This window comes from Solanum verrucosum, unplaced genomic scaffold (assembly GCF_900185275.1).
Source record: "Solanum verrucosum unplaced genomic scaffold, falcon-dt-bn FXZP01000218.1, whole genome shotgun sequence".
Taxonomy (NCBI): Eukaryota; Viridiplantae; Streptophyta; class Magnoliopsida; order Solanales; family Solanaceae; genus Solanum; species Solanum verrucosum.
Genome location: NW_026020464.1, coordinates 562,907 through 634,995, shown reverse-complemented (window position 1 = coordinate 634,995; position 72,089 = coordinate 562,907). Strand labels below are relative to the sequence as shown.

Below are 72,089 nucleotides of genomic sequence, written 5' to 3'. Positions count from 1 at the left end.
TTCTCTTCCCATATCCCGCACTAGATCATGCATCACCAAATAACTCCCAGACCTTTGGAGCAGGTGTCTTTGGAATAAAGTTGCGATTGCACTTTCAGAATAAAAGCCACATGCGTTTAATGCTTCGGTAACTTTATCCTTGTGAAATCCATGGAAGGCGAATGCGATATCAAGGAAAACACTCTGAGTATTGTCATCAAGTCCATCAAAGCTTAACTGGAGAATCTTTTGAATATCACAATGAGGAATTTCTCTTAGTTTTTTGAACTCGTATCTCCATTCTTCTACAGATCTCCCTTGCAAATGTGACCCCAATGTCACAAGAGCTAATGGCAGTCCACCTGAATATTTGATAATGTCTTTTGCCAAATTAACATAATCATGTTGTGGAAAAGGACTATTGAAAGCATGGAGACTAAATAGTTGCATAGCTTCATTGCCATTTAATAGCTTGGCCTTATATCTCTCATTTTCTCTAAGCCTACATAGCAAATGCTCATCTCGTGTTGTAATAACTATTAAACTACCAGAACCAAACCAACTTCTTTCTCTTGTTAGGGCTTCTAATTGGTTCATATGGTCCACATCATCAAGAATAATTAGAACCTTCTTTGACCCAAGTCTTTCTTTGATTAGATTGACGCCTTCAGCAACACTTCTAACTTTGACGTCCTTAGTTTTGAGAATTTGATTTAGTAGTTTTTCTTGTAACTTGACTATCCCAAATGCTTCAGTTTCCGATCTAACATTTGAAAGGAAGCAACAACTACTGAATTGTTGAAATATTCTGTTGTAGATAGCTTTTGCCAGCGTTGTTTTTCCAATTCCACCAACGCCATTTATACCAACCATGCGAACTTCATGTTCACATCCACTTTGCAGTACCAACTCTATATCTCTGACATGATAATCTACTCCGACAGGGTGATAAGCAACATCTAAAGGTGTTTGGTTGACCAATTGTAGTACTTGTTTTAAAATACTTTCAATAAATCTTGATTCATGCCTACAATTTTTTTAGCATAAATAGAAGTTAAAAAAACTATGATATTTCATGGAGAAATCAAAATCAACAGCCAACACATAACAGAGTGGAATGAAGCTACGCGGTATCACAATTTTGATCCATGCCAATAGGTGGTTTGATAGGGAATTAAATCAAGGTTGAAGGAGTAAAATAGATCACTTGCTTCTTAATACAGTACAGTTTAGATTATAGATTTAATTTATATACTGATCTTTTTACACTATTGGTAAATTCTAACATGAGATGGCAGGTTAATTGCTATTTTTACGAGATTATGATTTACTATGTATCAAGAATTTCATATTTAATTAACTAAGAAGTTATCAGATGGTGTAAATATAAACCGCAAGCACATTGAACTTCGACTCTTTAAAGGGTATTTACAAGTAAACCTCCATAAAGAAATGATCTAATTGGTAGATAATCATTGCTTGAAAGACTTTGATATTTACCAAATAAGTAGATAAAGCTTAGCTAAATATCTCAACAACAACAAAAAATTCAATGTAATCCATAAAGTAGAGTCTAGGGAGGTAGAATATACGCAGATCTTATCATTACTTTAGAGTTCGAGATACTGTTTCCGATAGATATTAGCCAAATATCTTACTAAACACAAAAGTTCGGTTTGAAGTTTCAAGATGTGTTTGGATATAGTTATTTTAAACATACTTCACATTTATTTATTTATTTTTAAAAAAAACATAAAACATGATTACTAGTACGGCAGTTCATCAAATATTTTAATAAAACTACTGATAACGTAATTACTAGCTACTGCACTTGGTCAAATTCAATTAGTTATGAAGATCCATTATTAGAAAAATAATAATAATGGTAGTAATTAGTTGAATTAAGAAGTCTTACCCATCAGCAACATTTCTCAAATCCCATCCAGATAAATCTGCTGCTTCAGTAAGTGCAGCTTTCCACTTTTCCATTCTTTCAGCTCCAACCAATCGTTCCTTGTGTTTTTTCAAAGCTTTGTCAAAGGATCCAGTTTGCCGTCGCACTTGAGAAGGATCAACATCATAGAAAATAGGCAAAACTACCTGATTTAACCTCTTTTTGCAATCGAGAATTTTGACAAGTTCATCAAGACACCAACTAGACGAAGCATAATTTTTTGAGAAAACGACAATGGCAACCCTAGATTCTGCAATTGCTTTCTCAAGTTCAATTGAAATGACGTCTCCCTTTCTCAATTCCTCATCATCTATGAAGGTATTAACTCCGACTTGACACAATCGGAAATAAAGATGACCGGTGAAGTTTTTGCGAGTATCTTCACCTCTGAAACTAAGAAATACATCATAAGACAAGTGTGAAGAAGAAGAAGATGATGATTCTCCTACAACAAATTGAGTATTCATATTTGATGACAAATTAAGTGATTTTTCAGTTTAATGGAAAAAAAGATGAGTGAAGCAGCTACTTATGTACCCACAGGTAATTGTTTCTTCGTGGAAACTTAATTTTGGGTCAAGTCATTTACAATCCCTAAAGAAGTTTAATCGAAATGAAAGGAAGTTTCTCGACATGTTTCTTAGATAGTTCCCTCCCTTTTACGTGTATTTTAAAAATAGATATATTGACATAAATTGATATGGTAAAAAGCACTTTTTTATGTAAATGCTATTCTTTCGTAAATATAAAATTTAGGTTTTGGTTGGTGGACTAGTGCGCGCGGTACTCACTACTCAGTGTGTCTTCCACTATTAAAAAAGAGTAAATTAAAAAAATAGACACGATAAAAAGTAGTTGAAATAATTAGGAATGATAATGAGGTGGGGTAAGGCGGATTAAAGGCTATGTGGAGCATGGAGGTTTTAAGGTGGTGTAGGCGGATTGAAGTAATTTTGCTTGACGGATTGTAAGTTCATGCGATTTTATGTTGGTTTTAATTTAATTTTAAGTTTTTACATGTTATAAGAGTGATAGAGCATTTTCACGGATAAAAATACACAAAAATTGCACTTACACATGATTTGGTAGTTAAACTATTATTAGGATTAGGATTAGGATAAAATAAAGAGAATAATATTGCCCTTTGATCTGATTTGTAGTCTACTCAATTTTCAAAAGGAAAAAGAAGATTTCAATTCATGATGTGCACTTTATTTATTCTTTAATTTGCATCTACTTATTTTGACCCAAAAAAAAATGAATTTTGTTATATATGCTTCGCATCTAGTTAAAAAGAATTTTGAAATATTAAGTTTTATGAATTTGATTTTTATTTACTTTCTACAAAAATTGTGTGATCATTTGGTAATGGCCATTACTATTGCTCAAAAGTTGTTAAACATGAAATAAAACTAATACAATAATAATTTAATATAGCTCACGAAAATATCCAAAATAATAATTGAAAATGGTTCGAGTTTTTTTTATCAAAATCTCCTTAAACTAAAGCCTAGATTTTGGATACATCCTTACATTATTATACTGAACAAAAAACATCATCATCTATCTAAAAAGCTTCATTAGTCATCCTTCTGTTAATTTTGGTAAAAAAACTAACTTGTTACCGTCAAAATATGTGTCAAGCATGTGGCTTTCCCTCTAAATCTCCTAACCTAAATCGTCTTCTGCACTATATTTTGAGCTCTTGTACATTCCCTCCGATCATGTGTCCTCGAAAAGTACTTGTTAAATTATTCTATTGTATCTTATATTAACTTTAATCAAGTGAATTGTACAAAGTAAGATATCTACTTAGAACATGTTTTAGCTGTACAGAAGGATGAGTATGCAATTTTTTGGTAAGATAAGGGTTGTTTCTTGTCCATTATTATATTAGAAGGATATACTTTAGATTTGCACCATAGTTGAGGAATGATTTCAGTCAAAAATGAATTCTTTTTTAATTAAAACTAATACGATTTCGTACCTATTTCCCAATTTAGAACTTCGTATTTATGATAAGAAATTTGTTTGTTATGTATAAAAGAATTATTCCGAATCCGGCCCTTTTTTATAAAATTCAGAACCTATATATTTTTAATCTTCTAGGGGTCCCATTTTTCTATGGATTGAATTATCATAATATTTTATGACAAAATACTGTAAAGGTGTATGAAATGGTATATTGCTCAAAATCATGGTAATACCATTTGTTTCTAACTTTAAAATTTTGAATTGTACTAATTGAATATATTAATTTCAAAATATACTTTAATTTAGTTCAAAGTTTTCCTCTTTGTACTTTAAGATTTGGAGTGTATTGTTTTTCCACATTTTATGAGGTGCTAAGATTAGAAAAAAGCATAATACATAAATAGACGATATTCAAATTTGGTCTTAATTAAATTCTCCAATTTATAAATTGATCACTTAGACTCTTCCAATATTCATTACATCAATGTAGGGTGTTCACGAGCTACAGTGAGGCCACATTAAAATATGTAGATGTACACTTCCACAAGAAGGTTAACCAAAATGAAAGGGAAGTTTCCCAACATATTTTTTCTTAGATATGTCTCATTCACTTTTACTTTTACTTTTACCGTTACTCTTTTTTTTTTTTTGTGTTATATTTGAATTTGACATGCCACTAAAAATATTATTGGGACTTCTTTTGTATTTGTCCTTTTTTATTGAGTATGCACAAGTATACACTTAAATTTGTATAAAATTAAATAAATAGACATGGCGTCTTACATGAAAATTTGTGTCCTACATTATTACGTCACATAAAATGAGTATGTCTACTTGTTTAATTTTAGACAAATTTAAGTATTTATTTGCATACATCTAAAGTTGGAGGACATAGATGTCAGCAAAAGCCAAGTTAAATGACATATTTTTTTTTTATGTCTTTAGAAATATTCAATTGAAATGACATCTCCCTTTCTCAATTCCTCATCATCTATGAAGGTATTAACTCCGACTTGACACAATCGGAAATAAAGATGACCGGTGAAGTTTTTGCGAGTATCTTCACCTTTGAAACTAAGAAATACATCATAAGACAAGTGTGAAGAAGAAGATGACGATTCTCTTACAACAAATTGAGTATTCATATTTGATGATAAATTAAGCGATTTTTCAGTTTAATGAAAAAAAAGATGAGTGAAGCAGATACTTATGTACCCACAGGTAATTGTTTCTTCGTGAAAACTTAATTTTGGGTCAAGTCATTTACAATCCCTAAAGAAGTTTAATCGAAATGAAAGGAAGTTTCTCAACATATTTCTTAGATAGTTCCCTCCCTTTTTACGTGTATATTAAAAATAGATATATTGACATAAATTGATATGGTAAAAAGCACTTTTTTATGTAAATCCTATTCTTTCGTAAATATAAAATTTAGGTTTTGGTTGGTGGACTAGTGCGGTACTCACTACTCAGTGTGTCTTCCACTATCAAAAAAGAGTAAATTAAAAAAAAAAAAAAAAAGACATGATAAAAAGTAGTCATGTATCTTGTTAATTTATTTTATTTGGATTAGGATAAAATAAAGAGAATAATCTTCCCCTTTTGTCTTGTATCTTGTTAATTCATATAAAATTTTGATCTGATTTGGATCTACTCAATTTTCCAAAGGAAAAAAAAAAAGACTTTAATTCATGATGTGCACTTTATTTATGTTATAATTTGCATCTACTTATTTTGACCCAACGAAAATGAATTGTTATTTATGCTTTGCATCTAGGTAAAAATGAATTTTGAAATATTGAATTTCATGAATTTGATTTTATTTTACTTTTCTTTCTATAAAAATTGTGTGATCATTTGGTAATGGCCATTACTATTGCACAAAGTTGTTAAACATGAAATAAAAATAATTTTAATATAGCTTGTTAAAATATCTAAAATAGTAAATGAAAATGGTTCGAGTTTTTGGTCAAAATCATCATTAAACTATAGCCTAGATTTTGGATACATCCTTATATTATTATACGGAACAAAAAAAAAATTCATCTATTAAAAAGTTTCAATATTCATCCTTATTTTGGATGTTTCTTGTCCATTATTGTAGTAAAAGGATATACTTTAGATTTGTGCCATAATTGAGGGATGATTTCAGCCAAAAACTTAAAATGGTTTAATTAAAACTAATACGGTTTCTTAACTGCTTCCTAATTGGGAAATTTTCATTGGATGATAACTAGGATCGAAGTTTAGTTTGTTTGGCATCTGACGGATGAAAAATACTCTTTAGCGTCAACATGATTAAACATCTGATTAGAAGTAGCACTAATTAATCATCTTGTTTGTATAAAAAATGATAACAAACACTTAATTAACATTTCTAGTTAGTGTAATATGCAAATACTTTAAAAATAAACCTTATTCTTACATAACGAACACAAGAAAACAAGTAAGAAACCACTTATATTCCTAAAAAACATTTTCCATGAAACACATTTTCCTTCGTATTTGAACATAGCCTCGGAACTTTGCTCTTTTATCAAGGAGGAATTGATATCCCCTATTCCAGACCTCACTTATAGGAGTTCAATGGGTATATTGTTGTCATCGTCGATATGCTCTGCTGTAAGTCTTTGTAAGTAATGAGTAGAAGAATGATCCACAATTCCCGGCAAAGATGTAACATTACCATGTTGATCTAAGTATAACAGATGGATCCCTATCTTCTTTACTATACCTTTGCCAGCGTCCTCCTTGACTGCTATCTTTCCCCCAACTTTCATCTTCAGGCCATCAAAAGGTTTTTGTAAGCAAACCTTTTGATCTGGATGTTATCGTATCGCTACTCCATTCAAAAACTGAATGCTTTTTATCGGCAACAGTAACATAGAAGTGAACATTGCAAGGACGGAAAAAATCGAGAGAATCGATAACAAACCAGAGAACCATTCCTAAGAGCTTGAAGAAGAGTGTGAATCAGTTAAGTAGTTAAGGGCAGAAAAGTCATTTTGTAATAGTTAGTTATAACCAACTGAGTTAGTTAGAAGTTAGTTCATTGATGTGTATAAATATAGATGTCTTGTAATACTGTAAGTAACACAATTCATTCTGCAATACAAAGAATTTAGAAGCTCTCTGTAAAAGCTCACAATTGAGCTATTTTGCACTTTACGTTCATGGTATCAGAGCAGGACCTCACAGTGATTACTGTTGAAGTCGATTGGACATAGGATCAAAGAATCAGAAGGTGATTCATCGATTCATCTGTTTTTCGGTTTTTCGTTTTGCTCAACGTTGCAGATCCGAGCTCAATTACAAGTTGAAGGTTATTTGAGCTTGAATTTACTCTGTTTGAAGTGTTATTGCTTCCGCGACAACAATTTCTCATAGATCAGTTATGACGAACGAACACACATCAGTTGAGCATCCTCAGACTCTTCTTAATGGACAAATTGCATCTGGATCTGCAAATGGAAGTGCAACATCAGGAAATCCAGCTCCAGGACAAGGTATTGACTATAATCATCCCCTATTTCTTAGTCCTACTGATGTGAGTGGGATCAGTATCATCTCGTTTCAGTTGTTAGGAATTGAGAATTATACCTTGTGGAGTAGATCAGTTAGGCTAGCTCTGCTAGGGAGGAACAAAATTGGTCTAATTGATGGCACTTCTAGAAAGGAGGTATACAGTGATGACTTAGGGGGACATTGGGAAAGAGTGAATGCAATTGTGTTATCCTGGCTTATGAACTCGGTGTCTAAGAGTTTACTGAGTGGAATAGCATTTGCTACTACTGCGTTTGATGTTTGGAATGACTTAAAGGAAAGGTTTGACAGAGTGGATGGGTCTAGAACCTATAGTCTCCATAAAGATATCACCTCTTTACAACAAGGAACTGCTTCTGTGTCTGTGTACTACACTAGACTGAAAACTTTGTGGGATGAATTTGAGGCCTTAGTGCCTCCTCCCTGCTGCAATTGTGACAAATCAAGAGGTTTTGTAGTGCATTTAAATAGGCAGAAGTTATACCAATTTTTGATGGGATTGAATGAATCATATCATCAGGCTAGGAGTCAGATCCTTTTGATGGATCCACTCCCAAACATTAATCAGGCCTATGCTATGATAGTGGGGAATGAGAGTCAAAAAGCTGTAGTTACCAGCACTGGTGGTATGGGCATGAGTGCAGTTGGTATGGAGTCATTGTCTTTGTATTCAAAGGTTGGTAATAGCTCAGGTGTAAGTCAAAGGTTCAAGAGGAACTCCCTTCTAGTGTGTGAATTCTGTAAATGCAAAGGACACAGCAAGGAATTCTGCTACAAGGTGATAGGGTATCCTCCCGATTTCAAGTCCAAAAGAAAGGTTCAAAGTGGTTCATCTACATCTGACTCTTATCCAAGATCTTTACCAGCTCAAGCCAATTTCTCATATGGCTTGAATAATAATGCTCATATGCCAGATTTGGGACACACTGGTGATCCTGTGTCTACTAACAGATATGCAGGATCTGTTATGTCTACAGCAGGGTATGGTGCTTCTGCAGTTCCTCACTACACTAAGGTCGCAAGCCATGCTGAGAAGGAGGTTCAACAACTCCTTCAGGGTTGCACATTCACAAAGGATCAGTATGATCACATCCTTCAAATGTTTCAGAACAAACCAGAACATACTACCAGTGATGGTAATGTAGCACACACTGCAGGTAATGTTCTCTTTGTATCTGACAATAGTCAAGTCTGGATTATTGATACAGGAGCTACAGATCATATGGTGTCTAATCTGGATATGTTGACTAAGGAGACTGTGTCAAAACTTGAAGTTCCTAGGACAGTATCTCTTCCTAATGGTGATGTCACTCAAGTAACTCATATTGGTTCTTGTGCCTTATCAAGTAGAAGTATACTTACCGATGTGTTTCACATCCCTGACTTCAAGTATAATCTCATGTCTGTCAGCAAAATCACACAGGAATTAGGCTGCTCAGTCACTTTTTTCCCTCATTTTTGTGTATTCCAGGAGCTCTTCAGTGGAAGGGTGAAGGAGGTTGGTAAGGAAGATGGTGGTCTATATGTGCTGTTGAGCCAACTAAATAACTACAAGAAAGATTCTCTGTGTGCTGGTTCTAAGCTGGACTCAGTACTCCAGGAATCCACTTTGGAGTTATGGCACAAAAGACTTGGACATGTGTCCTCAGTAGTTCTCTCTAAAATGTTTGCTATGAATAAACAAAGTTTGTGTAATATCTCTAAGTGTCTAGTATGCCCTTATGCTAAACAAACAAGAACTGTATTTCCTTCCAGTTGTATCAAAAGTGCTGATTGCTTTGATCTAGTACACATTGATCTTTGGGGTCCTTACAATACTCCTACAGTTGATGGAAATAGATATTTTCTGACTGTTGTGGATGATTTTTCCAGAATGACCTGGTTGTTCTTATTGCAATTTAAGTCTGATGTATGTGTCTCACTTAAAGTTTTTCTGCAATATGTGAAAACTCAATTTGGCAAGTCTGTGAAGGTGTTAAGGACTGACAATGGGACTGAGTTTGTTAACTCAGTCTGTGCTCAACTGTTTAAAGATTTGGGGATAATTCATCAGAGAACTTGTCCATATACACCTCAGCAAAATGGTGTGGCTGAAAGGAAGCATAGACATTTGCTTGAGGTAACAAGAGCACTTAGATTTCAAGCAAAAATTCCTTTGAAGTATTGGGGACACTGTGTGCTGGCTGCTGCTTATGTTATTAACAGACTACCTAGTAGTGTGCTTCAATTTCAGACCCCTTATGAGAAGCTGTATGGGAGCCCACCTGTACTAACTCACTTGAGGACTATAGGCTGTTTGTGTTTTGCAAAAGTCCTCAATGAGCATGACAAGTTGCTCCCAAGATCAAGATCAGCAATACATATGGGATACTCAGATGTACAAAAGGGGTACTTATTGTTGGATTTACATAGTAATTCTTTTTTTACTAGTAGAGATGTGCTCTTTCGAGAAGACATCTTTCCTTTTGCTCAAATGGACAACTCAGTCCCTCCGCCTATCTTTGTAGATTCTTTACAAAATAACCCTGAGTTATCTATTCAAATAGATCACTTCCCTCATGTTCTCCAAAAGGCTGACAATATGGTGAATGTACGTGAGCCAAGTCACACTGAGTCTGAATTATTTCCTTCTGTCGGAGAAGAGGGTGTATCTTCCCAAACGCCTGATCTTGATGATTCTCATACTGCTGACCTAGGCTCACAAAATATAGCGTCTGAGGTCCTAACAGGGACAAGACGATCCACTAGAGTCAAGCATTCTCCACCATGGTTGAAAGACTTTGTCTCATTGAGTGCTACTAAGGGTGTAAAGTTTCCGTTGTCTGATTACATGAGTTATTCTCACCTGTCTCCCCACTATCAATGCTATATTGCAGCAACCTCCTTCATTAGAGAACCAACTACTTATTCAGAGGCTATCAAAGATCAGAGATGGGTTGATGCTATGAAGGCAGAAATTCAGGCTTTGGAAAGCAATCAGACTTGGCAGATTACTGATCTACCTCTTGGTAAAAGGCCTATTGGCTGCAAATGGATTTACAAGGTTAAATATAAGTCCACAGGGGAAATAGACAGGTTCAAGGCAAGGTTGGTTGCCAAAGGATATAGTCAGCAGGAAGGCATTGATTACTCAGAGACATTCTCCCCTGTTGTCAAGATGGTTACAGTGAGATCTATTGTTGCTCTAGCTGCTTCTAGACAGTGGCATATTCACCAAATGGATGTCTTTAATGCATTCTTACAGGGTGATCTGACCGATGAAATTTACATGCACCTGCCTCAAGGTTTTGTCAGTCAAGGGGAGAAGGTGTGTAGACTAACAAAATCTCTCTATGGACTGAAGCAAGCCCCAAGGCAATGGAATCACAAATTAACTGAGGCCCTTATCAAGCTGAATTTCAAGCAGAGTCAACATGATTACTCCTTGTTCATAAATAAGTCAGATGCAGGGATCATTATAGTACTTGTGTATGTGGATGATATGTTGGTAACTGGGAGTAGTTTGAAGCTAATAGAAGAAACCAAGAAGTCACTACAACAGGTTTTTAAAATGAAGGATTTGGGAGAGTTAAAATACTTTCTAGGCATTGAGTTTACAAGGTCTTCTGAAGGTATACTAATGCATCAAAGGAAGTACACTCTTGAACTTATATCTGAAGTGGGTATGACAGCAGCTAAGCCTGCTGGAACTCCTATTGACATCAATGTCAAACTAACATCCAAGGAGTATGATGAGCAGACAAAGAGACAGCAAGAAGACTCAGATGATCCATTGGTAGATCAAACTATGTATCAGAAGTTAATTGGCAAACTGCTGTATTTGAATATGACCAGGCCAGATATAACCTTCAGCACACAAACACTAAGTCAATTTCTACAACATCCAAAAAAGTCACATCTGGATGCAGCTTTAAGAGTGGTAAGATATCTTAAAAGACAACCTGGACAAGGATTAGTGTTTTCCAGTAACTCTAATGATTTAGTGACTGCTTACTGTGATGTTGATTGGGCCTCATGTGCAATTACTAGAAAGTCTGTCACAGGGTATATGGTTAAAATTGGTAAGTCACTAGTGTCGTGGAAGGCCAAGAAACAAACCACTGTGTCCAGAAGTTCAGCTGAAGCTGAATACAGAAGTCTAGCCACTACAGTATCAGAGTTAATATGGCTACTTGGAATGCTGAAGGAGGTGGGGGTTGAGATTCAATTGCCAGTTCAAATATACAGTGACAGTAAGGCTGCAATTCAGATTGCGGCAAATCCAGTATTTCACTGTCACTTCATACGGGAGAAACTACAAAAGGGGCTAATCAAAGTAGACTACATCTCAACTAAAGAACAACCAGCAGATATCCTAACTAAAGGTCTATCCAGACTGCAACATGATCACCTCTTGTCCAAGCTTGGAGTCTTAAACATTTTTTCACCTCCTAGCTTGAAGGGGAGTGAAGAAGAGTGTGAATCAGTTAAGTAGTTAAGGGCAGAAAAGTCATTTTGTAATAGTTAGTTATAACCAACTGAGTTAGTTAGAAGTTAGTTCATTGATGTGTATAAATATAGATGTCTTGTAATACTGTAAGTAACACAATTCATTCTGCAATACAAAGAATTTAGAAGCTCCTAGAAGCTCTCTGTAAAAGCTCACAATTGAGCTATTTTGCACTTTACGTTCAGAGCTTAAACCCATTATTATGTAGTGTGGGCATAGTCAAACAAATAGATGGAGCTGTTACTTTATTGCTGAACCAATCTGGAATCTCATTGCATTCCACAAAAATTAGTAACTGCTTCATCAGACAAATTAAGACACAATTAGATCATTATTTAATAATGTGACACGAGGAAGGTAGAGAAAGGGACTAACCTCATCCTTTTGATCTTTTCTAGATGGATACGAAAGAGCCTGGGCACTAAAGAAGCCTTCATTGAATGGATTCTGCAGAGAAGTACAATTAAGCATGTTGATCTTCCTTACTGAATGGAGTTTGTCCAACCCTGTAATCTTGACCAATTTTTCGCAATTCAAAAGTTCAAGAATTGTAAGATTCTCACAATCACTCAAATGCAAGTACATCAACAATGTTAACTCCGAAAAATCAAATGGTAGATGGAGGAAACTGTTGCCGCTCAAATCTAAAATAGTTAAGTTGGATAAACTCCCGATATCCATAGGAATATCAGCCTCAGAGAAATCACAATATGTAAGGTAAAGCTCCGAAATAAAAATTGGCAAGGATTCTATGCGGTGGAGTCGTCTTCTAGAAAATATCCCATTGGCCCCTAAATAGTTACTTCCCACTTGCAATTCTTCAAGATTTATTAGCATTTCAATAGATCTAGGAAATTGTTTTATACCCGTATCAAATGCAAAAAGATATATTAGACTTTGCATATCTCCAATGTCATCTGGCAGTGTTTGTAACGATAAGCAGTCACGAATGTCCAAGTATTCAAGGGATTTTAGCTGGGATATGCTGCTCGGAAGATCCGTAATCTTTGTGCAACCATCAAAAGATAGACTAGTTAATCTATCCAAACTTCCTATTGATGGATGGATTTTTTTCAGACTTGAACAATTATCAAGCCACAAAGTCTTGAGACTTCGTGAACCCCTGAAGTTTGGAGTACTTCTGAGGCGCTTGCAATCAGAGAGATCCAGATTCTTCAAATTTCTACAATACTAAAAGTAAACAAAATATAATTGCAATTAAGATTTTCCTTCACGTAAGTATATTTAACAGTACACATGAAATTGCAGAATTGAGTAACGAATGAACCTGCAAATTCAAACCAAATTCTTGGATGTTGCTCCCTTGCATATTCAGAACTACAAGTTTCTCAGCTGGAAAATTTGATGGTATACATTTTAAAGGACATTCTTTCCAAGACAACCATCTGAGTTCCTTGGACAATAGCTCAAAATCTCCACCAATATGTAACTTGCCATCAATTATAAGCACCCTAAGATTTATCATTTTCTGAAATGCTTTGGTGCTCAAGTTCACATCCTTTAATGCCTGCCGTTCTACCACCAGTACTTCTACATTTTCGGAACCCTGTAATTTAATAAAAGGAAAAGTACCATGAGATCATGTTAAATACGAGAAATTATGAGAGAAAAATGTGTTATACAAATTGAAGGTCAAATAAGTGAATTTTATTTGATAATTTTTTCTTTGATAGTTTAGACTTAAATGCTCATTTCAAGTACACAGTGGTTGGTTAACTAAGAGACAATTTACTAGCTAGAGAAGAATTAAGCACAAAAGAATTGAATTCTTGTGGTGACCAACATAAATTATAAGCATATATATACATCAAATTAAAATGAAAAAAAAAAAGAAGTACAACCCAGATAAAGATAATGAAATTTACTGACTTTATTTCCTTGTAGAACGTCATAGACTTCTTGAGGGTTGAACAATCTACTCCGTTTTCCAGAGTCTCGAGGTGATTCCATGCGAACAATTTCTCTTCCCATATCCCGCACTAGATCATGCATCACCAAACGACACCGATCCCTTTGGAGCAGATGCCTTTTGACTAGAGTTGCAATTGCACTTTCACAATAAAAATTACAGGCGTTTAATGTTTTGGTAACTTCATCCTCATTAAATCCATGGAAGGCACACGCAATATCAAGGAAAACACTCTGAGTATTGTCATCAAGTCCATCAAAGCTTATTTGGAGAATCTTTTGAATATCAAAATGAGGAATTGTTCTTAGTTTTTTGAACTCGTATCTCCATTCTTCTACGGATCTCCCTTGCAAATGTGACCCCAATGTCACAAGAGCTAATGGTAGCCCACCTGAATATTTAATTATGTTTTGGGCCAGCTCAACATATTCATGTGGTGGAGAAAGACTGTTAAAAGCATGACAAGAAAAAAGTTGTTGTGCTTCATTGTCATTTAAAAGTTTGGCCCGGTATATCTCACTTGTTGTAAGCCCATATAGCAAATGCTCATCTCGGGTTGTAATAATTATTACACTACCAGGGCCAAACCAACTTCTTTCTCTTGTCAAGGATTCTAATTGGCTTCTGTGATCCACATCATCAAGAACAATTAGAACCTTTTGGGACCCAAGTCTTGCTTTGATGAGATTAACACTTTCAGCAACACTATCAACTTCAAATTCCTTAGTTTTGAGGATTTGATTAAGTAGTTTCTCTTGAAGCTTGATTAGACCCAATTCTTCAGCTTTTGATTTAATGTCTGAAAGGAAGCAACAGCCACCAAACTGTCAAAATATTCGATTGTAGATGGCTTTTGCCAGAGTTGTTTTTCCAATTCCACCAACGCCACATATACCAACCATTCGAACTTCATGCTCACATCCACTTTGCAGTAACAACAATATATGTTCGATAGGAGAATCTAATCCAATTGGATAATGAGCAACATCTAGAGGTGTCTGGTTGACCTCTTGCAGAACTTGTTTTATAATACTTTCAATAAATTGTGATTCATGCCTACAGTTTATTTAGCAAAAACAGAAGTTAAAAGTAAAAAACAAAACTTTGATATTTGAAAATATTTGATGAACAAAACAAAATCCAAGGCCAACAGATAACAGGAAAATCGGAGTAGAGATTGGAGATTATCAATTACTATTACTCCCTTGTTCCAATTAATGTGATGTAGTATGATTTGGCACGGTGATTAAGAAATATAAAAGGAATTTTGCAATGTTCCTAAACTAACCAACTTATAAGCTTAAGCAAATGCTTAAATTCAAAATTCTATAGTTGAATCAAGAAGTCTTACCCATTAGCAATATTTCTCAAATCCCATCCAGATAAATTCGCAGCTTCAGTCAGTGCAGCTTTCCACTTCTCCACTCTTTGAGCTCCAAACAATCGTTCCTTATGTTTTGCCAAAGCTTCACCAAAGGACCCAGTTTGCCTTCGCACTTGAGAAGGATCAACATCATAGAAAATAGGCAAAACTACCTGCTTTAACCTCACTCTGCAATCGAGAATTTTGACAAGTTCATCAAGACACCAACTAGACGAAGCATAATTTTTGGAGAAAACAACAATGGCAACCCTAGATTGTTCAATTGCTTTCTCAAGTTCAATTGAAATGACTTGTCCCTTTCTCAATTCCTCATCATCTATGAAAGTATTAACTCCGACTTGACACAATCGGAAATAAAGATGACCACTAAAGTTTTTGCGAGTATCTTCACCTCTGAAACTGAGAAATACATCATAAGAAAAATGGGAAGGAGTAGTAGATGATTCTCCTACAACAAATAATTGAGTATTCATATTTGTTGATCACAGTATATAGAAGAATAAATTAAAAGGATATTTAATTAGTCAATTTTCAGATTAATGAAAGAAAGAGTTAGCAAATGCAGAAATAACAAAGCTTATGTTAGTTAGAAGATTCCAAGAGTCAGTTACCAGCTGATGACATGGCAATAGTTAGTTACAGAGTTTGTTAGAGATATTTTGTATTCATTCATAGTAAGAGTAGTATATATAAGCATGTATGTACAGATTCACTGCATCAAGACATTAATACAATCTTCTTCCTTCTTCTTCTCTCAAATGCTCTGTAAATTCTCCAAGGTCTAATCTCCATTCATGGAGTTATCATGGTATCAGAGCCTACGATCGTAGAGGATTAAACAACAAGTAGCTAAGCAAAAGGTGCTCAGATTCACCACTGTTCAAAGGTGAATTGAAAGAAAGCATCAAAAGTAAAGCTCAACAACAATGGCGAATGGAAGTGCATCTGAGGAGACAAGCAATGGAAATGGAAATGGAGCTTCAACTCAAGTTGTATTCCCAGTAATTGATCACAATCATCCGTTATTTCTTCAACACACTGATACTCCAGGTAGTTCTCTGATCTCTCTGCAGTTAACTGGTTCAGAAAACTATGCTTTGTGGAGTAGGTCTTTTAGGATTGGATTGGTAGGGAAAAGCAAGCTAGGCTTTGTAGATGGACGATTTCCTAAGTCCATGTTTGAACCAATTCTGTTTGATCAGTGGGAAAAGTGCAATGCTGTAGTATTAAGCTGGATTATGAATGTTGTACGACCAGGACTCCTAAGCTCTGTAGTGTATGCTTCAGATGCACGAAAAGTGTGGCTAGATCTGAGAGAGAGGTTTGATACAGTAAATGGATCTAGGATTTTTCAATTGCATTGAGAGATTCACACACTTGTGCAGGGAACTATGTCTGTTGCTGACTATCATTCTAGGCTAAGAGATCTGTGGGACGAGTACGATGCTCTTATGCCTTGTCCTAGTTGTCCCTGTCCAGAGTCGAAGAAATTTGGTGAACACTGTGACTATCAAAGACTCTTACAGTTCCTTATGGGACTAAATGAGTCCTACTCAACTCCTAGAAGTCAGATTCTGATGATGAGTCCAATGCCAACACTTAACAAAGCTTATGCCCTTATTATTGACCAAGAGAGTCAGAGAAATCTAGCCAGTTCTGCTTCTAATAGCTCAGGGGTGATAGAAGGAACAGCAATGTATACTCATAGAAGCAACACCTACAGTGGTGGAACGATTACATCTAAAAACTCCTTTCCAAGTGGAGCAGGTGGTTCATATTCAGGAGGATCTGGTGGTGGATATAGCAGTGGTGCCAGTAGTTCTGGAGGAAGCTACAAAGCTAGGAAGTCATTGCTTATGTGTGAGCATTGTGGGTGCAAAGGTCATTCTAGGGAACAGTGCTATAAGATTGTTGGATATCCTGCAGATTTCAAATCTAAAAGGAAGCCAAATGTGTATGCTAATCAAGCTACTGCTTCAGAAGAGAGTGGAAATAACTCATGTCAATCAGGAGTTGGTGCAGGATCAAATAGTGGTGCATTCTTCACTTCAGATCAATACCAGCAAATATTACAACTACTCACAAAGTCTGGAGGAGACAAGGTAGGAGAGTCCTCTGCAAACATTGCAACTGTTGCAAATGCAGGTAGCTCTCTTACAACTTTATCTTGTAGTAGTAGTTGTAGCAGTAAATGGATTATTGATACAGGAGCCTCTCATCATATTACATCTAGCGTGGACCTTGTTGACAAAGCAACGAAGACACATGCTCATATAGATAATAAAGTACACCTACCAAATGGAAAAAATGCATCAGTATCTCATGTTGGAAGGTCTTATGTATTCACAAACAACTCCATATCTAATGTTCTCTTTATCCCTGAGTTCAAATGCAACTTGTTGTCAGTTTCAAAACTCACCAAAGAATTACATTGTATGGTAGCATTCTTTCCTGATTTTTGCATTTTCCAGGACCTCTCCACTGGTCAGGTGAAGGGGATTGGTAAAGAAGAACATGGCCTCTACATCCTTCATGAAGAATCAAGTCACAAGTCTAGTTCACAACAGTTAGTTCACACTACTAGTGTATCTCCTGTATCTCATCAGTCTGTTTCTAGTGATGTTTGGCATAGGAGGTTAGGACATGCTCCGATTGATGTAATAAGGAGGCATGAGTCTCTCAAATCCTTAAACTTCACAGACTGTTCTCATTGCACTGTGTGCCCTGTAGCTAAACAATCTAAACTTCCATTCCCTTTAAGTGTTCATAACACTACTGCTGTATTTGAATTGATTCATTGTGATCTGTGGGGACCTTATAAAGTTCCTACTCACAATGGAAAGAAGTATTTTGTTACAATTGTAGATGACTTCAGCAGATATACATGGGTTTTTTTGATTACTTCAAAGGCTGATTCACTAGTTGTTATACAGAATTTTCTTACAAGAGTTCAAAACTTATTTTCCACAAGTGTTAAAACATTCAGGTCTGATAATGGTTGTGAGTTTCTCAGCACTGCGTTTCAAACTCTATTGAGTAACATGGGCATTCTACATCAGACTACTTGTGTGTATACCCCACAGCAAAATGGGGTTGCTGAAAGAAAGCACAGAACCATTCTTGATATGGCCAGAGCTTTACGGTTTCAAGCTTCTATACCTTTGAGATTCTGGGGGGAATGTGTTCTCACTGCTATTTATATTTTAAACAGAATCCCTACAAAATTACTAGGCTACAAATCCTCCTTTGAAAAATTGTACAGGCATCCTCCAGACTTGGCTCATCTCAAGGTGTTTGGGTGTTTGTGCTATGCTGCAAGTCCTCAGAAACCTGATAAGTTTTCTGCACGAGCTGTTCCTACTGTGTTTATGGGATACTCCTCCACACAAAAGGGCTATATTCTTTATGATATTCATGCACAAATGTTCTCTGTAAATAGGCATGTGGTGTTTCAAGAAGATTTGTTTCCTTACAGACATTTCCAAGCCTCACCTAATGCTATGTTTCCAATTCTGGACTATATCTCTCCTGTCCCACCTCCAGTGGTTCCATCTCCACCTTCTTCCTCTGTTGATTGTGTTAGACCAGTCTCACCTGAGTCTACTGGTGTGCTCCCTCCGGCTACTGAGGTGCTTCCTCCAGCTCCTGAGGTGTTTCCTCCAGCTCCGGAGGTGCTTCCTAGAAGGTCCTCAAGGTCCACCAAGCCTCCTCTATGGCTGCAGGACTTTGTTTCTAAGCCTAAGTCTATTGCATGTTCTTATTCCCTAGCAGATCACCTGTCCTACAATCACTTGTCTTCGACTTATAGAATGGCCTTGAATGCTTACTCAGCTGTTTCTGAACCTAGTTCATTTAAGGATGCTAATACTGATCCTAAATGGAGACAGGCTATGCAAGCAGAGATTGATGCTCTGGAAAGCAATCAGACTTGGAGCATAGTGGATCTACCACCTGGCAAGAGGCCTATTAGTTGCAAATGGATATATAAGATTAAGTACTTAGCTTCTGGGGAGGTTGAAAGGTACAAGGCCAGACTTGTGGCTCGCGGTTTTAGTCAACAAGAAGGGCTTGATTATGGTGAGACTTTTAGTCCTGTGGCAAAGATGGTGACTGTCCGGTCTGTGGTTGCTTTGGCTGCTTCCAAAGGATGGTTTATATATCAGATGGATGTCCACAATGCTTTCTTGAATGGTGATTTGCATGAAGAGGTCTACATGGACATTCCCTGTGGTTTTGCTAGACAGGGGGAGAGTCACAAGGTCTGCAAACTCCACAAGTCATTGTATGGCTTGAAACAAGCACCTCGACAATGGAACATGAAGTTAACTGAGGCACTAGTCCAGATGGGGTTCAAACAAAGTCATTATGACTACTCTCTATTCACAAAGCAAAGTGGGGATGATATTGTAGTGATATTGGTGTACGTAGATGATATTCTAGTCACTGGAAGCAACCACCAACTCCTATGTAATACAAGACAGGAAATTCAAAAGAAGTTCAAAATGAAGGACCTAGGGGAATTAAAATTCTTCTTAGGCATTGAGTTTTCTAGATCAGATAAGGGCATCCTAATGACACAGAGGAAATATGCTTTGGAGCTGCTGTCTGCAACTGGACTAGGAGGAGCAAAGCCAGTTCATACACCTTTGGAGCTGAACAAAAGACTCACATCAATTCAATATGATGAGCATATGAATGGTTCAAGTCCTGACCATGATAAACCACTTGCTAATCCTGAAATGTATCAAAAGTTGGTAGGAAAGCTTCTCTATCTGACTATGACTAGGCCGGATCTTGCTTTTACTGCACAAGTTCTTAGCCAGTTCATGCATTGTCCTAAGGAGTCACATATGGAGGCAGCATTAAGAGCAGTAAAATACATCAAAGAAACACCTGGTTTAGGATTACTAATGCCAGCAGAACAAACTACACAACTAACAGCTTACTGCGACTCTGACTGGGGGGCATGTCTTGAAACAAGAAAATCAGTTACAGGGTATTTAGTGAAGTTTGGAGGAGGATTAATATCATGGAAGTCTAAGAAGCAAGGGACTGTGTCAAGAAGCTCAGCTGAGGCAGAATTCAGGAGCATGGCCACATGTGCAGCTGAAATAACTTGGTTGATAGGCTTATACAAAGAGTTGGGAGTCAATATAACAGTACCAGTAAAAATGGTATGTGATAGCAAAGCAGCAATACAAATAGCAGCTAATACTATCTTCCATGAGCGTACAAAACACATAGACATAGACTGTCACTTTGTAAGAGAAAGAATTTGTCAAGGAGTACTGGAGACAGAATATATTAACACCAAGCATCAACTTGCTGATCTACTCACAAAGAGTCTTGGACAAGGACAACATCATCTTCTACTAAGCAATCTTGGAATGAAAAATATATTTCAACCATAAGCTTGAGGGGGAGTGTTAGCAAATGCAAAAATAACAAAGCTTATGTTAGTTAGAAGATTCCAAGAGTCAATTACCAGCTGATGACATGGCAATAGTTAGTTACAGAGTTTGTTAGAGATATTTTGTATTCATTCATAGTAAGAGTAATATATATAAGCATGTATGTACAGATTCACTGCATCAAGACATTAATACAATCTTCTTCCTTCTTCTTCTCTCAAATGCTCTGTAAATTCTCCAAGGTCTAATCTCCATTCATGGAGTTATCAGAAAGGTTATTGAAGCAGATACTTATATAACCACAGGTAATTATTGTATCTTCATGGGTGATTAATTTTGGTTTAAGTTATTCACATTTCCCAAAGAAGGTTAATCCAAATGAAAGGCAAGTTTCCCAATATATGTTATTTCTTGGATACCGTCTCGTTATTTTTACTTGTTGTTTATTTTTATTTTTCAAATTTGAATTTGGTAGCATATTAACATCTATTAAGAAAATGAATTATTGAGATGTTTTTTTTTTATATTTATTTTTTCTAATTCTTTAGTCCTAAATGATCAAAAATATAATAGTAATAAATAACTTTAATTCATCTTTAAATATTTTTCTTAAAAGTGATTTGTTCTCTTTCACATTAATTAATGTTGGTTTTAACGTCTTTTTATTCATTTCAAAGTCATTCTTCTTTACGGTACCTTATTATTTTTCTTTGGAAAAAGGCTCGATATGTCATTGAACTTTGAGAAAGACTTATTTATATCATCCGTTAAACGTTTAGTTTATCTGTCATTTTTGTTTGAGAATAAAGGTTCATCTGTGTCATTATTTGTTATTTGAAATAACATAGATGAGACAACTTTTAACGAATGACATAAATGAACAGTTTCTCATAGTTCAATGACATATTTGAGCTTTTTCCTTTTCGTTTTGCCAACTATTCTTCATTACATGTTGTTACATTCTTTTTATTTAATTGATTCTTTACATTTTGTCTCATCTTTAATTTGTTTAAGACTTAAATGATAAAAAGTAAGATTCTTTCTTCCATGTAACTCAAAAGTTCATCTTCATCTCTCCCCATAATGAGTTTAATGTCATATACTTTTAATAATGGAATTGAAAACAATTCACAAGTTAGGATTATACTTTTGTTTTGCGTCAAGTTAAGATTATACTTTTGTTTTGCGTCAAGTTATCATAATTATAGTATATATCATACCATATCATATAGTGTTTTTGGAAGGAAAAAGGGAATAAAAATTAAATATTATCAGAATGCCAACCAAATATTGATTTTGTGCTTTATCCTTACTGTGGGGGAAAAAAACAAAATGTAATTTATTTATGCAGTTTTTTAATCTTCCAGGGGTCCCATTTTTCTATATATTGAATTATCTTAATATTTTATGACAAAATACTGTAAAGTGGTGTATGACTTTATGGCATATATACCATTTGTATATTCCTCAAAATCATGATAATACCATTTGTTTCTAACTTTTGGATTGTACTAATTGAATAGATTAATTGTACAATATACATTTGTTTAGTTCAAAGTTTTCCTCTTTGTACTTTAAGCTTTGGTGTCTACTGTTTTCCATATTTTATTAGGTGTACGTTAGCACTAGAAAAAGGCATAATACATAAATATACATTCAAACTCGGTCTTAGTTGGAGTGATCATTTAGACACCTCCAAAATTTATGTGTCACGTCAGTATAGGGTGTCCACGAGACACATTAAGGATGAATTGGAGTGTTTAGCTGTTAGTTGAGATGTCTAGATGTACACTTTCAATTAGTTATGCTTGCAAAATTTTAATTGGATGACAAAACTAGGATCGAAGTTTTGAGTGTTTGGCAACTGAAGGATGAAAAAAAAAATCTGAATGAAAAATACTTTTTAGCAAATCAGCTTGTAGTTGGATGAGAATTTTGAATAATACAGATTGATAGTAGTGTCTAAATATACAAATACTTTAAGAACAAACTTTTTTCTTACATAACGAACACAAGAAAATAAGTAAGAAACCTACTTATTCTCCGGAGAAACATTTTCCAAAAAGACATTTTTAGAGGCGTTGTCTCACTTGTGGGAAAGGGGATTTCATTTGATGTGTTGTCGTTGTTTGAGTTGATATGCCCTGCTGAAAGTCTTTGTGGGTAGGAGGGAGTATAAGAATGATCCACAACTCCCGGCAAAGATGTAACATTACCATGTTGGTCCAAGTATAACAAATGGATCCCTATCTTCTTTGCTATGCCTCCGTCACTGCCATCCTCTACTGTTATCTGTTCCCCGCCTTTGATGTTCAGGCCTTTAAAAGGTTCATCATTTGCGGAAGATAAGTAATATATACATGATACTTCGTGACTGCCAGATATATCAAATACTTCGTGACTGCCAGATATATGCCAAATCCATGGTAAACCTGAACGCTTTATATGGGCAACAGTAACAACGAACTGTTCAAGCTCATCTACATCGCAATGGTGGCAAACAAACCAGAGAACCATTCCTAAGAACTTGTTATTATGTAGTGTGGGCATAGTCAAACAGATAGATGGAGCTGTTACTTTATTGCTGCACCAATCTGGAATCTCATTGCTATCGAGATTAATTTTTACTGACGGCTTCATCAGACAAATTAAGACACAATTAGATCATTAATTATTAATGTGATACAAGAGAGAGATCAGAGAGGGAGAGGGACTAACCTCATACCGTTGATGTTCTCTAGACGGAATTGATAGAGCAGGGGCACTAAAGAAGCCTTCATTGAATGGGTTCTGCAGAGAAGTACAATTTCTCATGTCCATCTTCTCTATTGAAGGGAGGTTGTCCAACCCTGTAATCTTGACCAGTTTTTGGCAATTCCTAAGTTCAACAATTGTAAGCTTCTCTAAATTTGATATTGGCGGGAGTGTTTGAAGATTCACACAATCATTCAAACACAAGAAATTCAACAATGGTAACTTGGAAAAATCAAAGGGTAGACAGAGGAAACTGTTGCCGCTCAAATCTAAAACAGTTAAGTTGGATAAACTCCCAATATCCCTAGGAACATCAACCTCCAAGAAACCACAATATCGAAGGCGTAAAGCCGAAATAAATTTTGACAAGGACACTATGGGGCGTACTCTTGTTTGAGAAAACCTCCTTTTGGTCTCTAAGTATTGACCTCCCATTTCCAAAATTATAAGATTTCCTAGCATTCCAACAGATCCAGGCAATTGTTTTATACCCGTATCACATGCATCAAGAATTATTAGGTTTTGCATATCTCCAATGTCAACTGGCAGTGTTTGTAAAGATGAGCAGTCATTAGTGTTTAAGAATTGAAGGGATTTTAGCTGGCATATGCTGCTCGGAAGATCCGTAATCTTTTTGCAACCATACATACAAAGAATAATTAGTCTATCCAAATTTCCTATTGATGGATGGATCTCCTTCAGACTTGAGCAATTCTGAAGATACAAAGTCTCGAGACTTCTTGAACCGTTGAAGTTTGGAGTTTTTCTGAGGCGCTTGCAATCAGAGAGATCCAGCATTTTCAAATTTCTACAATACTAAAAGTAAACAAAATAATGTTTCAATTAAGATTTTCTTTCTCTTAAACATTACACATAAAATTGCAGAATTGAGTAACGAACCTGCAAATTCAAACCAAATTCTTGGATATTGCTCCCTTTCATATTCAGAAATACAAGTTTCTCAGATGGAAAATTTGATGGTATACATTTTAAAGGACATCCTTCCCAAGACAACCATCTGAGCTCCTTGGACAATAGGTCAAAATCTCCACTAATATGTAAGTTGTCGATTTTAAGCACCCTAAGATTTATCATTTTCTGAAATGCTTTGGTGCTTAGCTTCACACCCTTTAATGCTTGTCGTTCTATCACTAGTATTTCTACATTTTTAGAACCCTGCAGTTTAGTAAAAAGAAAAGTACTGTAAGACCATGTTTAAGTATGACAAATTAAGAAAGAGAAATGCTTTATACAAATTGAAGGTCAAACAAAGAGAATAAATTATCTACCAATAAAAATAAATGGCATAATACATATATTGGCCCCTAAACTTGGCTTCAAATTTTAACTTTGACCTCCAACTTTCATAATGCACAAATAGGCACTTGAACTTTCCTACCTTTAAATAAATAAACACGCGATTTTTGGAGCCAAAAGCGTGAAATGCAAGCGCTGCCACGTGTATTAGTGACCCACTCAATGGCTGCCAACTATTCAATGCATGTGGGCCCATTTTCCTGTCTATTTGACACCTTTTCAATTTGCCATGCATTTATTTTAATGGATATGGACCCCACCTCACTAATTCCATTCCCTTCTCTTTATTTTTGCCTCACAACTTCTTCCTTCACTTTCATTTTGTGGTAAATTAATATTTGAAAATGTCAATTATTCAATTTATAATTTATTTGTCTTATTTCTTTTTTTAATTTATGTGTATTCAAAGATTACATTTAAGATACTATAAATTATTAGACTTAATATTTAAAAAAATTTATTACAAATTTGAAAATTACGTAATATACACTATTAATTACAATAATTACTAATTTAAAATATTATTTTTTCAATCTAATAAGAGCCTACAAACACACTATACGTTATATTTAAAAGTACTATAAATCATAATTAAAATATATTTTTTTTAGAAATTTTTTTGTTGACTCTTGAAATTCTATCGGTGACACATGAATTTGAATAGATGGAACAATATATATTATTGAAAGTTAACAATACTATAAGTTATTCGAAAATGACGTTAATGATTTTTATAAATTATAACAAATTAGCAACTAAAATATTTCTGAAAAAACATACAAAAAATTAGTTGATGAATCAGCCACCACACCGTGGACATGTATGCTTTTTGTGATTAAAATTGAGTTTAAGGGTTATTTTGGTCATTTAAGGATTTTTTCTTTAAACTTCAAGCTTTATTAATAGTGATGTATTCATTTTAGAGTTAACATGAACATTTACTACCATATAAATATATAAAATTTATTCAAATTTAAAATTTAAAACTATTTATTTAATGTCAATTAAAAATTAACTTTTAAATTAATTATTAGCACGGGCTGTTCATCACTAGTATATAATATAATAAGCGGGAATAGAGAGGACGTTGGGGTCGACACGTGTTCCTTTTTCCTTCTGGACAAAAAAAGACTATACAGGCAGGAGGTCAACCTGTAAAAAAAAAGGGGGACCCATATTTTACTATTGAAGGATGCGTGTTTCTTTTAAATTTCTTTTACCATACTAAATAATTGTATAAAATATTATAAATCACGATAATTACTTACTTAAATATTTAAAAGATATAAAAATATATAAAAGATCTGATTGACTCTTCAAATTTTACCGGTGACGCATAAATTCGGACAAATGAAATAATAATATTATTTGAAAATTTCTTAGAAAGTACTATAAATTACAGTAATTAACAGCTAGAAATATTTCAAAGACAAAAAAAATTGATAGAATCTCAAAAAAAAAATTAGTACTACACGTGTTCCTTTTTCCTTCTTGCCAAAAAAAAACTTCATTATAATTTTTTTTCGTAATAACAAAAATTTTTATTAAATGTCACTTGCATTTTGCAGTAAACAACAAATAATGCAAAAAAGAGGGGAAAATTGTTGAAAAAAATATAAAAGGGGATTAATTGTCCTTTCAATGCTTTTTTACTGTTGACCCCCTGAATTTTTACATCTGACGCGCCTAATTTGAGTGTATTTCACGCATTTTGCCAGGTAGGATCCGAGTGTTTTTTTGTTTAAGTTTTGGATAGTTAAAGTGCCTATTTGTGCATTATGAAAGTTGGAGGTCAAAGTTAAAATTTGAAGCCAAGTTTAGGGGTCAATATATGTATTATGCCAAAATAAATTTATACATTATATCCAACTAAAGGATATTTATTTGATAATTTTGTCTTTGATAGTTTGAGTATTTAGACTTCAGCAAAATGTTCATTTCAAGTACATAATGGTTCAAACATCTAGCCGGAGAAGATTTAAGCACAAATGCATAAATTATAAGCAAATGTATATCAATATAAATGAAAAAAGAAGAAGAAGAAGTATAATCAAGATAAAGATAATGAAATTTACTGACTTTATTTCCTTGTAGAACATCAATAACTTCTTGAGGGTTGAACAATCTACTCCGTTTTCCAGGGTCTCGAGGTGATTCCATACGAACAATTTCTCTTCCCATATCTCGCACTAGATCATGCATCACCAAATAACGCCAATCCCTTTGGAGCAAGTTCCTTTGGACTAAGGTTGAAATTGCACTTTCAGAATAAAAACCACACGCATTTAATGTTATGGTAACTTCATTCTCATACCAACCATGGAAGGCACATGCGATATCAAGGAAAACACTCTGAGTATTGACATCAAGTCCATCAAAGCTTATCCTGAGAATCTTTTGAATATCACCATGAGGAATTGCTTTTAGTTTTTTGAACTCATATCTCCATTCTTTAACGGATCTCCCTTGCAGATGTGACCCTAATGTCACAAGAGCTAATGGTAGCCCACCTGAATATTTTATTATGTCTTGTGCCAGTTCAACATATTCTTGTGGTGGAGAAAAATAGTTAAAAGCATGACAAGAAAAAAGTTGTTGGGCTTCATTATCATTTAAAAGTTTGGCCCGGTATATCTCACTTGTTGTAAGCCCATAAAGCAAATGTTCATCTCGGGTTGTAATAATTATTACACTACCAGAGCCAAACCAACTTCTTTCTCTTGTTAAGGATTCTAATTGGCTTCTATCATCCACGTCATCAAGAACAATTAGAACCTTCTGAGACCCAAGTCTTACTTTGATGAGATTAACACCTTCAGCAACACTACCAACTTCAAATTCCTTAGTTTTGAGAATTTGATTTAGTAGTTTTTCTTGTAACTTGACTAAACCAAATGCTTTAGCTTCTGATCTAACGTCTGAAAGGAAGCAACTACCAACAAATTGTCGAAATACTTGATTGTAGATAGCTTTTGCCAAAGTTGTTTTTCCAATTCCACCAACGCCACATATACCAACCATGCGAACTTCATGCTCACATCCACTTTGCAGTAACAACTCTATATGTTTGATAGGAGAATCTAATCCAATTGGGTAATGAGCAACATCTAGAGGTGTCTGGTTAACCTCTTGCCGAACTTGTTTTATAATACTTTCAATAAACTTTGATTCATGCCTACAGTTTTTGCAACAATAAATACTTAAGTATTTTAAAATATTTGATGAACAAAATAAAAACCAATAGCCAAAAGATAACAGAGTTTATAGAATGGAGATTATCCCTTGTCCCAATCTACAGTTTGATTTAACATGAAATTTAAGAAATATTAAAAGACTTTACAATGTTCCATAATTAACCAATTTATAAGCTTAGGCAAACGCTTTAATTCGAAATTTAATAGTTGAATTAAGAAGTCTTACCCATCAGCAATATTTCTCAAATCCCATCCAGATAAATCTGCTGCTTCAGTAAGTGCAGCTTTCCACTTTTCCATTCTTTCAGCTCCAACCAATCGTTCCTTGTGTTTTTCCAAAGCTTCGTCAAAGGATCCAGTTTGCCTTCGCACTTGAGAAGGATCAACATCATAGAAAATAGGCAAAACTACCTGATTTAACCTCTCTTTGCAATCGAGAATTTTGACAAGTTCATCAAGACACCAACTAGACGAAGCATAATTTTTCGAGAAAACAACAATGGCAATTCTAGATTGTTCAATTGCTTTGTCAAGTTTGTTTGAAATGACGTCTCCCTTTCTCAATTCCTCATCATCTATGAAAGTATTAACCCCGACTTGACACAACCGGAAATAAAGATGACCTATGAAGTTTTTGCGAGTATCTTCACCTCTGAAACTGAGAAACACATCATAAGATAAGTTGGAAGAAGAAGATGATTCTCCTACAACAAATTGAGTATTCATATTTGATGACAATAAATTAAAGAGATTTTTAGTTAATTTTTTGTTTAATTAATTAAATAAATAGAGATGTGAAGCAGCACTTTATATACCCACAAGTAATTGTTTGTTCCTGGAAATTTAATTTTGGGTCAAGTCATTTACAATCCCCAAAGAAGGTTAACAGAAATGAAAGGAAAGTTTCCAAGATATTTCATAGACATGTTTCATTCACTTTTATTTGTTACTAGATCTGGGAACGTGCGTTGCATGTTTATCCCAAAATACTTCATATAAATTTTGTATTGCAAATGACATATTTTATCCCCTTTGAATCTATGGTATTTACTAAAAAAAGTCATCACTTTTCAAGTAGGAACTACATATATCTTTCTAAATATATATATATATATATATATATATATATATATATATATATATTTGATTATTAAATTGACTAAAAGTGTATAAAGTAAAAATAACTAACTATCACAAATTTAATATTCAAATGAGGATACTAAAATACCACATGCTAGGCTAATGTATACAAAGCAACAAACCATGGTAAATTATCAATAATAATAACAACACAACAATAGAAAATTTGTACAATAACAACAAACAAGAAACATAAATATTAAACTAAACAAATAAAAGGAGACGAGAGAAGAGAGCATAGATATTTTCTCTTCTTTTTTTTTGTAATTGGTTTAAGTGTGTACATTATTGTGCCTAATGTCACTATTTATATGATAGTATTGAGGAACACAAAGAGTTGTGATGAATATGAGATTAATCCATTTGAGATTATGGTGAGAGATAGGAGTAAAAATCATAATAAATATAATCTGAGAGTTACATATATTTACATAATGAAGAATTAGTGGTAATAAAATTTATGTATACTAATATGATGATTTACTATTTAATTAATTAAATAATTTATAACATTTAAATGTAATGCATGTATGAGTAAAATTGTAATCTAAGGATAACATATGTAAAAAAAAATTAAAAATATTAAATGTGTAAAGGAAAATCATTATGACTAATTATTAAGAAATTCATAGCAACTATCATTATGAAAAATCATCACTATTAGTACGTGAAAGAGTAAAGATTGTAGATTTTTTTTCTTGTTTTCTTGCTAATAATAACTTACAATTTAATAATGAGTATTGAATTGTAAGTCTAACTAGAAATAGGAGTGTTAATTACCATAATGTCAAAATTCATGAATCCTAAAATAAATATTAAATAAAAAACTATTTTAAATAATTTCAAGATAATAAATTAATAGTTAAGGAGTATTTTTGTAATTTACCTTTTGACTTAGATTCTTCCCACTTTTAGTATAACTAATTTTTGGACACGTGTCTCAATGCAAATTAATATAGACTTCCTAAAATGAAGTATATAATACTCTATTTAAATATGTATATACTGATCAATTGAACAGTAATTCAGTTGAAAGGTAGATTCAAATGCAACATATATTTGTAATGTAATATTATTCATCTGTCATGTAACAAAATGAGATACATGCTTGGGAGTTATTCTATTTCTTTACGAAGATAGCAACTTTAGGTATGATACTAATAATGTTTTAAAAATAAATATCTATATTAAATTAGAAGTGAGAGGCCACAAAGCATCCAAAAATGACACTAAATGAAACCAATAAAGTTGGATTCAAAATCAGACTCATGAAATATATACATACTTATGAATTTGGTTCAGTAGCTACTCCCAAAGTGATATTTTTTGGAGCAAACTAAAAATATAAAGTGTGTGAAGTAAATTAAATAAAAAATATTATTTATACACAAGCCATATTTAAGCAGTAAACAGAAACTGAACTTGTTCAAAGGGAAAAAAAATAGTATTACCTTATGCTGGGCAAAGCTGAACAAATAAGAGGGCGATAGTACTAGTTTTTTGTGTAGTCTAACAGAAAAGGAGTAATAATAAAATGATAAAGAAATTTGATAGTGTGGTAACTTTATAAAGTGCAAAGAATATGAAAAGGGTATAGAGTATTTAACTGATTGAAGTTTAAAACACAAAAGATATAAATGTTGTGATATGAAAAGTTTGATACATTAATTAAATGATCAGGACAATGTGATTATTTTTAATATGATTGGGGATATTTTTTTAATTCAACTTTCAACTATGGAGCTTCCCACTTTTAATATAACTAGGATTTTTTTTAAAATTATAAGGCAATATTAAAACATGTGTATAATGAGTATATAAATCAGAAGAAAGAAGTACAAGTTCAATTTGATAAATAATTAGTCTACACAAATGACTTAATTGTTCAATACATACAAAATATTAGAGAATGTACTCTAAACTTGCAAAATTGAACAATTAAATTTAGCTTAATAGGTATTATGTGTAATGAGATAATAAATATGTGGTTATATGTACAATTATAATATGCATCTAGTATAATTCCTATTCATCAAATAAATAACTACAAATTAAAAATTATTATACACGACAAGACTTCAAATTTTAAAATTTGAGTCTTTGTATGGTTGATATTAATTCTTGCTTTGGTGACCTTACAAGTTGTGTAGCTTTTTAAGTGCTTTTTTTTTATTTACTATTTTATTTTACAAACTTTATAATAAAAAATAGAAATAAACGTGCAACGCATAAATACTATCATATTTATCAAACACTATATTCATTTATCCATTATAATTATTTAGCTAAAGTTATTCTGTTTTATAAAATTATTTGTTCAAATTCAAATGAGCAATTGAATGGTACATATTTCAAGACATAAATGATTCACAAGTTACGAATATGTGTCACCCTCATAACCAATGGTGGAGAAGTAGCAAAGTCAAACTAAATTGTGTAATACTTGCACCTTTATAATATCTCTATTCATAGGACAATAATATATGAAATATCAAATGATATTATGAACATGATTATTAATATAATATAGGAGTTATAATAATCAAAATTCATGTGAATAATTGAAATAAAGGCAAATAAATGTTTATATTACAGAATATAAATAAATAAATGAGTAGTAATTGACACATTCATTTTTTGTAAAATATTAAAAATAAATAAATAGGGAAAATTATATTCCTGCGCACCTCTAACAATACTTTGCACCATAAAATGACAAGTCACAAGTTCAATAATCATGAGAAAAGAAAAAATGAAACTCAATAGTCATGGATAGATTTCTTAATTACCCCAGAAAAAAAATCCTTTGTGACTCAAAAGTTTTAGAAAGTGATACCTTCATCTTGAACAAAATGACTCCTTATGCAATGAACCTATGACTCTTCACTATCCCCATTTATCATAATTCTTTACTGCATATACTACTCTTCGTTGGTAATTAATTTAGAGTTATAGGTAAATATTAAATTTTATTGTAACCTATGTTATTACTATTATTATTATTTTTTATCAGAAAAAGTGAAGTATTAATTATTGAGCCATTTAATATCGTTACATATATATAAATTAAAAATGCTATAAAGTAGATTATTGTGTTATTTATTAAATGAAAAAGCAATTTTTAAAAATGATTTTAAGAAAATAAATTAATACTTAACGGTATTTTCGTAATCTAACTTTTGCCTTAGATTCTTCCCACTTTTAGTAATATATGAGATATGATGATATGATATCATTGCTTCCGTAGATTTTTACTTGTTCATACTATAAAAAATAATTATCATTTTTATTTGTACAATTTAAAAATAATCAAAAATAATAACTTTTAATTTATTTATTTTTAAAATGTGTCATACTTCCAATAATTCACTTATGGACCAGTGAGACTCTAGTAGATAATGAGTGACTTGCTTTTACATTTATTGTCCGCACAACTCTATCAGTCTTCTTTTTTTTCATCACTTTCGCATTATGGGCAAGTGGATTGAAATAAATGATCAAAATTCATTTAGGAGTCATTCGTCAATGGGATGAGATGATGCCAACGTAATCATGATCATATATTATATGAAATATCCTAAGGAATACAAAGTCAAGTTTCTCCTAGAATATGACTGAAATCTCAGAGATATTTAATGTGACCCTCATTTGGTGTTTCTTGATGCACATGAAAAAAAGAGAAAAGGGCCTGATATACCCCTTAACTTTGTCATTTAGAGCTAATATACTCTCGTTATGAAAGTGACTCATATATACCCCTACTGGTATAGAAATAGTATATCAAATCCTTTCCCCTTAAAAAAATATTACTCACTTCACATGATTTGCATAATTTTTTTATTGTTCTAACGAATCTATAAAAATTCACCTAGAACACACGTGCAACGCACATGTCCAGAGACTAGTATATATAAAATAGCCACAAGTAATTATTTGTTCCTTCAAAATTAATTTTGGGTCAACCCATTTACAAACCCCAAAGAAGGTTAACAGAAATTAAAGGGAAGTTTCCAAGATATTTCATAGACATGTCTCACTCACTCTTATGGACTAGAGGGACTCTTGATAAGCAAACTTATTGTGGAGGAAAGTTGATGGAAATTAAATGGAAACATTCAATTCTTTTTCTTTTTAATTGAATGGTTTCACATTCTAAATTTCTCTACCCACCAAAGGTCAATTCTAATAGTGGTTGCATCTAGAACTGGACTCTTTTTATTTTTAAACAAATTCCTAAAATATCTCATACTCCTTCTGTCCCTAATTACTTGTCCACATTTATTTTTTTAGTTGTCCTTAATTACTTGTCAATTTTGACAAATCAAGAAAGGACAAAATTTGTTTACCCATTATACCCTCAATTAATTAATTTGAAAAGGGTAGAACTTCTTGAAAATCCTAAGTTTTTAATTCACCCACTTCATAATTAATAGGGGTAAAATGGTAAACTCACTATATCAATTATTATTTTCTTAATGTGTGTGTCAATTCAAAAGTGGACAAGTAATTACGGACAGAGGGAGCTCATCCATGTCATTTTCATTTGGATTTAACTCAACTCTAAAAAGTTAATTCATGTGGAGAAAATTGCCAAAGTCATATAAAGAGTAGTACTCCACGTTCCATCCCACAAATGATGTGAGACTACAACATGGTTTGGGGTAGGGGTGTACAAAACCAAACCAAACCGCAAATCTAGTCAAACCGAAAAAGAAAACCTGATTAGTGATTTGGTTTGGTGTTGGAAAAAAAAACCCGACTATATTTGGGTTGGTTTGGTTTTAACTAAAAAAAACCAACCCGAGACCAAACCAACCCGACATTATATATGTAATTTTAAAATTTTATTTTATACATAAAAATATTTACTTTGATATAATTTAAAAATATTTCTTATACTATTTCATAGTTTTTATCTTTTAATATATTATTTCAAGTTTAAAACTTAGAATTTGGAATTATCCAATAAAGATTATAGTTCATAGATGTTGATAATTATAATAAAAGTTAAATCAAAATCAAATGAATACTAATGCAAAAAGAAAATCAATTCAACACTAAGAATGACAATAATATTGAATATTTGTTCTTTAGTTTTACATTGGTTTTGACAATTAAAATACATAATCTAATTTTAATTTTCCTTAAATATTTAGTAATGTAACTAATACTTGTTAAACTTATTTTAGCAAGATTTAGTACCTTTAAATTATGATCATTTTCATTATGACTTTGCAATATTTATTTTATATGATGATTTCATTATTATTTTTTATTGAATATTTTAGTGTCATCAGTACTCATCTCATATTTTGTGTTATTTTCTTAAGAAACATCTTAGATAATTGTATTTTGGTTGGACTAAAGAAATATTTAAAGCACAAGTTAATTATATGTTTGTATGCAAACTTTACCACAAAAATCCAAAAAAATTCAAGGTTTATTAGTTTTGTTTGATTTATAAATTTAAAAATTCAACACAATGGTTTGGTTTAGTATTTGAAAAACCCGAACCAACCTGAGGTTGAAAAACCCCAAAAAATCCAAATTTTATTAGTTTGGTTTGGTTTATAAATTTAAATTTTTTACACAAATGGTTTGGTTTGATATTTGAAAAACCCGAACCAACCCTTCTTCCTACCCATCGCACATGACATCTCAATTCCTCATCATCTATGAAAGTATTAACTTCGACTTGGCACAATCTGAAATAAAGATGACCGGTGAAGATTTTGCGGGTATCTTCACCTCTAAAACTCAGAAACACATTGTAAGACAAGTGGGAAGAAGTAGCAGATGATTCTCCTACAACAAATTGTGTATTCATATTTGATGACAATATATATTTATTTTTTGTTGTTTAAACAATAAATTAATTTAAAAACATTTTTTTTTAATGAAAGAAAGATGAGTGAAGCAGCTACTACATATATACATACCTAATTGTTTTTTCCTGGAAAATTAATTTTTGGTCAAGTCATTTACAACCCCCAAAGTAGGTTGACAGAAATGAAAGGGAAGTTTCCCATGATATTTCAGAGATATTTGTCCATCGCATTAAAAATAGATATACTTTTTTGTCATTTTTTTAATCTGTTCTAAAAAACGTGTCATCCTATTATAATTATAACTAATTCAACTTTAAAATTTCTTTTTATCTTTAATCAAATAGTTTTTCACCATACAAATACGTAAGAATTATTTTACGCCATAAGTTTTAAAAATATATTTTTTTAATGGTGCGAAACGAAAAGACTCAAGATATTTCTTAGATACACATTTATTGTCAGCATAACTCCCTGCTTTGAACTTTTTCTTTTTGTCTCTCAAACTCATTCTTCTTTGAATCTCTTTCACATTGTCGACAAGTGAAATAATCGCACAAAATTCATTTAATAGTCATTTGTCAATTGATTTGGAATAATTGATCAAAATTCACTTTTATGAGTCGTTTAGTGATGGATTTGTAGGAGAGTTATCCTCATACAAAATTTGTATAAGTAATACTCCTATCATGTTTGGTAACTGGTTAAATACGATACTATATATATTAAATCTATACAAGTAATATCATGTTTAGTAGCTAGTTTGGAGGTATGCCAGTATAAGTAATATAAGATTTAATTATGAGAAAATTTATGTATTATTTTATACCGAAACTAAAATAAATGTGCTCAGTGGTTTACATATATTTCCATTCAGTGCGACATACACCAAGTAAAACCACATGTTTCTTCTTTTTGCATTCCAAAAAAAGAAGAAAGTTCTTCTCCATTACTAAAAATCAATAAATTACACAGTTCAATCACTTATAATGTTCTCTGGCATTGTAGGTTAATCAAAGAGACACTATATTCACTATACAATGAAAAAGTTGATTCAATTTTTTAAACTAAGCTTTTAGTGCAACTCAACATACTAGCACTATACAATGGAAACTTTGGTTACAAATTAAACAAAATTTTCTATAGAAGCTACTGCTATCGAAGATTGATGCTCCATTGTTCATCCCTAATAATGGCTCTGTAGCCCTATAATAGTACATATTCTACTACATCCATCTTCCCATCTTCATTGACATCATTTTCCTCTTCTTGTGTGCTTTATGCTTTTCTGCGATCCTCAGCTTTCTCTTGGCATTTCTCATTGGATTGACCACAGCAATGACCTTCTCTTCTTGTTTCCTCTTATCCCTCTTCGATTTGATATTCTTCCTTATATGACTGTAGATTTGGACAAAAATATGTGTTCCTATAACATTGCTTATGCTCCCCCGCACTCCTTCAGCCAGTTGTTTCACGTCGTCTGTGGAGATGATGTAAACATAATCATCAAATATAATAAGGACTACAAAATTTAATCACTCGGAAGCCAAAAAGGAAGTAAAGAATATTTGTAAATGCGACTAGCACTTGGCATATAAGATAGTATGGACAGACACTTGAAACTATAAGTTAGCAAAAGATTAAATGAGAGACCATACCTGATATAACTTTTCCGGCAAATCCTTCACAAACTTTGTACAGGGGCAACAGAATATGATATGCAAAGCTTTGGCAATCAACCTCACCTTCAGGGGACAACAATCTACTCTGATCTATAAGCTTTGGTGAAACTGATTTGAAACAATTGAAGATAATTCTCATCTGCAAAAAATTGTGCACATTCCACAGCATGAGAACAGGCACTCCTAGCACCATATATGGGAGAGTAAGGCCCAAAATATTTTTTTTGGAAAACAACGAGAAGGTAAATTACATAGCAATGACTAGGCTAAGAAATTTTTTGCGAGTCGAGCAAACAGAGATATCCTTAATTAATCACCCACCTGCATATCCTCCACATGAAGGGAAATCTTTCCCATTGTCTTAAGCAAATAAGAAATGACCAAGTAGCGCTGGCCTTCATCTTCTTGATCGCTAAGGTCAGACACAAGAGACAGATAGATGTTTTTCCCTTTCCTTGAATCAAGCTGTTGAAAAGCCTTAAGTAGAAGACCCTGCTCGTCATGTTCAATGGTGGACCAGAACTTATCTTTACATTCATTTTTTCCTAAGAATGAATGCAGAGAGCAAATTGAAAAGACAAGATTTTGAGTAATGAGATCACTGGCAGCATCATCAGTCTGCAGCACCTTCAGCTGACAACAAAGAGAAGTAGCTACGAAGAAAAGTCTACTTGGCCTCATCAAAAAGTAAGTTTCTTGTGGCAGTTCAAGGTTTTCTTTACAAGCCTCAGTCACAGTGGCAAAGTAGCAAGCCACAAGACGGTTTGATATGTTGCGCAACCACAGATGCGGATGCAAAAGCAACTCACAGATTGCTTCCCACAGATCCTATGAGATGTCAATAAAAATAATAGTCAGAAAACAAATATGAATTCATCCAAAGAACAGGACAAGTTATTGGCAATCTGGAAATGGGAGTGTGGTAGCTGTGGAGCGTACTTTCCCCAGTACAACAATAACATACCTAGTGAAATCCCACTAAGTGGGGTCAGGGGAGGGGAGGGTAGAGTGTACGCAGTCCTTACCACTACCTCGTGGAGGTAGAGAGGCTGTTTCCAAAAAACCCTCGGCTCAAGTGCATCAAACCAAAGTAAAAGTATCCTCTTCAAACTTTAAGCGCAGTATACTATTCAAACTCTAAGCACTTGATTTTCAAATACTTCTTAACTTTACACCTAGTCTGTAGTTGCAAACTATCTTTTGGCATGCTGCCTAAGTTTGAGGACCAAAGCAATTTCACCGAAGTGGTTTTAGCCACACCAAAAAGTAATTCATTTCTTAAATCTATCACAAAGCAAAATGAGGTCCAGTGGTTTTCACATAAGTCCCCTCGTACATATGCTAAGTTGGACATATTATGGATGACTTGGTTTTAGCTCTCCTATATTTTAAGACCATAGCTAAAATAATGAAATACAGCAGCACTAGCACTAATGAAATGAAGGATAGAGAGAGAAAATATAGTAATTTTTTTCATTCTACAGAGACTAATATCCATTCTATAGAGGATAGATATAGAAGATATTTTATCTTTTTACATTCTACAGAAACAAACATCCAATATGTGCTATAGAGTATCAAAACAATGTCTCAAAAGGCAGCATTCAACCAGTTATGAATATCCATTAGCTCCATTTTATCCCAATAGAATAAGTCTGGATGGCAGGCAAATCTTATAAATGTTCATATGTTGTTGTTGTTGTCTTATTTACAGAAGTAATCAGTTAGTACCTAGTAGTAGTCACTTTAATTTCTAACATAGGATTAAAAGAAAGGAATAAATACCCCAAGTTCCTTTCTGAAGCACAACTTAGGAAATTGATTTAATATCTTCTCAAACAGAACCAGTGAATAATATGCTTCTTTCCAAGATGAAATTGTTGCATCATTCGGTAGATCCACTTGCTTATTTGTAAGAATATTAACAGCAGATTGCAAGATGTTTCTCATAACAGGTAGGAGGCAATCAATATACTTTTGGAAACCATCTTTAAGTACTTCAATGAGTAACCCCAAAACCTGTAAAAGAAATAATGAAGTCTTGAAACATGTTTTTCTATTTTTTGATGAGGAAGGAGTTATATCTCAGATTCATGACAAAATAATGAGGTCAGTTTTTGTCCATTTTTTTTGAAATAGGTAACTTTGTATTCACACAAAAGACCTCATCAAAATCGATGAGGTGGGATTTACAAACCCCCAAGGGGTGCCATCATACTCAAATCCAAAAAGACAAAACTAACTTTACAATTGGCTTTTAAACTCCACAAGGCTATCTACTTCCCCCACTAAATTTTGCTTACACCAAAAATACAAAAGACTAAGGCATTTCATCTTGATCTCCTCTGGGCTGCTAACCTTTCCTTCAAAACATCTCCCATTCCTTTCCTTCAAAACATCTCCCATCTCCCAAAAATACAAAAGACTAAGGCATTTTGTCCATTCTTCCGGCTATTTAATTCATAGTTCATATACATAAACAAATATGAAAAAAGTAAATGCCATATGGAACTTGTAATCCTTCTTCGGTATTTCCAAACTTGCTCCACAATGGCATAATGTAGTTGAATAAAAGAACAGTTTGGGGTTTTCACTCGTTTACCTGTGCTGCAGCACTCCATAAATGTGGTTTATCTCCCAGATACCAGGACCGACTAAACTCAAGAATTGACTGGAGTGAACGGGGGCTGACTCGTCCAACAAGTAACTTTATGACTGTACCAGTCATTGAACGGACTCTGTTGTCACGATCATTCGCCAGACAAACCACCAAATGCAGAAAAAACGTCTGAGATTGTTCATCTATGATGCTAACTGGGAATTTCATTATAACAGCATGAAGCATTTCAAGGATAGCTTCTCTTCCAGTTGAATGCTCATATCTGAAAAATTCAAAAACATCATTACAGATATGTCACCATCTATAAATTTTACCAAATGAAATTATTGATTGTGCCCTTATGTCCTTGCCTTAAGTTTGAAAGTAAGAAATCAAGATGTTGTTGAAGACGTTTCTCAGATATATGGTAGTCCAGTAAAAACTGCAGCAAAATTTGGCTGCTTTTCTTACGAATTGATTCAACTTGACTAGTCACCATCAACTCTGCAACACGGTTAACTATATCATAGATTTCTGCAACTACCAACTTCCTACTCACTATTGCTTTCAACAGTGAGAGAGCCACAAAAGAGGGATTTCTTTCAAGATCAACAAAAAGAGGAAACTGGATTAGCATATGCAGTTGATCAGTAGAAAGTGTGATCTTAGTGCTACGCAAAAGCACAGTTAGCAACTTAACGCAAGACTCCAATAATGGATTACTGGAAGTTACTGAACCTTGAGCAATATTCAGTAATGAATTCTTTATCTTCTCTGCCTGAGATTCAAGAGATGGCAAAGGGAGCCTCACCAGAGGAGATAAGCACCTAAGTGAGGCAGACATGACATTCTCATATTTTGAGTTTAAGCATTCACCCAATAATCTTACAAATGGATCTAGCATTGACAACAACTGCTCATCTTTCTTGTCAAATTTCATGTTCTTCATGTAATTCTGAAGCACTCCAAGAGCAAATTCGGTAATAAGATGGGAATATCGTGGATCAACGCTGACCAACTTATCTGATTTAGCAATCTGGCTGCTTACTCCATCTTTTTTTTGCTTACCTTCCATTAAAGTCGATGTCTCTGCATGCCCTGGAGATTCATCTTTTATGCCATCTTTAATCAGACCATATCCAAAGATAAAGAGTTCCTTCTGGTTAACGGAAGGATTACACTGTATTCCAGCAGCTATATGAGAGAACATATTCTCAAATTTTGATTTTACTTTTGGAGTCAGCTGCTTCTGTAGATGCTTAAGAATTGGCGCAAGCAGCTTCAGAGCATGTGTTTTGAATGTGATGCTTTGGGCAATCAATTTAAGGGTATCATATGACTTCTGCTTCCTAGTCTCTTTCATCTTTGAAGCAATCTTCTCAACCTCTTTCTCCTCTGAAACATCACTAAGTATATCATTTACTGCAATCGAGAGAAGATCCTCTAAACAATAATCCAACTTCCCACTACTGGGATTTAGAAGAAATTTTGATAGTAGAAAATTGAGAGTGAATCCCAAAACATGCAATTCAAATCCTCTCTTCAGAGTGCCTCTCAAGACTTTGACAACAAATTGCAAGTACTCCAGCCCTAGTTCTTTTAAACAAGCAGCCAAAGCAGCTCTGGCTTCATCACGAACACTTTCCAAACGATTCTTAAGGAAATTCGCTATGCGATGCATTATAGATGGAAGGTGCGATTCCATGATGTCTCCAGGAAGTAGCTTGAGCAACTTAAGCAGAATTAGACTGATGTTTACATTGAGATTATCAGTATCAGCAGTCAACATTTTGTGTACCCTGGGAAGCATGTCCTTTTGGAGGCACTTTTGTATTTCCGCAAGTTCAGAAAAGCCAATGATTTTGCCGGACTCTATCAAACTAGTATTTTGATTATCTTGCATAGAATCCTTGGTGACATGATCAGAAGGAGTCTCTGAGAAATGGAACTGGTCCAAAATGGAGCTTATTAACCGCAATAACACCTTTTGTTTATCTGGTTTCAGTGTCATCTCCCGAAAGCATTTATTGAGTAATGCATAATACAATCTCCAGTCCATGAATTTAGAAATTGATCCAACAGCTTCCAAACATGCACTTCTAATATTTTCACCCTTTCCAACTTGTCCATCAAGCAACATTTTAAAGAGAAGAGGGATAAACACTTTATTTATGAGAATCTGCACCAGAATTATTCCCAACTATTAGTACAGCTTAGCAATACAGAGCACAAATTGATGCTTAAAAGAAAAAGGCAAGTAACCACCTTAGACAGATTCCCGGAACTGATGACATTCTTAAAGCGTAACAAAGCCCTTGCTCGCCTGTGTCTCTGGATAAACATAATGTAATGGCATAAGGTGAGAAAGCACAAAAAGAACTAGTTTTTGGACCATGTGTCCTTTCAGTAAAGAGAGAATAAATAGCATCATGAGAAGGTGTAACCGTGTAAGGTACTGAAGTATCTTCCCGTTAAAGCATAAAACTAATACTTCTAATACTACTAATGGAGAAGCATAAATAAAATGGAGCCGTAACTTTACACCAACTTAAGATTAACTTGCAGAGTAGATATAGCATATACCAAAAAATCTATGGCATGGGAATAACTTACTTGCAAATGCACAATATTGTTGAAAAAGTCCTGCTCTGGATCTTCACTGTAAAGAACTGCAAATGATTTGAAGTCTTCCACTGTTGGAAGCTTCAAGACCATATCTCGAAGTAGATCAATCCATACCTAAAATCAGAAAACCAACATTAGCAGAAACTCCAATCCTTGTGAAATGCATAACCTGCCCACTACAGCCTAACAATGTCCCTCCCTCCACTACCGGGTCAGTCCTCTACTGACCAGCGGGGGAGAGGAACCTTGAGACATGTAGACGAAAAAAAACATGTCGCATGAATAACCACTAGCAAAACAAATAACTGATTCAAGTGTTGATGGCTGGAAAACACAAAAGGAAATCAAAGGCAAGAAAGGAAAATAGAGAAAAGTAACCAGATAACTAAAGCTTTTTCAGCTCTTGTATTCCATACCTTCTGGATTGTATCTTCTTTGTTCATTGCAGTACCCATGTGCTTCAAAAAGAAGTTGCTTAGAATATGCCTAACCCAGGCTCCAGAAGATTCTTGATCAGATTTCAACTCTCTATCGAGTATTTGACTAGAAAACTCAACAAACGAAAGCAACAATCTATATGCACTCTGTCTCAAAATAAGATCCCCAGATGACATATCATGTATAGCATGTGACAGAATAATCAATGCATGCTCTTCCGGGACAGTCTGGAAAAAATCTGCACTTATCTTTTCATAAGCAGCAATCACGGTATCATAATCAAGATCTCCCAACTCTACAGTAGACGTGGCATTCAATTCACGAAGAAGATTTGCCTGTATGAAATTAAGAGGTGTTACACGTCAACAAACACCTAAAGCAACAAGTTCAAAAGAAAACTAGATGGTCTAGTAATACCGTAGGATGTACAGAAGAATCATTCCCTGCGACAGCATCAAGAACATCACAAATAGAAGTACGGACATCCAAGCCAGCAGAAATTACGAGTGGAGAAACAGATTTGATGATCTTTTTACTGCTTTCACTACCCAATGGTTCTACAATATCCTTAATAATCTGTAAAGTGCCTACACAAATCTCTGCAACCAGAAAGAAAGGTAATCTTAGAAAAAGAGCAAGGACATGAGACCAAACAGGTCCACCTAAACTGTAAGACAAAACTGAGAGACTCTGACCAGGGTCTTTGGATCTCTTTGACAGAAGCGGAAGCAAGATGTCAAGAAACTTCCTTGCAGCCAATGGTCCCTTAATGTGCTTCGATAAAAGCTTGAAGACATTGAGCTCTTTTTCCCCAGGATATTTGACAATCTTCCTGGAAAAGTGAGTACATCAGTTAAGAGGAGAACTGATGCTAGTGCATCTCATATAACACTTAATTACATAAAGAGGATGCTAAGTCCACTTAGCCATATAGGGTGGATGGCACGTACACTCTCTCTTGTAGTTGTGGGGTGGGAGAACTATGGAAGATAAAGCTAGAAAACTACAAAGAAAAAGATCTAGTTGGACAGGAACATACTTTGTGTTCTTTTCTTTCCTCCTTTTTTTTGGGTAGCATACATGTGTTTTTCTTTCCTTTTTTTTGTGTGTGCGCGCGGGGGGGGAATCTCCCGCTCATATATAAGTCAGGTATAGGATAAGCAATGAACTAAGGATCCTGGTCTTGTGGACAGAAACGATTCACTAATCCCCATCGATTTAAGAAAAAATGAATTAGAATAAAAGAACAAGCCAATACAAACTCAAGTTGGTAGCTCCAAATAGCAGCGAAGAAAATCGATAGTGAAAAGGAACAGGACGCTGATGAAGCATTAAGAATCAATGTACGAGGTGCCAGTAAGATAAGTTCATACTGAGTACTTCTTGAAAATAGAATTTTCCTTCACTGACCTAGATAGTTGTTTAAGAGTGCCACTATATTCTTTAAGATGATATTTGAGTCCTATGTGAATAGTCATAGTTAGCACTTACAAATGCAAGTAAAACTGTGGTCAGACAAAACTTGAGCATTATGTACATTATTATCCAACCACATTTGATGTGAAGATAACACATTTTGATAGGCTCTCTAATTGTTAAAATGTCATAAGACATCATATCCTGAGGTGACTGTTAAAATTTGTAATATCAGCTAAGGAACAATTTCGAGGCTGGTAAGTCGCAAGCCAAACGAATATACGATTTACATGGATTAGTTATTTAAAGATTTGTGCAATAAGCTATAACCAGCAAGGAAATATTTTCAGCATATGGGTCAATTTTGAGCATGATATTGAAGTCCTATAAATTGACATAATCTTCAAAGAGGGAAAAAAATTAAAGCAACAACATTAATTTCACATTGTCATACCTCTTATGTGCACCGTCATGTACAAAAAGATGATGCAAACTGCATACTAGTACATCAACGTGAGGAAGCAGTAATCTCTTAAGTGGGTTGTCTTCATGACCTAGCTCAATATCAAGATATAACAGATTCTCCACAAACTTAATAACTGAGGAAACGATGGCATCTGATGCTGTTGAGACTGCTAGCATCGAAAATACATCAGGTACAAGGTTCTTTCCTCGGGACAACAGAGGCACAAGTTTGGAACTTCTACTCATAGCCAGAAAACAAGAAAATAACGAGCTTGCTTTCTCACTACTAGCACCTTCCTGTTTGAAACTGGCAACTAAGGGTTTTACTGACATAAAGAACAAATCCCAAAATTCAGGACTGAAATCATGATCTTCAAATTTGCTAAGGATAAAAGAGATGATCTTCAGGCATAAAGATCTCAAATCCTTGCACTGCTTTGCAGCCATGTTCGTCTGCACAAAAACAAAGACATTGGTTAATAAGATTTTTCTATACAGTATTTTCAAATACTGGTTAATAAGTATTTCTTCATTCAATTCACTACTTCACCACAAACACAGAGCCGCCTTTTTTCTAATAAGGTAAATAATTTGATTATCAATTGAGGGAAACCCTGTATGCAAACCATATATCAAAAGAACAGAACCTACACCAAAACATGGTTCTCAACAAAAATGATCCAATCCTCCATACAAATAGGGACCTCACAAATACACCAAAAAGAAACTAGAGATAAAACACTAATTTGCATTTTCACAAAATCTAGTTCCACCCATTCAAATGCAATCTTACTGCTCTCTTTCCAAATGATCTACATGATTACTAAAGGGGCAACACCCCATGTCCTCAGGTTTCTCTTCCCCCTTCTATGGGTCCAACTTTGCACAACTTCCTTCACAGTACCCAGCATCACCCATTGCATACCAAACAAATTAAGGGCCCTTAAAGGTGTCCCTTAATTTGTTTAGCTTCCTCCCACCCCTTCATGATACTCCTCTACAAACCACACCCAAACACAAAGTTTCCTTTAGTTTTCTCAGAGATTATATAGAGGAAAACTACGTTAGCAGCAGGTAAAAGTTCTTGATTCCTCTCGAGATCAAACATAAATACCCATGAAAAGAAAACGGCATACTATACAGAGTGTTCCTGTCGCCTATTAAAACCAAAATGAAGTTTACTCTAACTGGAAAAATGGGAAAATTCGTACCTCCCATCCCTTCCCCATTTTAAGCCATAAATTTTATGAATAGTTGACCAAACCACCCTCAAAAAAGCTACCTCTTTTAGGTTATTGCTCAAGGGTGATCTGAAAGGAATACTAATACTGTCAACCACCAAAAACCAAATCAAGGGATATACAAAATCATTTACTATTTCTTTCTCAAAAAAAATCATTTACCATTAATATTAAGTGTCAACCACCTAATACAATATTTTGGGCAACAACATCAGTCTTTTTTTCTAAAAGTAAACCTGCTAGACTAACAGCAGATGATGACATTACCACGGTTTTATCCTCTACTTGGTGAGCATGATCAGCCAGCGTCCCATCATTTCGTGTCCCTTCAAGAGTTGATGTACAGCTGTCCAAGAGACGCACAATGCATCCCATTAACAGGTCAAGAAAAGGGCTAATGTGCACTTCATCAAAAACAGCTACAATATCCTCAATTACATGTAGAAAACCATATCTCTTCTTCCATGAAATGGCATTGATACAATCTCTGGAAAAATGCTCCAAGACACTAAATGAGTCAAGCCCATGCTGAAGAACTCCAGGTGTAGTCCAGGGCCATGCACTCTTTGCTGCAGCACCTTGTGAAGCCGATACAAGGGGTTTTATTAGCAAAGCAAAGAAAAGAGGAAGCTCTTCAACATCTAGCTGAGCTAAGAAGCCAAGAATCGCCTTTCGATGATGGACACTTGCATGCTGAGACAAATAATGCATTGAGTTACCGTATTATACTGGAAATGGTAAATAAAGAAGAGAACGTAAAGAACAGGAAACAAAAAGCTATGATACTAGAGGTCAGAGAAAATTGAATAAATTTGATAAATACCTTACGAGAAGCGAGAGCCTTTAACTTTCTGACTTTTGGAGACAGTACTCTGATAACAACAGGCACAAGGAAAGCTCTATGCCTTGTATCAACAAGATCTGATTCCCTAGATAAGCTCCACGTCGTGAGCTCCTCCCTCAGACTTTTCGAATTGATCAGATTTTTTAGATGCTGATCATACGGAAGTAAGAAGTCATCTTTCCAATTTAACAGGCAATCAAGGACCTTACTTTGCATGTCAGCATCATCTTCCTCGAGAAGTCTGAATCCCCCACCCCAAAATAAATAAATAAATAAATAAAAAGAAGGAAGAATACAATTAATAGGTAACCTCAAAAAAGATTTAATGAAGTACACAAATTTTGACTGTTGAGAATAATCCAAAACGCAAACCTGTACAGCAAAACCTCCTTGAAGAATTGATTGAGATAAAAAGACCTAGGGTTTCGCATCAGTCTGAATAAGGACAGCCATTCTTGAAGAACACTTTTCCACTCTTTCCCCTTAGAACCCTCCTGATTGTATAACTCCACACTGCATTTTCCAGAACAAGCAGATAAACACTGGTCAACTGGAGAAGATAGAAGCGCACATACTTATTGCAAACCTTAAAAACTATAGTTGAAAAATAAAATGCACCTCTTAAGATCTTCAATATTATAGCCTAGGAACTTCAAGAACAGAGGGATGATTTGTCGTGAACGTGATTCAGCAACAGATGGAATTCTCTGTAAGCACTGAATCAACAAGGAAAAAACTGTTGCACATGACGCACCATCAGACACCGGACAGACATAAGACCTAAAGCTTCCATTCAAATCTGCAAATATATATCACAATAATTAATAAGTAAAACCACTGTGGATAAAAAGAATAGCCAGTGGACTGTATGGACTAAAAGAAAAGCTAGCCAACAGATAAAATTTATCTTTGAGATCTGGGATAAAATAGATGGAACATACTATTAGCTGTTTCTAACGATTCCCCCTTGCTTTGAGCAGCTTCATCACGAGAACCCAGAAAAACAGACAGATAATGATCAAGGTACTCAATATATCTGTCCCACAACAGCGCAAAGTATTGACTGAGGAGGACAGCTATGCAGTCCAACGTCGGGTTCCACAAATAGCTAAAACGGTTATGAAAGATTCCAATAATTCCACTGAGAACAACAGGCATATACTCTTCAGCTACCCTCCCAGCAGATAAACTCATCTGTATTTTGGATATCAGTAGGATGACTTTTCTACTGGTCGCAATAGAAAGAGGCGTTTCTTCAATCAAAAGTAGGAGATGAATCACCTGGAAATAACCAGGAAAGGATTAGTGACAGAAGAAATTACATAACAAAGGAGAAGGTATCACATTCATACATTATTGCCATGGTAATCCACAAGAGTGGTCTGAGGATTATCCATTCTCATTTTCTTCTCAAGGGGCTGTTCATTAGTAGAACTGACATCAGTCAAAGGTTCATAGTGGCACAATATTCTCAAGGTCGAAAGCCGCAAATTCTTGTCGTGGTGGCTCAAATTTGCAGCAAACACGCCTAAGGCATCCACCAACTTACTCACTGCAAGCTCTGGGTGATACTTTTTAGTGCTTGCATCAGCTTGGATTATGGACCTTCAAGCATAATTGTAAAGGGGTTACCAACTGAAAGGAGCAAAAAGAGTTACAACCCTGATTTTCAAACAAATATGAACATACCCACAAACTGATTCCAAAAAATCAGCTACTGGAGACAACACGTGAGAACATGTCTTGTGCTTCCTTGCCAGATCTAAGAAACTGCTTACGACAGAATCATCAAATCTGGAAATTTGACTGGTCAGTGACTTGCAATAAGAACCCAATGCAGCACCAACCAAGCTCTGCCAGGTAGTTCTGGGATGCCCAGCAATGTCAGCTAAGAAAAGCAAAGCACACAAAGGACAGTCAGAAAGAGAGACATGTAATAAGTTTTAGTGAAAAAAAATTCCCTATACATTGGAGGGGGAGGGGGAAGGTCACAGACTCACAGCAACAAGGTCATCAAAGATTTGCTTCTTTTAGAAACAGATGACACATTCTAGCATATAGGCACTAAGGTCCATATCATGAACATCCCCCAATTAAATTTTAGCACTTGGTGTGTGAAATATTTGTTCTTTTTTGTCCCATAAATACCAAAGGTGGTATAGAACTTTGTATAGCTAAGTTTCTCCCTAAGGAATCTAACTCATCTCAGATAACATGTCTTACCAGATTCAGTACTCAAAAGCTCATCTAGAGCATTAACCAAGTCCATTAGCAATGACTCATTTGCTGAACCACCTGCTATAGGGTAACAGCCTACGATTCCCCACAGAATGGCTAACTCATTTTCTTCAATTTGGGTAGAATATGGTTCCTTTTGAATCCGCCGAATCCAGCGGCCAATGGCTTCTCGGAGAAAACTATGAATTCTTGAAAGCTTCTCATTTGGAACTTCATCCAAGAAGCTATGCCCTTGTGCTGGAAGCCTCTTAAAAAAGATCTGCAGCAAATGTATAACCTCTTCTTCTGAAATCTCAATCATTTCATTTAATGCACTGAAATGTCATTGAAAGATTAAAGATCAGTTAGCAACCATTAATTATCACATATAAAGAAGTACCAAAAAACAAGAAACCACAATTCATCCCATGAAGTGTGCTTTCATGTGCAAAAGTGAAGCCAGGGACAAGGGCAGGACCTTATAATGCTAGCTCTGAAGAAATGGACAATGCAAGGGTCCTTCAATAGAAGATCTTCGACAAAAGACAGCAAACTACAACATTAGGCAATTGTTAGGGAAACAAGCAAGAAATATCACCCGGAAGACAAGCTTACATTTGCAAAAGAAAGGCAATACCTCTTATTCCTCAAATCAAACACAGGAGCCCATTGCATTGAAACAGAAGAGAGAGCAGAAATATTATTAGCTCTATATAGACCATCAAGAATGCAAAGCATTGACTGCATAACTTTGTCAACAATGTTTGGTGTTTGATCAATTGCTTTCACAGTAGGATAAGGCAGAATGTAAGTCTGTACAAGTAACTGGATCAATTGTAGCACCCCTTGGTAATCTGGAATAAGCAAAATATCTTAGAAAACTATTTCATAATGTACAAGGCAAAGCACATGAACATCGCTTATAGCCTACCAGAAATTTTCTGAATGTAACTAGCTTGCAGGGTGGAAACAAGAAGGGATAAAAGGCGACCAAGGTGCAATAGGTGGCCTTGAGATACACACTCCGTTATCTCCTCATATAAGCAAACCCACATCAACTCCAACTCTGTAGCTTCCAATTCCTCACATAATCTCTGCAGTGCTAGAACAAGAACTTCAAGAATAGCCTCAGCACCTACACTTTGCCAAAAAAACACGTCAAATGGAAAAGCTAGACCCAACAATATTACGGACTGTAACAACACTTCCATTTCTTATAAGGCTTTAACAATTTCATTGCTCCAACAATATTTAAAACCATTAGATACAAAGAAAACATTAATATGAACTGAGTATACATGATTAAAATCATGGTAAATTTTATGTTAAATTTTTTGACATTTCTCCTCAAGCTCATATGTAAATCACAATAAATTTTGTATATCCTACCACCTGAAAATATAGAACATGGAAAGATCTAAACGCAATTTTATACGGAGCTAGCACTTCGATTTTCTGCAGGCAGCAAAATAGAAAGTACTGCAATGGTAGATGAGCTTACCCCCTGTGAACTGATCACCTATTACAAACAGAGACTTGTCAGTCAGTAGGCGTAACACTTGTTCAGCCCTTGAGTGTAACCTTGAGGTGCTTCCTCTCACAACATACCACAATAGTGAACTGACAGCGGACTTTCTTATTTCCAATGGCTTCTTCGCAACTTCAAACATAAGCTTCCTCACTCCTGTTGGTTTCAAGAAGTTAATAGCAATGAGGAATGTTTAGCTGAAGATAGCAGTGTGCTTACCTTGCTCACCCATCATAAAAACAAAAAACATGTATGAACAGAAAGATACACGAAAGAGATCAGAACAGGAAGGAACTGCAAAGTGATACCTCTCGAGTTGATTTCCAGAAAATCTGAATATCTAATAGCAACAACTGCATTTTTACTCTGTCTAGGCATAGGAAGAGTGACAATACATCCTAAGCCCCTATTTAGAACTACCGAGATGCTTGAGAATATTAGAGCATTCATAACAAATTTGATGGTATTTAACACTTCTTTTTGAAGACTAATGTTTTCTAATTTCAGCCTAGGATTCTTACTGTTATATTCCCGTGAAACAGGCATATCAAAGAGAAAATTGCCAGACATTGAGCATCTCTTTACAGGGTTTGTTTACAGAAATCTTTGTACAAGCTTATTTACTAGTCAGTTCTTTAGTACTTCTTGATCTTTTTTTTTCTGATGAAGTTAAATATTTCTGATTTAGAAACAAATGGTCTATGAGTCATCGTCATACGGTTCTTATCAGGGTTCAATCAGGATTTCTATGATAAATTCTTGATTTGCACAATGGGATGCCGAACCCAGATGCTAGAAAGGAACTGAGCCATAATAGGTATTTTACTTCTTTTCCTAGTCTTCTCAACTACCTCACTGATAACTAGCATTTAGCACCTAAAAGAGAAAACCTTGTTCTGCTTGATCAATATTTTTTGTTTAGAAACAACAGTTAACTTATTGCATAACACTTGACCATTTGAAGTCATATTTCTGCACTTCTCTGCCACAAGCTTTAAAAAACATAATAACGAATTGACATAATACAGTCCAACATCATGCTGTAAAAAGAACATCATTAAAACTTTAAGGTCTAAATAATGAGCAGGATAAGATCTATTAGGGGCAAAACTAAGAGCACCAAAAGCTGGTCATGTCAACTCTTTCCATAACTGCATTGCCTATGTAATCATTTGAATGTAGCACACAGCACAAGAGGACAAAAGATCATGAAATAAATAGAACAGGGAGTAAGGACGGTAACAATGAAGGAAATTAGACCAAATCTCCCTGCTCAGCCAAATAGTTCTAACTACGATGAAAGGCAATAATACATAATAGTAAATCAGTCCCAAAAGAAGCAAACAAGAATACAGCCATAACAGATATACTTGAAATGGCACCTAAAAAGTTCATAAACACAAATTATGCCATTTTCCATGCATTTCATTTCTTTAGACTTGGAGATGACGAAATTGTTTACTCCCAAAGCATTAAAAGCTATAAGATAGTAAGTCATCAAAAAGGGTCATAAAGGAGTGATATACAAAGTTAAGACATAGAAACAGTTGATTATTACATTTTGAAACTGATAGCTTTAAACAGGTCAGGTCAAATATTCTTTTGCAACTACATCTCTACGAATAGAAATTTCTCCAAGAACACATGACAGGCACACAGGTAGAATACCTTTTATAAGTTGTTTAACAGGAGCATTCCTCAATATGAATGATACTGAGTCGGCCATAAATTCGTGGACATACTCCTTGGGATAGTATCTTAATTGTACTGTTACCCTGTGGAGAGAGAGAGGGATAAGCTACTTACTAACACCCAAAACAAGTGGAACCTCCAATTATTTGCAGAGAACAACTTATAAGTATAATCTGCTGAATTGACAGAGAATCACAGTCATATCTGCAAAGTGAAGCTGTGATAGTTGGGTAAACTTACTTTAGAACATCAACAACATCTTTAACAAGATATTTTTGCAGGTACATCATAATAAAAGACCATGACCTGAAAATCTGTAAAACAACAAAGAAGAATTCAGATCAGATATGAAGATAATGTTGAGGCTGACATACTAAAGATTACTTTGCGCAAAACCCAGTACCTGCTCAATTATATCTGGTTCTCTATCAGCACCACTTTTGAGAAGACACGCCAAAGAGTCAGCAATCCTCTGGAGAAAGCTGGCAACAAAAATACGACTAGAATTATTAAAGGAACAACTAAAACCTGTTCTGCATGCATAAACTTACTGAAGTATTAGAACATAGTGGAATAAGCTAGCATAAAGATATGGGTAAAACTGTTGAAATGTTCTTTATGCCAAACTTGTAGAAGTTCTAGGACTGGGTTGATCTGCACACACCCACAAATACTAAACGTCTTCAAGGTCATATGGAATATTTTTTACCATTCACGACACCGTTAAATTAGACAGATGAAGCACAGGGAAACTAAGTTGCACGAACCCTTCTCTTTCAATGCTGAACTTGTGTCATATTCTTCAAAAAAACACTACTTTTGGAGAATCCGACATGCATCCGTTGACCTTTTTGAAAAGTCCGAGCAACATAACAGGGAAACAAATAAAACAGACACCAACAAAATGTATCAATTTAAAATATGAAGATAATACCTGCAAAATGAGAAGGATAAAAACAAAAAGACAGCCAAACAAGATAAGAAAGAAAAACTGACAGCAGGAGCCACAATATTAGGAATTGTTCCCAGAAATGACAATACTATTTCCAAATGTTATTGTTGTGAAACTAAAAGCAAGGTGCTAAACAATCCCCACAATGTTCATTGGCATGAAAGCAAGAAGAAAATCAGATAGAAGCAGCACTCACGGTAAGAAGTCCTCCAGGAGATCTCTAGATAAGGCGGCAATCAACCTACAGATAACTATAGCTCATCAATAACGGGACTTGACAATAAAGAGGAAAAAGCAATAGTTAAGCACTTTATCTTTGTTGCTCTATTAAGAAAATGATGGGAACAATAATGTAATTCTAGGAATAGTTAAGCACTTTACAGATATAGGAATATTTTTAGGAGATTTGAGAGCCTAATGTAATTCTGAAGTAGATAACAAAGTAGCATTTATGCTTCAAAAACAATCAAAGGAGTAATATTTTCTTCTTTCTTTTTTATTTTGTTATAACTGAGAAATCTCTGAGGCCAGTGGCGCGTAGTTCAAAACTTGGTAGATAATCCCCTTCCTACACCACTTAAATACCCGCTTTTCTGTGGCAGGGTTTGAACCCGTGATTTGAGCCTAACCCACACATCATGCTTCGTGCTCTCACCACTAGCAAAGGGGTTATATTCAAATGAGAACAAATCAAGAAACCTCAATAAGTCTTTCCCTGTACATTTTTATTTATCTTTTTTATCAGAAAGTTTTTTCCTGTTCATGAAAGCTCTTAATTTGGTCAATCAGAATCTATTTTTTTTAGTATTATGAATCTTTTCAGATATAAGAGGCGGTGAACTTCCGAAACTAGAGAGAAAAAGATGTACTTGTTCACAAGACGACAAAAGCAAAAACCAAGTGAATCATCAATAAAAGAATCCAGTAAGTTCCCAGAATACCCGAGGATTGGCTCAAGGGATAGTCTCCCTTTCATGTCCAGTCTAGAAAGAAGCTTTGCGACTATCAGTTCCTTCTGCAGTATAATTTGCGGTAGCGTCTGTACCAAGGGAAATATTTCCTCATAAAATGAAATAAAATCCTCTGCAGTGTTTAATTCCTGTTATTTTGTCCCAAAAAAAGAGAAGAGAAATAAGTGGAAATCCAAAAAAGAAAAGACAAAACATCCTAAAATTTAAGAAACGAACAATCAAAAGCAGTTGAAAGCAACTTCAAAATCAAATGGCAAAGCAGTCAGAAGCTATATTGCATGAACTCTTCATTTGCTTAGACATATATGTGTCGGATCTGGTGTAATACCTAATGGGTACTTCTTGCAAGTTCTTCGAACAACATTAATACTTCTCTAAGAGCTGAATGTGCTTGAACTGGTGCTTATAAGCACTGAAACTATAACCAAACGCACGTACCAGATCCCAAACTATTTGGACAATGGAGAAACTTATAGAACTCTTTACCAACTGTTTCTGTGTTTTGTTTTACAGCCTCATAGGGAAAAGAAATCCTGATTGAACCCTTACGAACTGTTTGGATCTTCTTCAAATACAAAAATGTAAACATAATCAAATGCAAAAAGATGTTAACATTATCCAAAACTTAATTCTAAGACTTTGTGAAACAACAGCTTTATCCCACTTCTCAAAACATCATCAACAGAATTGATTTGCTGACAATTTTTCGCCAACATCAAGTTCAAGTCCATATAAAAGATCTCTAAACAGAAGACTTGTAACTGTCACGCTAACAAAACGAAAAAAGTTCACACTCCGCAGATGAAATATAAAGTTAATGCAATTCAACATGAAAAAAACAGTTGAAACAATGAAATTCTCCCAAAACAAAGAATTAACTAAATATTCAACAATTTTTACATATAAGGTAAAAGAAATCTTCAAACAACAATATGAAAGTACGTACTCTCCATTCTGTAATACAATCCCGGAAGAAGGAGGAACCTTCAGTGGGCTCAGCTTTTAAAGGGTCAAGATTTCTGTACACATCAATGTCAACATCCTCAATCCGCTCTGAAAATGTCTTGAACTGCACCATACATAAAATTCAACAAATTCAATCCCCACAAAAGGAAAGAAACAATTGACAATCATAGGTGCAACAAAAAATGAGTACAATGGGCTCATGTACAAATTTTAGACGTAAAAAATTGCTTAATGTTATTCATACTTTTTACATCATAGACTAGCAAAAAGGCTATCAGCAATTGCACATTTAGTAGGTTCGACTGTAAGTCAAAGCGCCTGACATAACTACCCTTGACATAGACACTAAATCTTACGATTGAAGAACAAGCAACTGCAAATAAGTTGATATATTCAGGCCGCCTCAAAACATTAATAGTCGAAACAGAGAGCATCCATTTACATAAGATGTACTCCCTCTGTTTCAATTTGTTTGTTGGCACTAAATTTAAGAAAGTAAAAAAAAAATTGAAACTGTGGTCTTTAAATTAAAGAGAGGCTAAATGTACCAAAGATACCCTTTAATCTTGTCGTCTTAAACATGCCACGTGAAAAGGTACAACTAAAGAGTTGACAAAAAAAGGAAAAATGCATTCTTTTTCAACAAATTAAAAGGAAAATAAGAAACAAATTGAACCGAAGGCCATAAAATTTATGAAAATATAACAACAAAAAACCAACTATAATCCCATAAGTGAAAGACGCTGTGGCGGACTATGTGGCTGGTAACATAAAAGATATACCGGCAGCTAGTCAACTCTGCTTTTTAATGAGGTTAAGGGTGGGAGATAGAGAGGTTGTTTTCGATACCTCGAGCTCGTAAAAACAACAGCAACAACAAATTATACAGTTACTTCAGCAAAGGAAAAAACAGGTAATACTAAAATTGAAGCAATAGTAAGAGAGTAACAATACTAATAAAATTACACTACTTACAAAACTTGTACCTTAATCCTCGACTACCATATCTTCCTATAACATGTAACAACTCTAAAACAGCTCAGAAAAATAAGAAATAACTTACAGTAAAACGGCGGCGACCCGGGGATTTGTTGAGAGATTTAACAGCATACATATCTGAATGTGTTGCCATTATTTGCTGAATCCCCAATTGCTTTGCCCCCACTGTAAGTAGATTTCGGCTGTGGGGAAGAAGGAAAAAAAAAGAAGAAGCTAAAGAAGAAAGAGGTTTAACAAAAGGGTTTAAGAATTAGAGAAGAGGCGTCGCCGTCGTATACAAAAAATGGGTTTTTATGTTCACTTTGTTTCTTTTCGGGCCAAAGGGTTTGGTTGTTTTTTTACTTTTAAATTTTTTATACTGGTTTCTATCCATAAGGATCGTGGTGGAGTTTTGATCTTTAATTAGAAGTATCGGACTCGTCTAGGTCTAATGTGGAACTTTTCGATATAAATCTAGATTAAATCGAGCTTCAATGTGACCTTTATTAAGAAGTGTTTTATCCCAATGTAACATTTTTCAGCATGAATGTGAAATTTCACAATGCGAATCCAAATCGAGCTTCAATGCAAGTACTGATCTTCGAATGGAAACTAAAAAATAAGTTTATACTGAGTTGGATGTGTGTACATTATATTACCAAATACTATAATTAAAACAAGGATTTTTAAATACAATATAAAGAGATTATTTTATTTTGATTTTTTTTTTAAAAATACACCTTTTTAATAATCACAAAATTGACCAAAACTTAAAAATAGAAATAATGACAATAATATATTTAATGAAATCCTACAAATGAAGAATAGTTGACATAATAAGGCGGATGGCTCCTCATGATCCGAAAGGCGATTGGGAGCAATGTTTGAATGCAAAATTTATTATTATCTCGTATAGATGGAGAGTCTATTTTCAAAAAATCACTCGTCTCAAATAGAGCAAATTCAGGTAAAAAAGAAGGAATTTTAAAAATAATATAAGTAAAAAGAATAAAATTAGAAGTTCATTTAAGTACTCGTAATTTCTTTAATTCTATACTAGTCCATAACTTTGAGGTTTCTATAGATTGACACCTCTTATTTTTTGGTCTATTTCTCTTCGGTCTTGCCCTTCACCAGATCCCTTGACCAAATTTAGGGTTAGCATATTTTGTAGCTACAGTTACATGGCTGACCGGAACAATTCATCGGCGATTACAGTGACGGCAGCGGTGAAACCGATATGGGCGAAGCAAGCAGAGGAAGCGAAGCTTAAGAGCGAAGCAGAGAAAGATGCGGCTGCGAAAGCTGCTTTCGATGCCACGTTTAAGAACGTCGAAGCTTCAGCCACTACGGCCGCAGCCGCATCCGACAGTGACTTAGACGACGAGGAATATGAGCAGAAGAGGCTTGCGGAGAAGCCGATCGGTCCGGTTGACCCTATAAAATGTACGGCCGCCGGTACTGGAATCGCCGGTGGAACAGCGTGTGCTCCGTCAACTTTCACCGTTGTGACGAAGGATTCTGATGGTCGTAAGGTACCACATGGTGGGGCGCAGGTTAAGATTAGAGTTTCACCTGGTGTTGGAGTTGGAGGATCAGATTTGGAAGGAATTGTGAAGGATATGGGTGATGGGACATACACAGTGAGTTATATTGTTCAGAAGAGAGGAAATTATATGGTGAATGTTGAATGTAATGGAAAGCCTATCATGGGTAGTCCTTTCCCTGTTTTCTTCAGCACAGGTTTGCTTTTTTTCTTCACTTGGAGTGGTGAATTTCATACTGCTTTGTACTTCCTACGTCAGGTAGCTTAGCTTAGTGAAGAATAAAGAACTTTGGGAAGCAAAAGATGCTAAAACTAGCTGGGATCTAGGGACAATGGCAACATACATTAGGTGTAGTAGCATACGCCAAATCTTTTAGTTTGTCTAGAAAATTGTTGGTTAGTAATAATTGTAGTGATACTCTAGTATTAAAGAAATGTGAATTGTTTAACATTAGAATTAAATGTGTCCAATGGAGCAAAATGGATAGCTTTTTATTTAGAGGGCCTAAATTTTTCAAAAAGCTGTGTAAAATTTCTTTTTTTAGAAAAAGATTGGATTTATGAACTAAAGATATTCTTTTTAGAATGATAACATTTATCTAAACTCTAAAATACTTTTCACCCGAGTCTGATTTGACTTCTAAAAGTTGGATCAAAGTGAGTACGTGATTGATTTGTGTTTAAGCATAATTGTGGTTTGTGGTAATGTGGATAGTTGATTGGATTGTAAATTTTCAAATGAGGCTATGATATTGGTTATATTAAATGGATTGCATCTTTTTAAAGGCTTTCTTGAATTATTTAACCTAAACTAATCAATTTTACTAATCAGAATTAATATTTGGCTATCGTACTAAAAAACAGGTGGTTTTTTTAAAGTATCTAGTATCAATGGGATTGCTGAGATGAGGTCCCATTTGATTGCGGTTGGTCAATTCTTATTTTTGGTCGTGTGCTATTTAGTTGGATTGTCTTGATGATTTCTGTTGTTATCAGGATGGCTTGTGGAGTTCTTTAGTTGTTGTTTTGGACTTAAAAACATCAGAATCAATAGGAGCCCCATAAAAAAAAGCCCCCTCAAAATATATTGGGGCTCCCATTTAATTGTGATGATTTAAAGTCCATTTCTGTTGTCCCAAGTTTAATGGAGCTGTTTGGTGTTAGATATGAGGTTCTACTTAGTAAGACGTAGCACCTCAATGTAATTACGGAATATATTATTTCACCTTTGGAACAATTTTCACCACCCATCAGTAGTCTAGAATTGTATCTGCTGCACCTCTCCACCAGAATTATTCTGCTCTTCCCCAAATAGAATGTTGTCTTCTTGTGTTCACTTTTGTGCCTTCCGTGAGTATGTATATCTACTTTTTTTGATCTACGCATTTGTCCTTTGTCAACATTTCTAAATTCCTGTTAGAGCTAAAACTTTATTAAAAATTCATTCCACGATAACCTTACCACTACCAATTATTCAGAATATAAATTACTCAATTAGATGTCCCAAGTTGTTTTGTGTTGGCTATGGGTTATTATATGAAGGGAAGTAGAAAGAGTCTAAGCATATCCATGATAGATAAGATGACAACAAAGGTGTCAGCATGGGTTTGGCTGAAGCAGAGATCATAAGTTGATGGTGCATCATAGCAGGAATGTGACTCAGTCTTTGATTTATTGCTTGGTTACCGTATTTTAGTCACATAAAAGCAAGAGGACTTTATATACTGGCTAGAAGCTTTCAAACTACTACCCCACCTTCTGTTCTTTTCTTGAATAACTCTCACCATATTTTTTCATTTTTAACATTCCTCTCTGAATCTGTTTCAGAACTTATATTATAAAATGTGGTACTGCTGTTCTCTTGTGCTTACTCTTATTTTTCTCTTTTGTGATGCTCTCATTAATATTGTGATGTAGTTTGAATGAGGAATGATATGGTTGACGTATAACATGGAACTGTAACAATATGTTAGATATTTTCCTTTTCAGTACATCGTTATGATGAAGATGTACTCATGTTTTGGTTTACAAAATTCAACATTATATTCTAGATGTTAAAGAATTTAATGCTGTATTTGTATCACGCAGGCAGTACTACTGGCGGGCTATTGGGTATAGTACCGTCAGCCACATTTCCAAATATGGTCAACCAGAACATGCCTAATATGCCAAACTATTCTGGTTCTGTATCTGGGGCAGTCCCAGGATTGCTTGGGATGATACCAGGTATTGTTCCTGGAGCTTCTGGAGGTGTAGTTTTACCTGGAATTGGAGCATCTATTGGGGAAGTTTGCCGAGAGTACCTTTATGGACGATGTGCAAAAAACTGATTGCAAATTCAATCACCCCCCTCACAATCTTCTAATGACTGCTCTAGCTGCGACCACCAGTATGGGAACACTTAGTCAAGTGCCCATGGCACCTTCTGCGGCTGCTATGGCTGCTGCTCAGGCAATTGTTGCTGCACAAGCTCTTCAAGCGCATGCTGCTCAGGCACAAGCACAGTCTGGAAAAGATTCGTCTGGTATTTCTAGCTCTCATTACTGTCTATAAATTCATCCTATTTGTTGATTATTGTGAGTTATTCTTAAAATTTCCTTACTCCACTAGTCCACTTGTACATTGATTCTTGAATATTTTTTTCTTGTACTTCTATCTCCCATCATTGCCTAATAAGTAATTTATATATTTTTTTGTTACTGGGGGCTGCTCATAAACTTTTCTTACTTAAGTTTCTTCAAACTATATTGCTTCTATAACTTAATGAGAGCAGATAGGCTCTTACTACTTTCTCTCTGCTTCTTCCCCCAACCTACTCATCATAAAATATGATGTGTAGAATTAAAAATGCTTATTGGCATTTCTGCTGTGTATCCATGAGAGTGTACCTCATTCTACTTGTTTGTGCTATTTATGTTTCTTTATGTATCAGGTGACAAAGATAGAAAGGCCGAATCCCTTAAAAGAACTTTGCAAGTCAGCAATCTCAGTCCACTTCTGACAGTGGATCAGTTGAAACAGCTGTTTGGTTTTTGTGGTGCAATCATTGATTGTAGCATTACTGAATCCAAACATTTTGCTTACATCGAATACTCAAAACCCGAAGAAGCAACTGCTGCTTTAGCATTGAACAATATAGAAGTTGGTGGTCGCCCCTTAAATGTTGAAATGGCAAAACAACTTCCTCCAAAGGCAGCTGTCTTAAATTCATCAATGGGCTCTTCTTCTTTGCCCTTGATGATGCAGCAAGCAGTAGCAATGCAGCAGATGCAGTTCCAGCAAGCCCTATTAATGCAGCAAGCTATGACTGAACAACAAGCTGCTAATCGAGCTGCAACCATGAAAACTGCTACAGATTTGGCTGCCGCAAGAGCTGCAGAAATAAGCAAGATGTTGAAAGCGAATGGCCTGGTTTCTGAAGATATGGAAACTGATGACAAAGCTAAGTATGTCACTTGAGCTATTTTTCTTATATGCTTATAATCTATCTTATGTGTTTGGTAATTCATCTAAACTGGTATCAGGAGTATCTTGTTTAATTATTAATAGTTGGACTTATTGCACCTGTAGAACATCACCATGCCTTGTGTTTAGGAAACAGCATGAAGTGAATGTAAGCTATGCATATCCATACCTGTAGATACCAAAAAAGATTACATATAGCTGGCTATGTTCAATGCTTTGATTATAATTGACAACGTAATAGACTTAATTGTGAGTATTGCGACCTTTTAAGATTCTCTATGGCTGTCTTTGATCTAGAGTGATAAAGAGGTCACTAACAAGTTCCAATGAAGAGAGGGGGGGGGGGGGGGGGTACTAGGAACAATCTTAGTATCTGCTTTATAAGTTATATGTGAGTGGTTCTGGGAGGAGTGGAATCTAATTAAAAGGATGGCCTACTGAATCTCCCAGGTATCATATGTTTTACAAGGGTGGAATTTGAGTGGAGTGGGACAAGGACAAGGCTTTCCTCGTGAATCTTCCAAGCATCTTATGGTTTATATAAAAAAAATCTTGAATAATTGTTGCATAATCTATTTCAGTTCTGCAGGAGATCCTATAATGTTTGCTGGTATTGGTTGTTCCTTATTATGGAAAAACAAATGTAAGGAATGTTAATCTGGAGCAATTTCTAGGAAGGTGACAATTTTTTTCTAGGATTTGGATGTCCGAGAGTGTATAGAGTTTCTCATCATCTGCTATTTATTTGCTTGTTTAACTGTATTGGTCTTCTACTAATGAGCTGCACTGTTATAGGTCACCTTCTCCCAGTCGTGCTAGGTCAAGATCCAGGTCGCCATCCAAATCTCGATCCAGATCAAGATCTCCAATAAGTTATAGGCGAAGGCGGAGATCCCGTTCTTTCTCTCCTCCACGGAGATCAAGAGATTATAGATCCAGGTCACCTGTGAGATCCCGGCGCTATTCAGGCTATGAAGATGAAAGGCGGCCATATAGGGATGTTAGATATGCTAATGAAAGAAGTCGAAGACGGGATTTTGTTAGATTCTATGATCGTCGTTCTCCTGTTTCAAGGAGAAACAGAAGTAGAAGCGCAAGTCCTCGAACTAGAAAATCTTACCGTGACGATTCAGGCTCACCAAAACACCGCCGAGAAAGTCCAGCACTTAAGACAAGTAGAGCTTCTCGTCATGAGTCACTATCGCCTGAACATAGACGAAAAAGTAGGTCATCCCCAAAAGATGGTGAAAGAAAATCAAAATATAGCAGGCGCTCGAGATCAAAGTCTGCTGAAGTTAGGGACCAGTCTGATGATAAGCTAGAAGGAAGCAGGGGTGAGAAAGCCAGGCAGAAGGATCAAAGAAGGTCAGCATCACCACAGGTTGATGAAGATGCACAGAAGAAAATGTCACCGGAAGTTGTGGAAGAAAGCAAGTCAAAGCAGAGAAGAGCCTCCAGGTCCAGATCTCCAGAAGAGAAGCATCTTTCTAGCAGAAGCAGAGAAGAGAAAAGAAAGCATCATGCTAGAAGGCGCTCCAGGTCAAGGTCCAAATCTCCTGAAGAGAAAGTTCACTCAAGTGATAAAGTAGACAGAAATAAAGGAGATAAACCTAAGCATCGAAGTAGAAGGCACTCAAAGTCAAGGTCCAGATCTCCTGAAGAAAAACATCATTCAAGTGCTAAATTAGAAAGGAGCAGAAAAGAGAAATCAAAGAGTCGAAGTAAAAGGCGCTCCAGGTCAATATCTGTTGATGATAAGCAGCACGGAACTAAACAGTCAGCAAGCCGTTCTGATAGCCGACGATCAAAGCTCAGGGCACGTTCTAGATCAAATTCTTCTGAAAGTAGGCATGGATCAGGTCAAGATGAAACCGTAAAGGATGAAGTGAGAGGTCATAGGGGTCACCAGAGAAGATCTAGGCAGGATGACAATAATCATGGAACAACTGAGATTAGCTTGATGGAAGAAGATCCTGCTAAGGGAATGTAAACCAGTGACTGATAGCTTCCAATTCATAGAGTTCTGAATCTACGGGTTATGGCTTGTGATACTCAATTGTGTGAACATTTTATTTTACCATTGCAGAAAACATGAGAAGTTTTGAGGAAGCATGATGTCCTGGAAGATTGTGATCCCAACACCCGATGATCAAGAAAGATCTGTTAGACTGAATTAATTGCAGTTTGTATGACGAAAACGCCTTATTTTGCTTCTTTTGCAGGTCCTTCATGGAACATAACCAGAAAGTGAAGTAGCATTAGTTGAAAGGTTGAGTATCAAGTTTGTGCCATCTTGGATCAACTCTGCTGAGTTTCTTGTGAACTACTTTTTGAGCTCATGTATGGTGAACTTTTACCTCTGTCAGTAGGTAGTAATTTCTTAATTGTATGTCTGTTTGAGGATTTTAATTACCCCTTATCCTTTTAGTAATATCAGTGTTGTGAAGGAAGGTATATCAATTACCCTTTCTTGTGAGGGAATTGTGCCTTCCACTGAAGAATTTGAATGTCCTTGAGCATTATGTTCTCATATCCTGTACTCATTAACTGATGCGATCTAATGATAGGGTAGTTTCAAAAAGCTTTCTAATTAAGTAGCGTAGTTGTCTTATGAATCTATTATACTACCTTTGCATGATGAGTTAGTGATGTTGGTAATTCGGTAGTAGGCTCCAATTTTATTTACATTTGGTGGCTTGGTGGGCCTGTTAAATTCCAAAAACATGCAGGTCTTGGGACTGGTTCTTGTTGGCGCTTTATCAATTGAATGGGCAAAGTTATATCTGATTGTATTTGAAGGTATGCAGTTGAAATTTTTGGTTGTTTGAATGGGAGGGCATTCACTGCTTTTGGAACAATTATTTTAAGAATGCTTGCTGAAAATTGTTGGGATGAAGAAATATGTTAAAATTTAAGGTTGTTAATCTTCACATATTTTGCATTGCTTCTTTCCTCATCTTTTCTTCTCCTTTTTTCCATTTTCTCCTTTTTTTTCCCTTTTTTTCTTTCTTTTGTCTTTCTTCTTGAAAATGTTTGGTTAGGCAGGCTGCTATTAAGGTTAATGTAATCAGATGTTGCTGAGATGATAGTGCATGATGCTCCCTGAATCGAGCATGAAACAGATACTCATATCTGTTCTTTAATTGGTGGAACTCAATTGTTCCATAACAGGTAAAATCTTGTTGAATTCATTAGCTTCTAGTTTTTATCCTTGCAAACGGAGTAATGGAGGACATGATGGTTATTGCTCAACACCTCTAGTTCACACACAATTTTAGTAGCCGAAATTGTCTAATTGATTAACAGGTGGTTTATCTGGCCTCTTGCTTATATTTTATTCGTCTAGTGTCCTCCGGGATTACAGTAATTAAAGTGATTGGAACCTCTTGCAGTTACTTCAAATATTAGGAAAAAATATTGCACTTAAGAAAAACAATAGGCATTAAGAAAATAGAAGCGCGATTAAGTCATTTATTTGGGGGAATGGTATGTATGAAATCCACATTTGCACTGTATGCTGACACTTGTTTGTAGCATGCTATGACATGTAAAAGCTACATACATTGTATGAAATAACCTTATCTGAGGAATTCCCTCCTTGATCTGTATCATATATCTGATTGTGGAAATTCTCGTATTACCCTTGTACTTTATATTGACTCCTATGCTCTCATGGTGGCCACCTTATTGTCTTCTGAAGGCATTCTTTGTTAACTGTCTGAAGAATCTCTGCCTTCTTTTTTTTTTTTTTTGGGTTTTCCATTTTGTTTTTTCTAGGTGGTGCTGGATGTATGGGACTGAGAGCTGTATCCTGTTGTCAATCTAGATGTGGTTGATGTCACACTTATAATTTCCTTCTCTTCCCCCTTCCTTTTTCATTTACATTCACGTTTACCCTTCCCCGTCTTTCATCTCGGCTTCTCTCCCTTGCTTTCCTCGTTTTGTTTTTTGGGGTGGTTGGAGGTTCTATAAGAAGTAGTATGACTAGCTAAAAGGCACAAGCAGCAAGGCGAGGAAACATTAATTTTGGCTGGTGATTTGACAATGTATTTTTGCTAGGATGTTTTTTTTGGACAAGGATTATAGCTCAAGAGTAGACACTTTGTTTAGGTGTGTATGGGCCATCTATGAAATAAAAATCAACAGATATTTTTCAGTAGTCTTCTTCCTTTGTATGTTAAAGTTTCAATACATCCACATGATGCTTATCATCCTTCTTTCCCATCAATTCTTCACTAGTGGACTATACTTGAGTTAAAAATGGTGTTGGCTGATACCATTTTCACTCCCTGATAGCAGATTATCCTATAGGGTAAAAGTTGATTCTGACCCTCGAAATTTGGCTAGTGTTCTCATCCCTGGATCTGAAAGATATTTGTGTCTTGTGAACTGATTAAATTATCTCCAGAAGCAAACTATACTTTTGTTTTGATTTGTCTATCCCTTGTTGTTTGGTGTGGTTCTGTGGAATCTTGTTTGATAAACATCCCGTTCTATTCGCTTATACGCTTTGTGCTAGCTCACCAAGAATGCACATTCCATAAACTTATCGTATGCATATAACGAGGAATCTATTCTTTTTTGTTTAGTTTTTCTTATAATTTGATATGCTTTATGAGTCTTGCTCTACTTATTTTCTGGGTTTCTCTATTTTTGGGTGTGCAATAGAGTCATCTGAAGCTGAGTTATGAATGCATGTAAAAGATTTTGAACGAACATTGTATCATCAGAAGGTTTGAGGTCAAGGAAAAAATTAACGGAGCTGTAGGTGTTATCATTTTCGATCAACCGTTAAAACTTCTGTTCTACTTATTAGTCATATAAACAATTTAATTGTAACAATTTGTTTACATAAATCGAAAAACAGTTAACCAGTAACCACTAATACCAATTGAATTAGTCGTCGTTCGATTGTGATTATGTTGAAATAGGGTAGATTACGCTAAATACCCTTGTAATTTGAATCAATTGCACCATGTAATTTTAAATTCAACACTCAGATAAGGTAAGGCTTTGTGTACGTACCTACAATGTTTGTACTTAGCAATTCTATGAAATAAATATAGGATACGATCATAATTTTGTACTTTTTACACCATCGAAATGAGAAATAACATCTGGTAAAAATTATGATCTTATCCTAAACTGAGGTGTACATGGCCATAAAGTTCATTATCAATGTACAGCTTTTATCTCTGATTTTGTATTTTTGCAATTTTGAGAAGTGACAACTTATCCATCCACGTAGAAAGAGTAGCCAATCTTTGGCAACTTTAGGTTCATGTCAAAATCATTGTCAACAAACAAATTTAGGTACAACTTACAAGTTGTTATTTGGTGCAAAAGTGCATTAATATATTTCTTTTTCGTATGTGGGGCTAAAGCAACGTGGCGACTTACTCATTCAATGACTTTAGTACTAGACGTTCCCAAAATGAAGACTTTTAGGTAAATTCATTTTAATAGACAAGGAAAGCTTGAAACTTTTTCCATCTCTCTCAATAATTGTGTCGAAGTCGTTTTTAGGGGGACTTTCTCATGAAATAATTGTAATGAGGAATTTTATCGTATATTCCTTATAATTATGATTAATTCACAAATTTTAAGTAAGATGGTAGAAAGTTAGCAAACTTTTTAAATCTCTCTAGAAGCTCGACAAAATTGTCTGACTCACAAATATCAAATTGTTGGTGTATCAAACTCAATAAACCTAATGACATTTAATTTTTTGATAATGAGTTCATCTAAATCTGATATTTTTTAAGTGAAACATAATAGTATATAAACGAAAACCTTCGGAAATATTGAAAATATAATGAAGTTTAATGATAAAAATCTTAAAAATCAATTAACTCATCAAATTAAGGTACTTTATCCGTCTTCAACTAAAACTCATTACTACTATGGCTCCCTAATAGGTTGTGAAATCGATTAGCCACTAATTTATTTCAAATTGAAAATAGTTAAAACGACATAAATACCTTTCACTATGGTAAAAACTCCAACCTCTCGGATAAAATATGTGAAAATTTCATCCTTCTTAAATTCCACATGTGAAACTATATTGAATTACTCAATACTCGCTTCTAGTAGTGAAGTTATGAAATTTATTAAGGGGTCAAACTATGACGAAGTAAACACATGAACTAGCCAAAGAGAGTCCAACATATATATTATATTAATGGTGTAATTTTCGGTATGTTGCGCCTCCTATTCTCCAAATTTAATTCTTCAATTTTAACTTTTCATCTGATATATTTATAATACATTCAACATATTGTTACGTCAAAATTAAAACCAAATGGAATGTATCGAAATACTCCACTTGCCTTTTTCTTATATATATACACACCTAAAAACCTTCACACTTCAATCAAATTCCACAAGAAGAAAAAAATGTATCTAAGAACCCCAATAGATCGTGTACTATTTTCCCCATCATATCCACAATTTTCAAGAACTCAAAAAGTGTCTTTGAGAGTTCATTCAAAACTTAACAACAATGTGATAGAAATTAGTGAATCAAAAAGCTTTTATGAGCTTTTGGGTATTCAAGAAACTGTTTCTTTATTAGAAATCAAACAAGCGTATAAACAATTAGCAAGAAAGTACCACCCAGATGTTTCACCTCCGGGTCGGGTCGAAGAAAATACCCAAAGGTTTATTCGGGTTCAAGAAGCTTATGAGACATTATCGGATCCTAAATCAAGAGATATGTATGATAAAGATATGTATAAAGGTCTTCACTTTGCATTCTCTCCTCGTAGAAAGTGCCAAAATGATGAGGTTGGTTTTTATTTATTTTTTGATAATTTTTTTTGGATATTTGGGTGAATTAAAGTTTGTGTTTTTAAAATTTGTAAATTATTGTATTAAACATTTTAACTTTGAGTTAATTGATAACTTAACACTCTAACTCATCCTTGTTGTGTCTCGTGGATACTGGTGTTGATGTGACACATAAATTTTTGGAAGTGTGTAGATGATTATTTTATAAATTGGAGTGTTCAATTGAGACGAGTTGATGTGTCTAATGTGAATATTGTTAGGTGAGGGCGAGTTTAAGTAATAATACTATGGGGTGAATTAAAGTTTTTTTATGTGTGTAAAAATTTGTGGTAGTGGTGTTTTTTTAGGTTGAAATCAAATGGGGTTTGTTTAATTATCTTGTTTTAGTCACCTAATTTGTGTGTGTTTATATGTTTGGTGTCTAATTTGAGGGCAATTTTTCTTTATTGTGATTGTTGACAACTAAGTTGTTTGGACTCTTCACTTTCGATGTCATACATACTACTTTTGGAGAATCCGACATGCAGTTGTTGACATTTTTGAGGAGTCTGAGCAACATAGGTTGACAATACTCTCCTATTTTAATTTTTTTTTCCTCTAGAATTTGGTATGCTTAATGATTTTGTGTAGAACATATTAGGATATAGTTGTGTGACTGAAAAGGTTGACAACAAGGTCTGGGATGGATGGAATATTAGTGTTTGGCTGATATTTGATTTGAAAGAGTTGTAAGAATCAGGGGCGGAGCTAGCAAGGCACAAGGGGGTTGGCAGGTTGCCCAAGATCAAAAAAATTGAAAATGTGTATATAGCAGACGTTGAATCTCTTGACTTCTTTGTGTGTTTACTTCTTTATATTTTGAATTTCTTAGTGAAAATCCTGACTTTGCTACGAGTAAGGATCACTCATAGAACATGGAGTTAGCGTTGTTGAAATGCCATATACTTCTCAGTGCATCTCTACAACTTTATACAGCCTCTGCTACTGAAAATATATCGTTTGTTTAGAGAATCGCAGCTTTTGCATCCATATAATTGGTTTTTTTTGTTGTTGTACAGTGATATATCCGCGAATTCTATCTTGATATCTTCTATTTTCTTCACTGATATGGTTTTCTTATATGCATTTAGTCAATGGAGGACACTGGTGAATGGAAGAATCGTTGGCATTCCCAGCTATCTGAGTTGAAAAGAAGAAACACACACAAGGACTCTGTTAACAATATGTCATGGGGTGCACGTATGCGTAGACAAAGGAATGAAACATCGTTATAACGAATAATCCTTGTTATATAATTTTTATATATTGCTTGTATATTAGATATGTAATTGGAAGTGTTTGGTTAGCATTGATGTTATAAGTAGTGTAACAACTGTGTAAGTGCTAACCAAATATAGGTAACTGTTTGTACATAGAGTTATTTGAATCAAGTTGCTATTTTAACCATATCGCGCTATTATTTCTCGAGCTATTTACATGGTTTCTGCATTCGTATGTTGAATTTGTGTCAATCGCGTTCTTTGTTTTGGCAATGATTGATGCAAATAGAGAGACTTTTCTATTCATGTGCAGTTGTTTTTCAAACAAAAGGAAGAGTGATAGTGGCTTTCTCTTCATAATAGTATTTGGACTTAGAGCCGTCAATATGGGTCAATTCAACTTAAGTCAGCCCAGTCTACATGGGCTGTATAAATTATTGGCCCAACTTCTCATTTGAGGACCTTCAAAATGCTAACCCAATCCAGCACTACACGGCCTATGGGCTGTTGGGTGTCCAACAAACCTTTCTCATTCACCGCAGTTTCTCTTACTAGCAGATAAAACTACTAATATCACATCATATAGAATACCGATTGATAGACATTCAAGTTTATTATATAATTCATATTGATGATGTTATTGTTTTCGCGAGCGTATCCTTTCTTGGAGTCATAGTTGTTTCCAATCAGAAGTTAATGCATGCTTTCCTAAAGAATAAAAGGGAAATTATAGCCCAATGTTTTTGGCTATTTAATTACAAAATATGTACGTAGTGTATAAATAATGAATACTTTATACAAGTATATACATGTACTACAATTCAGAGGCGTATCCAGGATTTTGGAATGATGGGTGCACAGTGCACTATTGTGAAATGGTGAATCTAATTGGTTTGACACTTAGTTTCATATCGTTGCAAACAGTTAAAATTTTAAATCTATAGGTCCAAAATTGAAATGATTAATTAATTATAACGCCAAAAATGCTACCAATAACCACTTAGAGAGGTGTTACCTAATTTTAAAAAGAAAAATAGTACAAGATAGATACAAAATTCAAATTTCTAATGTCACTGAGAGGTGCACCCAATCATCATTCCATTATATAATACTTCGATTGTGGGTTCACACATCTATATTTAACAAAAAATTTAAAAATATAACACTACTATATATGATTTCAGGAGGGGAGCATGGGTTCATGTGAACCCGGTGACCCCCTCCTGCATACGTCTTTGACTACATGTAACATATACACATACTATATATCTATAATATATATACATATACTATATATATCTATACATAATAATATATACAGTCAAAGTCTATACTTAGGACTTTGGTCTTCAATCATGTTGGTAAACTAGATGATCGAAGATTACATTTTACCTAAGTTTGACTCTCTTGAAGGGTGATAAGGATCAAACATGTAGTCAAATCCATTAATTAAATTTTATAGAAAGTAATTTAACCAATGTCCATTTTTGTACTGAGACTGTAATTTCATAATAAGGGGGTGTCCATTTAAAACATGAAAAAAGGTAAGTAAATATGATTTTCAATATTGTCTCTATATTAAAAAAAATAAGGAAATAAAATTTGGTAAACTAATCATTAATTTTTGTCACTTATCAAAATCGAGTACTTTTAAAAGTCTATATATTTGAAACAATTCTTAAGCATTTTTCATTATCTTTTGATTTTTGAGCACTAAATCACATATTTTCAATGGCCTCTACAAAATCCTCCCTTCAGCCAATTTTGCTGCTTTGTGTGGTTTTGTTTTCTCTTGTGAATCTCCATCAATGTATGTTTAGTATAAATTATTGAGATTTTCAATGTAAAATTCGTAAAAAATATGATATTATTATTTAGGTGATTCGATAGTATAAGAATTGTTTTTAACGTAGTAATGTCAGTATATGAAAGCTAATTAACTAATCTATATGTTATTGTATTTTACAAAATGCAGGTGATGAAAGCGCGATACTTGATGCAAACGATGTATGCGACCAACTTGTGGTTCTTGGTGAACCACCCCATTGGTGTTGCACGTTGGTCAAACCACTCAATTGTGACTATCTTTCTCTACAAAATTGTCAAAATAATTGTCATTAATGATAAATTATGTGACTTGTATTAGTGATTCTTCATCATTTCCAAGAGTTTAATAAAATGATTTTGAAGTTTCAATTTGATTAAAATGACTTATAATCTTTTGTGATTTTTCTTTGTTAATTCAAGTAAGGATATAAGTTTTTTGTCTAAGCTAAGTGACTTATTATATTTGTTTGATCGGAAAATTTCTGATCTCCGTTTTATTAAATTCTTCTCTTAGGCAAGAGCTTACTCAATTCTTTTTTAAGCTTCCGTAAAGCTCTCCTTTCCTTTGAGTTGTATATGAAGAAATATAATGTCCTTAGTTGTATGTAGTTTTGTAACGTCAAGAACCATATTAATTAAAAGTTTGTTTGGATTAACTTGTTTTATGTGCTTTTAATCTGAAAATAGCTTTTAAGCACCAGATTTTAAGCTATAATAATAAAAATAAATCAAAAGTCGTAAGTTAAATTTTTTGACTTATAAGTCAAAAGTAAATACAAACAAGCTCTAATTAATCATTCTTATTATTTTTACAAATCAAAATTTTCAAGAACATAAACGACGTCATGCTTTAAATAAAGAAAAAAAATCGACTAGGGGAATATTAATTTTGTATTTAACTTTTGGAATTTTATTTTTAAAATTTTATAAAAAGTAGCTAATGTCTTCTATTATATTGAGATGAGAATATTGTAATTATCATATCTAAAACATGTAAAAGATAAGTAGTTGAAATTTTAAATATTGTGTCTCTAGATGAAAATTAGGTAATAAAGCTTGGTAAGTTAATCATAAGTTTATGTCCATTATTAAAATTATATACGTCGATAGAACTATATATTTGTGAGAATTTCATATGTATTTCTTTCTTTTTTTTATCAGTGAGCGCTAAATCATATATATATGTTCAATGGCCTCTATTAAATTCTCCATTGGATCAATTTTGCTAATTTTTTTGGTTTCGTTTTCTTTATTAGCTCTCCATCAATGTATGCTCAAATATATTTATTTCTTTATACTTATATTATTATTATTATTATTATTATTATTATTATTATTATTATTATTATTATTATTATTATTATTATTATTATGTACCATACAAAAAGTATACTTTTGGGTAATATGAGATTTATTTTTTACATATTTTGTTAATGTATAAAATTAATCGAATAATGATATTCATTTTTATTTCATGAAATACAGGTGATAAAAATACCCAAGTTAAAGCAGACGCGGCACCCGATCAGTGCATCCCAATTCATGAGCAAAGCAATCCAGTACCCATATGGTGTTGCCCAGCAAATATAGAATGCTATGATACTAACCAAACATGTCATAATAATTGTCACTAATTATGATAACTTTTCGAGTAAAATATAATATTATTAATTCGAGAAAGCATTATGAATTTCC

At 34.5% G+C, this 72,089-nt stretch overlaps 4 protein-coding genes across 5 annotated transcripts; 2 read left to right on the top strand and 2 right to left on the bottom strand.

The window, feature by feature from the left end:
- Positions 1 to 22,662: 22,662 nt before the first annotated feature.
- LOC125808685 (disease resistance protein RUN1-like) lies at positions 22,663 to 28,657 on the bottom strand. Its single transcript, XM_049488341.1, has 5 exons — positions 28,156 to 28,657; positions 26,815 to 27,910; positions 24,319 to 24,594; positions 23,383 to 24,234; positions 22,663 to 23,298 (listed from the first exon to the last, which is right to left on the bottom strand). The coding sequence occupies exons 1-5, from the start codon at positions 28,653 to 28,655 to the stop codon at positions 22,663 to 22,665; spliced, it is 3,360 nt and encodes a 1,119-aa protein (XP_049344298.1). The 5' UTR covers positions 28,656 to 28,657.
- Positions 28,658 to 35,822: 7,165 nt separating this feature from the next.
- On the bottom strand, positions 35,823 to 55,765 carry LOC125808671 (uncharacterized). 2 transcript variants are annotated; one of them, XM_049488330.1, is made up of 31 exons: positions 55,594 to 55,765; positions 54,511 to 54,633; positions 53,535 to 53,692; positions 52,790 to 52,834; positions 52,045 to 52,123; positions 51,882 to 51,955; positions 51,618 to 51,724; positions 49,923 to 50,105; positions 49,353 to 49,556; positions 49,059 to 49,275; positions 48,900 to 48,974; positions 48,428 to 48,756; positions 47,894 to 48,092; positions 47,557 to 47,809; positions 47,146 to 47,485; positions 46,823 to 47,003; positions 46,577 to 46,717; positions 46,184 to 46,445; positions 45,610 to 46,053; positions 44,109 to 44,572; positions 42,934 to 43,070; positions 42,656 to 42,837; positions 42,217 to 42,573; positions 41,789 to 41,914; positions 41,441 to 41,506; positions 39,547 to 41,354; positions 39,179 to 39,458; positions 38,362 to 38,595; positions 36,898 to 37,404; positions 36,553 to 36,715; positions 35,823 to 36,374 (listed from the first exon to the last, which is right to left on the bottom strand). In XM_049488330.1, exons 1-31 carry the CDS (start codon positions 55,660 to 55,662, stop codon positions 36,121 to 36,123), a joined length of 8,061 nt encoding a protein of 2,686 aa, XP_049344287.1. In that variant the 5' UTR covers positions 55,663 to 55,765; the 3' UTR covers positions 35,823 to 36,120. The 2 variants fall into 2 exon arrangements, with proteins under 2 accessions (XP_049344287.1, XP_049344289.1); XM_049488332.1 differs by having other exon boundaries at positions 45,628 to 46,053; positions 55,594 to 55,727.
- Positions 55,766 to 56,604: 839 nt separating this feature from the next.
- LOC125808932 (uncharacterized) lies at positions 56,605 to 64,678 on the top strand. The gene is given in 7 exon segments (XM_049488610.1): positions 56,605 to 57,251; positions 59,143 to 59,375; positions 59,377 to 59,578; positions 59,987 to 60,500; positions 61,315 to 63,318; positions 63,561 to 63,690; positions 64,297 to 64,678. Coding segments are annotated over 5 exon segments (2,703 nt in total). The 5' UTR covers positions 56,605 to 56,692; the 3' UTR covers positions 62,510 to 63,318; positions 63,561 to 63,690; positions 64,297 to 64,678.
- Positions 64,679 to 66,879: 2,201 nt separating this feature from the next.
- On the top strand, positions 66,880 to 68,754 carry LOC125808894 (chaperone protein dnaJ 20, chloroplastic-like). The gene is made up of 2 exons (XM_049488565.1): positions 66,880 to 67,305; positions 68,439 to 68,754. Exons 1-2 carry the CDS (start codon positions 66,916 to 66,918, stop codon positions 68,580 to 68,582), a joined length of 534 nt encoding a protein of 177 aa, XP_049344522.1. The 5' UTR covers positions 66,880 to 66,915; the 3' UTR covers positions 68,583 to 68,754.
- Positions 68,755 to 72,089: the final 3,335 nt, after the last annotated feature.

Coding starts and splice junctions, on each gene's coding strand:
- LOC125808671 (XM_049488330.1), bottom strand. CDS start 55,662: ATGGCAACACATTCAGATATGTATGCTGTTAAATCTCTCAACAAATCC. Junction 48,975..49,058: donor TTTGATTTGAGGAATAAGAG/GTATTGCCTTTC, acceptor CTAATGTTGTAG/TTTGCTGTCTTTTGTCGAAG. Junction 47,004..47,145: donor ATCGTTAGAAACAGCTAATA/GTATGTTCCATC, acceptor ATATATTTGCAG/ATTTGAATGGAAGCTTTAGG.
- LOC125808685 (XM_049488341.1), bottom strand. CDS start 28,655: ATGAATACTCAATTTGTTGTAGGAGAATCATCTTCTTCTTCCAACTTA. Junction 24,595..26,814: donor ATGTTCTACAAGGAAATAAA/GTCAGTAAATTT, acceptor ACTAAACTGCAG/GGTTCTAAAAATGTAGAAAT. Junction 23,299..23,382: donor GAGAACATCAACGGTATGAG/GTTAGTCCCTCT, acceptor TGTCTGATGAAG/CCGTCAGTAAAAATTAATCT.
- LOC125808894 (XM_049488565.1), top strand. CDS start 66,916: ATGTATCTAAGAACCCCAATAGATCGTGTACTATTTTCCCCATCATAT. Junction 67,306..68,438: donor GAAAGTGCCAAAATGATGAG/GTTGGTTTTTAT, acceptor ATATGCATTTAG/TCAATGGAGGACACTGGTGA.